At 38.9% G+C, this 65428-nt stretch overlaps 1 protein-coding gene and 1 long non-coding RNA gene across 4 annotated transcripts; one reads left to right on the top strand and one right to left on the bottom strand.

The window, feature by feature from the left end:
• Positions 1-8314: 8314 nt before the first annotated feature.
• On the bottom strand, positions 8315-12820 carry LOC113997214. 3 transcript variants are annotated; one of them, XR_005566700.1, is made up of 4 exons: positions 12732-12820; positions 12275-12494; positions 11094-11198; positions 8315-10914 (listed from the first exon to the last, which is right to left on the bottom strand). It is a non-coding gene; the product is annotated as an uncharacterized LOC113997214 (long non-coding RNA). The 3 variants fall into 3 exon arrangements; XR_005566701.1 differs by lacking the exon at positions 12732-12820 and adding an exon at positions 12638-12725; XR_003544030.2 differs by lacking the exon at positions 12732-12820 and having other exon boundaries at positions 12275-12725.
• A 373-nt stretch (positions 12821-13193) lies between these two features.
• On the top strand, positions 13194-31875 carry DIPK2A (divergent protein kinase domain 2A). Its single transcript, XM_027740062.2, has 3 exons — positions 13194-13967; positions 25859-26162; positions 28854-31875. Exons 1-3 carry the CDS (start codon positions 13314-13316, stop codon positions 29183-29185), a joined length of 1290 nt encoding a protein of 429 aa, XP_027595863.1. The 5' UTR covers positions 13194-13313; the 3' UTR covers positions 29186-31875.
• Positions 31876-65428: the final 33553 nt, after the last annotated feature.

Genomic DNA, 65428 nt, shown 5'->3' with positions numbered 1-65428 from the left:
CTGAAGAAAATAATTCCTTGAGTTCCATTTACATCTTGCATACTGACTTAGTTTTAGGGGTTTTAAAGGAAGTAAAATTGCAAATACCATTATCAGGCTTTGCAAGTTGCTCCTCTATCTAGGAATTATGAATCTCAAAATATAATATTAATGATAACACTTGGAATGCAGATATAGTAATATTTTATAACGATAGGTATTTTTCATGTCTTAAAATAGTAGAAGAAAGTGAGAGTATGTTAGTATTCTGATAATACAATGGGTTGCATTTTCCCAATGAAAATTCAGATTTAAAAATCTCCTCCTAAATCCCTCATAGAATTTGGTACTGTGAAATTTAATAATTCACATCTAACATAAGAGCTAGAATTTTTAGGAAAAAAGTCAGCAAAAATGTTTTAATATATTATTTAAAGTTACTGACTAATATGTCATTCAGCATATCCCCAAAATGAAATATGGTAAGCTGAGAAATACCTTTTACTACACTGGTTTTGTTTTTTTTTTTAAAGTGGGTCACGTAACTTTCCACGTGATATTTCAAAAGATATATAGCATTTTAAAAGGTAGGCTAAAATGTGATCTTAAACTGAATTGCAGTCATAGTAGGCAAATAGAGGAATATTTGCATTCCAAATGGGAATTATCAAATTTACATGTCCTTCCTTAACATTATTAGAATTTATATTAAAATTATAATTTTTTAAAGGGAACTAATACAATTTTTGATATTGCAAGAACCCCTTGGGACAATCCTCAAATTTATCACTCATTTGCAATGAATGGGAGGGGGCCATAAAAGTAGCTATCCAGATTAACAATATATTTTAAACAGAATTTTTGCTCTGGAATCAAATCCAGAGTTATCCTGAGTTGCCATCTGCTCAGCCATAAATTATTGTTCTGTTTCAGCTTGGCTTTTTCTTTCTGTGCAATCTAAATCTAATGCAGACACATTTGTTTTGCAATTCATAAAGGTGATATTGCCATAAAAACAAGCAATTCACTACTTGTTTCTTGTGTTCTGTCATTCTACCTGGATTCATTATAAAAATAAATCCCATTTGATATTTTTAGATATGAATTTAGGTGGGTTTTTTTTTTTTTTTTTTTTTTTTTTATTACTAGCTAATATGGTAAAATAGAGTATGTGCTTTGTCCTAAGGAAGTGGTAAAATTACTTTAAATAGTCCAAACATCTTCCTGTAAGTGAGATAACATTTTCAAAAGTACTGTAAATAATGGATTTTGTTTCCAGCATTCATATCTGTAACAAAAGTTACTCCTTTGAGCTTCTGTTGCAAAGCAAATAGAAGTCAATATCATTTTATTAATGGGGAAAAAGATATTTATTTCTTAAATAATAGTAAATATTTTGGGGGTTATAAATAGAATTTTTCCCCCCACTCCTTTTCATATGATATGGTTTTCTTACAAAAACCCAACTAAACAAAATCAACAAAAAAACCAGCCAGTGATTAAGAAATCTTAAAGTAAAATGTAAAAGGGCTTCTAAACTGAAACTACTTTTTAACAAGTCACCATGTATTTTTCCATCTTGCTCTTAAGGCATTGGACAACTGTTGCAGATGGTAGTACATCTACAAGGAAACTGGGAATTGGCCCCATCCCTCTCTCATGAAGAGGCAGAAACTATTTCTTCTGGGACAGTCATTTTGTCTTGTAGGGAAACAAGGAAGGACAGGCAAATTCAGTCAATATGTAGAATTGAGGAAAAACTCTGAGCCCTCAAATACTGAGACCAGTGTTGAGCTGGCACTGGAAGAAGGCAGCATCATCCAAATAGATGAATCCTGTAAACTGAGAGAAAATACTGTCCCAAAGCACTAAGGTGTTAGGACACCACTTCTCAAAACCTGGGGCTTTTTGTTACCTCTTGGGGGCTCTGATGCTTTCTTTTTCAGCAGTCGATCACTCAGAGTGAAAATTTCTTATAAAAAATGTAGAATTTATGAAGTCTAGTTCTTCTAAAGCCCAGTTCTGGGAGATGGGACATCTGAATTCCTTGCCTGACTTTGCCACACACTTCCCATAGGGAATTTATGACTTGTGAGGTACAATTTACTCATGTTTATGAACAATTTTTGGATTTCTGAGCAGTTACTATACCAGTGTTCAGTACTGTTACTGAAGAATTGCCAAGTAATTCAGCATTTTCCTAAAGGAACACATCCAGCTATGTAGGGGCTTAATATTTTGATGCTACCATGCCCAACCCTCTATTTGGATATGCCATTGAAGAAATGCTGCCAATAACTCTACAGAAGACACATCTTTTCTTTCAATTGCCCTCTGTTTTGGTCCCATTTACAGAAAACTAATGTGTCTGTGTTCTTTAAGCACTAAATTGTGCTTTACACTATGTACCCTATGGACTGTAGCTCATGGGCCTCCAATTTTAAGTTACCACAGTGAACAGAGATTTCCATGGGAAAATGGCATTCCTAAAACTGTATAACCACAGAAAGCTGGAATCTTACCTGTAGGAGTAAAAAATTATGGTGGTTAAATGCAAGTGTACCCAATTTCTTTGTGTACCTCCACACTCTGAGGTGTATATTGGCTCCAGTAAGCAATATTATATCAGAAATGGTTGAAGGAGTACCTTCTGTTCACTTGAACACTGAATTTTGTCCTGAGGAAGATGAAATCAACACCAGTTAGTGCCATACATAGATAAGTATGGAAAAAATAGGATGGGATCTTTGTATTAAAAGGTATCTTTTAGAACAGCAGATCTAGCTATTCAGCATATCAGAATACATGATGCTTTTACTGTAAACTCTGCAGGTCTTTTATTCCTTGTAGCATTAATATTTAGGAACTAAGATTTCATCAGCAACAGCAGCATCAAGCAGATATTTTAAAAATTTCATTGAAAGAAAAAAACCTGTTGCTGTGAGTTGGTTTTCTCTCCTGTCCCTGCTGAAGACCTAAGGTTGGATTCTGAGTTGAATCACAAATGAAAGAGGAATTTTATGACAGTGCCCATCTGTGCAGCATCCCAGCATTACCACACACTGTAGCATCATTCTGAATGCTATGAAATCCAAGTTAGACAGACACGCATTCCTGCCTCAGCACTGAGACGTACTGACAGTGCTGCTTGGGAACACTTCAGTATGAGACTGCAGGATGGTTCATTCTGTTACTGCTTCACTTATTAAAAGCAGATTCTCATCTCTCTTGCATCTGAGGAAATAAGATCACAATCTGGGCCCATAACAGTGAAATAACTCATTTGCTACCTAATGCATTATTCCATTAAGCATCAATTTACCAACCAGTCCCAGATATAATCCCTACTTTTTGTTTTAATCCTGCTACACTTTCAGAGGTGCTTCCAATGTTGGAGATTTATTTTCTGCCTGGAAATATAGTTACATCTTTAACTTTGGACCATGAAACATTTGCATCTGGCAAGTGACTTTGATACCTACAGATAGATTGCATTAAGCTGACTTTGCTGCTGAAAACTGCCAGGGCTTACAATTATCCCGTCGCTAGATCTGCAGAAGCAGAGCGGGGAAGCAGCATTTGTGAGACTGCTCGGTGCCAGATGGTACAGCATGGCAGGAAAATCTATTTGAGCCCTTGTGTTCTTGCATTATAACCAGCAGATTGTCAGCTGGAGTAAAGTACAGAAAGTATGTAATTTAACTGACCTTGTCTCTGTAGGAGTTTTTAGAATCAGAGGCTGAAACTATTGATATTTTGGCTTGGTGGGGCCATTTCCTTTTTTCTTCTGTCCCTCATATGAGATGTATCAGTGAATAGTATGGACTGCTGCAAAACTTTCTGTGAAATGTGAATTATTTGTGAACTTGAAAGACATGCCAGTATTACAGACAGCACTCTGTAATACTGCTGCTCAATCCTATGACCTCAGATACCTAAAAGTAAGCTTCTTTGGATTGCTAAATAAAAAATCCAGCTCTACTCATTTTCATGGTTACTTACTAGAAATCATGTATTTCCAGATTGTGATCTTTAGGTCAAACTTCAGACCGAAAGCACACTGTCTCCTAATACAGAGTAGCCAGTAAATGCCAACCTTTCAGCTGAATTTGCTGTGGCTGTGATCTACCTACATCCAGTTGTGTGGAAATAATCAACTTTCCTGAAGGTCTGAGGTATGATTAACCATGATACTCCTTACACTAATCATCCTTATTAGGAGGTCTGCAAACATTTGGCCTTGTTATCATGTCCATCTGCAAAGCAGAATAAGCACTGTATGGTTTTCCATGTGTGAAACTGTTGACTGAAGCAAAAACTAGCTAGAACTGGCTTTTAAGTTAAGCCAACTTGACAGCAATTTGTTATTTATTTCTCAACAAAGCCTCAGTAGAGTGTTGAGCAGATGACTGTATATATTGAATCCATTTTTCTACTTCTGGTATATCTACTATTGTAATATTAAAAGATGGGTTGCATTTTCCTGAGCTTCGTAGTTTCCTAGACCAGAAAGGAGTACTGAATCATACAGCTTGGGGTCTTACTGCATACAGTTAAACTTCAGACAGTTACCCTTTCATTAAGCTAAATCCACTGCTTAATCAAACAGCAGTTTATTCTGCAATTGTGAATTGGAAAAAACCCCACAGAATTGCAGATTATTTTGGGTTTCAAAGGAAGTCAGATCACCTAGTCCTTTTCCCTGATGAAAGCATGTCCAGCATGAGGTGCTTTCAGCTACTTTCAAGTGGTCCCAGTCCTGCCCTTCTAGACTCATTACCAACTTGTTATTAAGACCTTGGGACAGCAGTGGAGTGGCTCTGTGGGGCTTTACAGGTAGATGGGAACAAACTGTGCCTTCCTGCTCAGACATGGTGTCAGCTGTGAACCAACAGTGAACCAACAGTCATTGGCTACACTTTGTAGGTGCTGACTGACACAGGATATTCCACCTCTCAGCAAAACTTTTTTCTGAACTTGTAAAACAACATGCAATATTGAAAAAGAATTCTGCTTCCAACACATTTTGGTTGTTCTATTGAATTTTTAAGAATCCCCAGTGGTTGCTTGACTAATAAAAAAGAAAAATCTGCCTGTATAAGACAAAGTAAAATTGTTCTAGAGAATTATTTCCTTGCCAGAGATAAGTTTCTATTTTGTTAGACAAATACTTTGGAGAGATTTGTCCCTAGGCTAAACTAATCCATCTCACTGGACAATGTGGAACTTTTCATAGCTCCTATATAGTAATAGTTCTGATTCTGGACTAAATAACATATTTAACAGTTAAGAAAAAGATTACGTTCTTCTTTGAATTGTATTTTTTGGGAAAGAGGTGGGCTAAATTCTTATGTGGTCAGACTTTTCTTTGAAAGCATGGCCCTTAAAATTTTTTTAAAATTGCTGTATCCTGGTGTGGTTTATTATTCTCCAGGTTGTGTCTCTATGTGTACTCTTTCATAAAAGAGTAATGAAAGTAGTTTGGTTTTATCCACTATTGTAAGATGTAAAAGCCTCATTTTGCCTTTTGTGGATTTTCTCCATTCCACAGAAATCAAAGCTTTATCCCACACTTAGTGTTAAAGCAGAAGAAAAATACCTCAATTCCCTTTAGTAGTCCTGTTCTCAGTGACTCAGAGAGCCTTTTAAAAAGCCCTCTACTGTTTGTTGCTTTAACCCATACTTCCTTGATGCTCTCACTTACCAGATATAATTGTGTTTAAAGTGAGTGGTTCATTTATCATTTACACTGGAACCTGTAAGGGATTCGTTCTGGTGTGTCCAGAGCACTGGGGCAGTTCTGACAGCTGAGGTGTCCGTAACTTCAGTTGTCATCTAAGCAGAGAAAACAAGGTGGGAAGAGTCCCCACAGGAAAAAGGTATCCTTTGTTAGTGAAGGGCATGTAGGCTACTAGTGGATCATGGTAACACTTCCAATGGTTAATCCTTTACTCTGAATATCTAATCTTGACTGCAGCATTTTCTAATTAGATGCCAATTTCAGAACTTCCCTTCCTAAGCAAATATTCTTAAAATGGCGAGGTCCCTTGATTATAATTATTCATGCAGTCCCTTGACTATAATTATTTACAATAGTTTGCAGTGTATTACAGAACCTCTACTTAAAAACACAGTTATATTGGCAGCCCTATGATAAGGCTTGAACTTATCTACCAATTCCTACATGTGTCCTATTTTTTCTATATCAAATCTTAATTTTTAAACACATTTATTGCCATACAGTATGTTCTGTTGTTATTCTTCGCATTTTACTCTCCTTGCAAAAACTTAATTCCTCTTACCATAGTTTAAAATTTAGTTTTATATTTCTCATTACTACTATTTTCATTAGCTGTCATAAATGGTTCTAGCACATACTTTGTATGACATTAAAATTTATTTAATTTCTCTTTTAATTAGTTATTTATCTGCCAGGTGAAACTTTAAGATTGTTTGGCAAGTATAGCATAGTCAAAATATTTAGTTTCCTCGAAGATTTCTATATTGGGTTTATGTGGCAAGGTTTTGCTAGCAGGGATATGGGGTGTATGTGCTGCAGGGGTGGTATGAATGCACCATAAGTGATATACATAAAGGAATAGAAAAGAAATCATATTAAAAATGTAGTGTCTTTTGTGGAAGCCAGTTCTGCATCTTATTACTGTGGTAAGGACTTTCAGAGTCACCAAATGTTTCTTCCAATATTACTTAATTTTAATGAGCTCAGTAATTTCACATTATGCTTCCTACTCTTGAAAGTTATCAAAATGCAGTTAAGAGAACTTCTACATTCTTTAAAAGTTTCGTCCCAGTGGCAGCACACTTTCAATTAGGTTTTAAAAAATATGTCAATGAATGGACATGAAAGCAAGTGTTTAAGCCCTTCAGTTTACACTGAGTTGAAGCGTTTGAAGATGCAACGTTTTATAAACAGAATAATAATGGACCTACTGTCAAACAGTTGATCTGCCAACAATGTTCAAATATTTGCATTTGTTTCATGTGTGAAAACCAAATAGAGTAAGACTAAATACCTTATAGTTGTTTTATACTTTGAAAGGAGATGCTGTTTATGGGGTATGGACACTGAAGGACAAGCCCACTGGCCCAAACTAAATATCCAAGTAGACCAATACCCTGTCATTAAATGTATCCATGGAAAGGATGCCTAGGAAGCAGTAGGAATAGGATGCACATATACTTTCACCTAATACTGAGAGCTCAATTACCCATTGCAGCTCTCATTGCTCTGAAAGAGGATCCTACGACCTTAATTTGTAGGGGGTTTAATCCCTCCATAATATCTTTTTCTCAAACTGAACAATCCTATTTTACTTAATGGCTCCTAGTAAGGAAGTTATATTTTTGATCACCCTTCTGGTCTTTTCTGAGTCTTTTCCACTCCTAGTGTATCGTTTGTTTGGTTTTTTTGATAACAGGACCAACATGGCAAACCGTAAGGCAAAATTTTAATTCTTTTGACCCTTTTCTATGACAAGCAAAACTCTACTTCTACAAGTAATACTAGAGTTTTCAATCTGACTTTTAATCTCTCTGTGTTCTATTTTCCTCATCTTTGAAGGAGGGATAACATCAAATACTTCTCTGATAAGATTTTTAAGACGATTAATGTGATTATTTTACTCTTACTGACATGAGGGACACACTTTGTATTTCCTCTGCCCGCTGGCCCAAGAAACACATTGCTTAGGAAGTATCTCCATTGCACAGAAGAACAGCATAGCTTAGAGCTAAAGACATCTCTGAAATGTAAAATAGAATACAGTGTAGAACTGGAGGACAACTACCAGATTTTAGTTCTTAGACTATGGGACATTAAAAAACGGAACAGAACCCCCAGTTACAGATTGCTCCTGGAAAGGCTGGCAAGGGAGGAAAATGTCTTCATAACGACTGAATATAATTACTATAAAACCTGATAAATATTGATAACAAAGACATTTTCTGGAACTGAATTAGTGGAAAATATTCTAATGTTTTGAATTTGACAAAACAGTATGGAAGAACCTTTGTTGTTTTACCCCTTCTCATGGCACAAAATCACATTAAAGCTAAGGTTTTAGATAGTTTTCAACAACTCTAAGACGGAAACCAAAAGACTAAATAAACCTAACTCATAGATTGGCTTCATTTGACATAAGATGTGTAGCTTTTGGAATGCTGATGTCTTTTTTTCAGGTTACACATGTTAAAATTGAATGAAGAGGCATTGTCAGCTTTAATGTATATATGCAACAGCAATGAAAAGCAAGCAGCTGCTGTTGTGGATCACAGTTACCATAGCAATGCGTTCCCACAGTCACTTTCAGATTCATTTATAATAACAGCAGCTTTAGTAAACAAGAATGCAAAAGTTGCCAATGGCATTCAGGTGGTTTCATATATTACAGATTGGCACTGCTTACACTGAACTAACTCCATTAACAGATGGACAGTCAGCACTGAAGGGGCGCGATGAAGTAAATTACAGAGTTGGTTTTCAGTTCCTTTCTTCCAACCTAAATAATTACTTGCAAATTATCATTTGAATCAGTAACATCAGACACAGGACAACTCAATAAAAGTCCAAGCCAATTTCCAAACAATGATATATTTGGTGCAGTCTTATCAGATTCATACTTATATAAAATAATACAAAAAGAAGAATAACTTTGAGGGGCCCACAATTTCCATGTCATGAAAATTCTGATTAGTATAATATGAAACTTGCAAACTGATCATTGTATGGTAAATAGGAAGAAAGGAAAAAAAACCTGACAACCTAAACCCTCCCAGTAGACAAACCTGAAAATCCACATTAAGCAATGATACATTTAAATAAAGAGATGTCAGATGCTATATTATACTTACACACAACTAATTGAACAAAATCAAGCTACACATAAAAGTAGGCAAAATTCTGCAGTGAAGAAAAAGATATTATGTGTTTATGGTAAAACTATTGCTCAAAGATGAAAACAAATTATTGTTTTCATCGAGAGATCTCAATATTTCCATCAGAAACAAATTAATTAAACAAATTAATTAGACTTCACACAAGGACATAGGCACTGTCGCCTTATTCTTACACCAACATCCTGTATGAAATCAGGCTAAAAAGAGTTGTTGACTTTAAAGGACAAAAATAATGACCATCCTTGATCTATACTTGCAGATGTGAGGAAAGAGGAAGGAGAACTTGAAAATACTTCTGCAGCTTTTAATATTTAAGTTCATCAGCAAATGTCCATATCATGATGATAAAGCATATTTTCTAGGACGTAGATTCAGCAAAATAATCTGTAATGTTGTTCAGCTGTTCAAAGGCTGTAATACCCAGGCAGCAATTAAAAGGAAGGAGAAATTGAGGAAAAATGCCAGATTACTAAAGGCAAAAATTCTACAGAGCCAGTATTTCTGTGTTATGCTGCAGCACATACAGCATGTTACATGCATGAAATTCAACCCAATTAAAAATTTTATAATTATTTATAAAAAAGGGAATCTTGTTGCTTTTTTACCATTTTTGCTTGCACTCTGAACAGGAATTATATCATACATAGACAATTAGAACACCAATTTACTGCAGTTTTTTATTGGTTAAAGGACACTCCCTCCTGCTTCAAACATGACGTATTAACCCAACCCATATTTTCGGTGTTATTTTTCCAGAACCATGCTAATTTCATTTTGCCATCAGTAAGCAGTACAACAGAGCAAAATAGGTTTTAAGTCTGCAGAAGGCAGAGCACAGAACAGAGGTTGTATTACATGGCCTCAAACAACTGTAAACAGTGTCCCTCCCTCTTGGTCTCTTAAGATGAGTGGATGGATGGTTGGCTGGATAGATCATTTACACGGCTCAGCCATATATTCACGTTTCTTCAGATACGTTCTCTTTGCTGCCAAAAGATCAAATTTGAAAGAAGTCAGAGGATATTGAATGTTTGTCCCATTCTGTGGATACCCCCCAAACATAAAAAGCCAATATACTCAGAAATGTCAGGCATGCCCACAGCAGCCATTGGGACACAGACTTCTGAACTATGTATGTGCAGTCAGTCTGATGCATGTGAACATAAATATTTAAACTCTGTATTATAGAGGTGCAGAACTTAAAATTATTCTTCACAGCTCATCTTTTAGACCTGCCTGGTTAAAGTGACAAAGATCCCTATTTTGAAAGTGACAAGGTGAGTCAGTGACTGAATGTGGGAATGAGTGTCTAGACAGTAAAAAAAAAAAAGAAAAGAAAAGATACTCCAGACTATTTTGCAGTATCTGCAAGTACTTTGAGATAGCTGTCATTTTGAACAGCTGCTTACTCTGTAGTTTGAAATAAAAGAGTTCTGAGTGAAGTGCCCTAGTAAGCCAGACCTTTCAATGGAGTTGCTGGATTATCTTTTCATTCTAAACTGTTTAAATTCTGGGTGGTTGTTTGCTTTCTCATTATGGAGAGAAAAGGCCTGGATCTATTCAAGTCTTCCTTCAAATCAATACACTAGATAATTTAATGTTGTGTAAGACATCGCTGCAGCTGTAGAGCCTGTGATCATCATGAAGCCTCTTGATGTCTCTGAAAACAGTGGGAATACATTATGTCCACTCATATAAAAGGTCTGTGCATAACTCCAACACACCATTGTTATGGGAGACGTAAAAAATCCCTAGACGGAGGGCAGCAATAATAGGTAATTGTTGGAATGGCACTTCACACTACACAGCAAACTGAGAGCCTGGTGCTGTGCTACTGCCCAGGAGCCTCTGTAACGAACGTGCTGCACATCGGGACGTCGTGCGCTGGCACTCCTCTGAGGCGCTGTGTTTTCATCCCAGGCACTAGAATCTTTGATGAATTACACTGTCATATATAATGAAGTCTTCACAGGAAAATTACTGTAGTTTATTTTGAAGCTTAGTCAGAAGGTAGCAACTCTGGAAAGACAGGAAATGCATGTACTGTAACACATCATCTAGTATATTTTGCATTCCCCTGCAGCTTGAAATGGATTATTCACAACTCATGCTTTTTAAAAGCTACAAGATATATCTGTCATTCTTGTAGAATTAACCATTTTTTACTCAGTTGCTTTTCCTCCCTGGCTTTTACTTACCAATTATCCCTCAACTTTTTTTTTCCACAGATTTTGGTCTTCCAAATGGAATCAGTTGCATTTTCCTTCCAGTTTCCTTTGTTTCTTTAACCAAAGTTTGTAAATCTGTGAAACCAAATTACAGCCACATTGTATAAAAAGGCACCTCAACCTTCATTTATCCCTCACAAACAACCCTCAAAGTTTCCAATGAATACCAGTTAAACCAGAATTTGTAACTTGTATGTAACTCAGAACAAGTTTTCTGATCCATTTATAAAGAGCAAAATTATATGTTTATGAATTTGCAATGTCAAATGCACTTCATTGTTGTTGAAAGAGAGTATTAAACTATTTAAATGCTTCTTTGTGCTTTAAAATTGTTTTCATCTAGTAAAGATTAAAATATTCTGTTCACGTTCAGAAGGATCATGATGTTTTCCTATAAATTAGCAAAGGAGAAGTCTTGAGAAATAAGCAATGCAGAAAATAAACACTAATTCAGTGTATTTGTTTATATTTGGATTTGTTAGTGACTTAATAACTTACACACTAAATATTGTTAGATGAAAAAAACCACTACCAACATGTAAAGACCAAACAGGTTTGGCTAATGAGTTTGGAGTTTACATCCAGAAAAAAAAATCAGTTCATCTCCCAGGATCAGTTATGATTATTTGAAATATGGCATCAAGCAGTGCATCCCCAAATGAAGACTTGAGGTATGGAAGACTGTATATATGTATTTGTTATGTACACACTTATTTTCTAATAAAACCAGAGGTTTGTAGACTCGAATTTGCTGATGGAATGATTTGACCCTACCAGCAGCATGTTAAATCAGATATGGTCTGAGGGACAAAATCTCAGTATGATAAATAATTTACACTAGTTTAATACATATAAATGTCAAAACACCATATATAGGGAGGTAAGTACATGCTAATATAAAAAAATGTGTTTCCAATATTCTAGAGACTAAGCACTTAGATTTATGTATCATGCCAATGAAATAACTAGAAATGTCGCAGTCTGCTATACTTCTTCCCCCAAGGACGGTATCCCTACTGTACTTTTGGGACTGAACAGGTGACACGAAGGTTGTCTTTTAACTTGTGAGAGCACAGTCTCCGTGGAAGGAGAGCAGCGTTGGAAGAGGTTAAGACTTTCACCCTTTTTTGTTTTTCTTCTTAATCCCTTACTCTATTCTGTGTTAGTTAGAACGGTTCTCAGCCTGTGGCAATGACAGGGTCAGCACTGGCAGGCGCCCTGCGGGGGCAGCCTGCACAGCGCACTACATTCCTCAGCAGGGAGACTGGACTGTTCTTCCCTCCGGAGCGGGCATGGGATGAATGCATTTGGAAGGCTCAGGTGTAGTGTTCTCACGATAAAACGAGACACGTGAACTGTCCCTTTCCAGCACTGGAAAAGAGAAAACCTGTCCTGTGGTAGCAGCAAACCAAACTGGGATCCGGCGACGCCGCCGGGACCCGCGAGGGCGGGCGGCGGCCGCCGGGGACTGGAGGGGCGACGGGAACCGCTCGGGCAGCGCCGCTGGTCCGGACCGGCCTCGGGCGGACGGTTCCCAGCGGCAGCCAGCGAGCGCTGCTGCTCCGGGCGACGGGGCGGGGGCCGGACCCGGCAGACACAGGGACACACCAACACAACATGGCGGCAGCGCAGCCACCCCGCGCCCCCTGCCCGGGCGGTGCGAGGGTCCGACGGGGCCGGAGCTGAGGGGGTGGGAAGGGCGCCCCGTCCCGCCCCCCTTCGCGCGTGCCCGCCCCCAGCCCCGCCCCTCCCCGCGCGCGTGGCGGCCCCGCCCTCCAGCTCCCAGAATGGGGGGGTGGAGTGGGCGGGGCCGCACGCGACCGCGCGCGTCACGCGCAGCCAACTGGCGGCGCCCGGCGGCGCTCGAGCGGGGCCACGCCCCCGGAGGGCGGGGCCGGCGGCGGGAGGGGGCGGGGCCGGTGCCCCCGCGGGGCCGGGGGGGCTCCGCGCTTGCGAGCGGCGGCAGCAGCGCCCGGGCCCCTCCCCGGGGGCGGGCCCGGCCGGGCCCGCGCGCTGCAGGCACCGCCCCCCCTCCCCTGCCCTCCCCCTCCCCGCCGGCCCCTCAGTAACTTGGCCGCCTTTTATCGGGCGGGCGGCGAGGCGGGGAGTTTATTGGAGCCGGAGCCGCGGCGCGGCCGGGGCGGGCAGCGAGCGCGGCGGAGGGCGGGGGGCCCGGCGCGGCCCGGGACGATGCTGCGGCTGGTGTCGCTGAAGTTGGGGCGGCTGTACCGCTACGTGAAGCTGGCGGTGCTGGGCAGCCTGGCGGCGGCGCTGGTGCTGAACACGCACTCGCTGCTGGCCTCGCTGCAGCGCAACGAGCTGTCGGAGCGGCGCTTCCTGCAGCTCAATAAGTGCCCGGCCTGCTGGGGCACCAGCTGGTGCCGCAAGTTCCTGAACGGGCAGCTGCGGCTGGAGAGCTGGGGCCGCCTGCGCCTGCTGGACTTCTTCAACGTGAAGAACGTGTACTTCGCGCGGTACGGGGAGCCCCGCGAGGGCTCCCGCCGCGTCGTGCTGAAGCGCCTGGGCTCGGCGCAGGAGCTCGCCGACATCGACACCAAGATCTGCCGCCGCGCCACCGGCAGGGGCCGCTGCGACCTGCTGCAGGCACTGCCCGCCACCGAGTTCGCCAGCCTGAACGGCGACGTGCGGCTGCTCACCCCCGGCGCCGTGGAGGGCTGGTCCGACCTGGTGCACTGCCCCTCGCAGCGCCTGCTCGACCGCCTGGTGCGCCGCTACGCCGAGACCAAGGACTCGGGCAGCTTCCTGCTGCGCAACCTGAAGGACTCGGAGCGCATGCAGCTCCTCATCACCCTCGCCTTCAACCCCGAGCCGCTGGTGCTGCAGGTAAGCGCGGCGGGCAGGGCCCGGGTGGGCGCTCCCCGGGTCGGCGGGACCCTCGCGGGGAGCTCCGGCCCAGCCGCGGCCCCTCCTGCCGTGTCTGCGGGCGAGGGGCCGAACACGCCGGAGCGCGGGGGCCCCGCTGGGGCTTCGCGAAGGTACCGGCGGGGCGGGCTGAGCGGAGGGGCTGCGGTTCCTCCCTCCGGGCAGGAGGCCTTTCTCTGGCTCATTCAGCCCCATCGGCTCTCTCCCTTTCTTTCTCCCTCAAAGAGAAAGTGTTTTCCCGATGTGCCTTCCTCCTCAGGGCAGTAACTCTGTCCCCATCCTTTGTGCCTGCCCGTGCCGTCGGGTACCAGCGGCAGCCGCGGTCCCGCAGGAACACGGCGGGGCAGAGCCGTGGGCTGATGCTCTGCTGCACTTATGCTTTTCCTGCAGCTCAGTGTCAGCGTCTCCCACGATAAATATATTCCTACGCAGCTATAGGTGTCCGTCATTAATTTCTTAGTTTGATAGATAGCGGGTAGAGTCTTTACTGCGATGCTGTTGTGGTATACTTGTTAGGAACTGAGTCATTTGCTACGTCGTGTTCCTAATAGGAACTTAATATAGTTACTCCCGGTAAAAATTAGAAATAGGTATTTGTAGCCTGAAAATAGGGCGACAAATAAATGAACAGTGTTCCCTTTTCAGCAGTTACGTATTTTGTGCTCTTTAGTTGGGAGGATTGGTTATGTGCACAGACTTGAAATTTGTGCTTAAAGCAAAATTTTTACGTAAAAAATTCGTAGGGAACTTTTACTTTGTGGCACCACCGAGTTGCTGCTATTGCATATCTATTTAGGTGGGGGGGTTTGCATTTTGACTCTGAATGCTATCGATGGAACTCCCAAGTGTGCCTTCAGTATGTAGGTTTGGACTTGGAATTGTTTTGTCTAACTACTGAACTGTCCTTGCCTTTGTCCAATGTATAATTAGAAAATACTTGCAAATACGTTTGAAAACATGACTTCATGATTACTGTTATTAACATCTGTTTCTCTAGTGAGAGGCCAAGAAATGCTTAAAAAGCAGTGCTGCAGGCTTTACCCTCCAGCAAGTTCACGTACTAATTTCTAGAAGATGCATTTATGAACCTAAGTAGAAATATGGTTTTGGGTGGCATGCCTTCTGCCCTTCAGTCTCTCCAAGTACAGCTCTTCAGTTTTGTTTTCAGAGCAAGTTTGCAGTTTGCTTCTCGGCAGACTTTAGGGTACAGTGTGTCTCTTCCATTTTGCCGAGAAGTTGCTCCTGAGCACGGTTAGGAAAGAAGCTTGACATAAGTAAGAAAATAAAAACTGCTTTGCTTTGCTGAGTGTATTTGGAAATTCTTTGAGAATTCATTTGTTTTGGCTGCATTTCATACAACTTAAATTTCTGGTTTTGAACACTGGTTCCAACAAACTGAGCCCAGACCTGCAGGGCCAGAAAACAGCTCTGTATTTCTTCATAATTCACAGGGGCAACGTGTTGTTTACAGACAAAGGGTATGGCACACTTGCAGCATTTACTGTTACGGGCTGGATCAAAGGCAGTGGGCAGCACTGGTTAAGAGCCTTGATTCTTGTCAGCTTTTTGATGAGCTGTAGATGAGTCCTGATACTGTCAAACATCTGTTGAAGAGAAGAAAATCTTTGGTCATGAACTTAACCAGCGCTTTGCTTGCCATTTAGCAAAGGTGCTGCTGAGAGCAGAGCAGGTCGAGTTGGTGGGAAGAGAGGCAGCCTTTACCAGTGCAGAGTGGGGTAGTGTTGTCTGTCACCTCTTAACAGATCAAAAGTGTTCTACAGAATCTAGTAAATTTTGATGAATAGGCGTATCTTGGAAAATATTTCTGGGGATCTTCAGGCCACCTTTGTGTGCTGAAACACTCTCAGTGTGTTCTCCAAAAGAGTTGTAATTCAGTTGGAAATGGGTACTCGAGGTTGGAATACCCTCCCTGAGTTGGGAATGAAATATCTTAAATATATGAATCTAAATGAATGAACTCTTCCTGTTCCATAGCACTCCAGGCTCAGCCTCCACCTGAGAAACATGTAAGAAATGGGTAATTCTGTGTTATGCATCTCTTGCAACAACATGATGCAAGGCACTCCCAGAGGTGAAGTTACTTTCTAGAACTGATAAACTGACTACCAAGAAGGTTGTTTGTATTTATACATAACATATATAAATGTTTTATGGTGTAGTTTCTGCAGTATTGATGAAGGCAGTTATTGCTATGGGAATGAGGCTTGTAGGCTTGTTCTAAAAATCAGCTGCTTCCAAGAAAGGAAACCTGCATGATGTCATGTGAAGAATCAGATTTTAATTTAAAATAAATAAATCGATTAATAAATTGAGGCATTTAACTGATGCTGTCCTTTTGTCACTGGAAGGCACAAGGAAAAATATTGCTTCTTTTTTCCCTGAGCTTTTTATGGAACACTACAGTGACTGCTCGAACGCTGTTATTTGTAACAGTTTTGGTTTAGAAGTGGAGATAATGTCAAAACTCTCCGTGTTCAGTGCATTCATGTTCTGTGTTGTTTAATTGTGTTATAGGAGCAGCCAAATGTAAATAGACACTGAATTTAAAGCTTGATCTTTCATTTGTAATAGAAAATCCACTGTAGTCATCTACTAGAGATAGTAATTTGTGGATTATAAAACTTTTCATCAGAGATGGGAGTTTTAGTTTGAAGCCTGTTTGGAGTATGGATTGTTCCTAAACTGGTATTGCTTATGAGCTGTTGTCACAACTGACTTATGGCTTCTGCTGTAGGAATTTTTCAGGTGGGGCTTTAACCCATAGCATGATACTACTGTTCAGGGATCCATATCAAAAGTATAAAACTCACAGTAATCCTAACTCAGTATTTGTGTTTTTTATAACTTTCTTGTTAACATTCTTTGTCCACATTTGTTAAACGGTTGTGTAGACGTACTCAGGGAAGAATTCAGCCCCTTTTTCCATTTTACTTCATTAAGCAAATGAAAAGACAGTTGCAGTATTGCTCAGTACAGTTTATGTATTATTTGGGGTATTAAAATATTAATTTTACTTTTGTAGAATCTTCTAAACTAGTCACTATTTAAATCCTCTCACATTTTTCATCTGAATTCGGGTTCGAATGCGAGAACATATATGCTTAAGGTTTGATTTGTGATAGGTTTGAGTTTTTTCCTGTGTCTTTCCAATAGTTATTTTCTGCAATAAAGGTGAATACTTTTTAATAAAATAAGGTCAGATATGTAATCAAACTCTGCTACACCTACACCAGTATTTCGTATAAGCGTTAACACCTTATTCAGACAAAAGCAACAACAAAACTTGCTGCTGTTTCCTTCAACTCATTCAATGGAAAACAGTATTTTAAATAGGAATCACCTGGAGAACAGGATCTGTACGTGGTATCTGATTTGAAACTGAATATGATGACTGTGTGTATCAAACACTTGCAAAGATAGGTTGGCGAAAGTTGCCTTGGGAAGGAGTAACAAAATTTAAAAAATGGATTGGATTAGACTGAGTGCAGTGTGACTGTTGACTCTTTGAAGAATTCATAGAGCCAGTGTGGGTGTAAGTAGATTGATCTTCGTCGTGTGATTTGTTATAAACCACCCAGCTTCTAATTTGTCTTGTCAAGTAGCTGTAGTGGAGAAACTTTCTTCATTGTTTTAAACGGTGATATCTGTTTAAGTAGTGGATGTTATTCAGCTTTATGAAGTAACATTGTTAATTTTTATCTTCATGGACAAGTAGGAACATAAACTTCCTGTTAAGAGAAAGAATCAAAACGTGTGCTGCCTATTGCTAATTTCTGTAGAAGCTAAGATTGTTGTGCAGTCTTTGACTCTTACAGAAATTGTTCTCTAGACATACCTCTTATTTGTCATAGAGCTCCTGCACTGATCTCTGTGAGCCTCCAGATGTCCTGTTTAGAGCCACCGTGGCTGTTTCTTACAATTTTTGAGCTGCTGTTGCTGTGCTGCAGTAGCTGCCGTGCAGTGAGCCATGGTGTGCAACCACGCATTGTCCAACACATTTTGCCAGTGGCAGAGTTTTAAGCTTTGTACTTAAACACAAAAAAACAGCAATGCCCTAAATCCAGGGTAAAGCAGAGAATTCCTTGTTCTGGGAGTTGGGGGAACTACAATGTAAGTCACGACTGCTGAAGTAAGAAATTGGTTCTGTGTTTTTCAGTAAAGTGACTGTATATCTCCTAAAAACTCATGGTTAGCTGAAAAGAGAGGTTACATCTGTCTTGGCAAAACTGAAACATAGGTTCTATAAATTGTTGTGGCAAAAGTGCACCTAGAGCTGGTCTTGCAACACTCAGTCTTGCCTTTGTGCTGGCCATGGTGTTGGTGTACAAGATTGCCAGGTGCCCTATGGAAATGTTGGTGTGTTTGCTTTGCTTTCAGAGTGTTGTGGTTTAGCCCCATCCAGCAGCTCAGCCACTTGCTCCTTCCCCTCACAGTGGGATGGGGAGAGAACTGGAGAGCGAAAGTGAGAACCTGTGGGTTGAGATGAAGACAGTTTTTAATAAGTAAAGCAAAGGCTGTGAGCACAAGCAAAGCCAAACAGGGGATTCATTCACCACTGCCATGGGCAGGCAGGTGCTCAGCCATCCCCAGGCTCCCTCACACTCAGTGGTGACTTGGGAAGACAAACACCATCACTCTGGATGTCCACCCTTCCTCCTCCTTCCCCCAGCTTCATATGCTGAGCATGACACCATATGGAATGGAATATCCCCGGGGTCACTTGGGGTAACCTGTCCTGGCTGTGCCCCCTTCCAGCTTCTCATGCACCCCCATGCTCTTCCCTAGTGGGATGAGGAGAGAAAAGACCTTGGCTCTGTGTAATCACTGCTCAGAGATAACTGAAACATCCCTGAATTACCAATGTTGTTTTCAGCACAAATCCAAAACACAGCCCCATACCAGTTACTGTGCAAAAGGTTAACTTAATCTCTGTCAAAACCAGCACAAAAAGCAAACTTAAAATTGGCACAAATACTTTGCTATTAAAATAAAATACTTGCACGTACTGAAGATTTTTTTCAGACTGTAAAAGGTATCTGTCAATTAAATCCAGAGTGCATTAAGGCAACTTTGTCTAGAGCTGTAGCTTTTAACAACCTCTTTAAATGGAGATTCTTCAAAGAATGATGGTGAACATTTGTATCTTGTATGTAAATTACAAGTCTCAAGGACTTTTATTTTTTTGACTCTTAAGAAAAATGCCGAAAGCTATGTTCCAAATAGCAGTATTTCTGTGTTTTTAATAGATTGTGTAAATCATGGCCCCTCCTTCAGATATGATTTTAGCTTTCTGAATGCTTAAGCTTAATGACTTTATTCTTCTCACGACTTCTGATCATTCTTATTCCTTGTGGGGGGAAAAAGCAAAACAAAACAAATGAAGCCAAACAGCTGTATCTCTATTCCCAGTATAATTACTCTGCATGAACAGTCTGTTGCCGCATAACCTAAAATTCTTCTGGTTTCTCTTCATGTCATCAGTGGGCTTTCTGTTTGGCTTTGTGACGGGAAGAACAATAATTGACATCTGGTAAACATATATTAAAACATTAACTGTGATCAGTTTGAAACAATTTCTTGCAGTGAATTCACTCAAAGTAGCAATTTAGCCAAATGTTCCACAGAATCTTTTTGCTGATCCATACATAGCTCAGTAAGAAGTAAATGGGCAAATGTTCTTGCTTGGGATTTCTCTTTTCTATTTTTTATCATACACGCTGTTCTAGTCATAGGTTATTTTCTGTAGTTCTATTCCAAATACATTGGTACAACGTAGAATGTCAATTCAGTTTTAATATTTGGTACCTTTTAAACTTTCTTTATTACTCAATTTAGTGTTTCTGATCCATAATTCTGTTGCCAAATACCAAGAAGTGGATTAAAGACAGCTATTTGCACTTCCTGACATGTCCTTGAGTGGACTTGTATTAAAGTCCTGGCTCATACAGATATTGGTGTTTTGATATACTGAATTTCCATTGTGCATGTTTTTAAAAGAAACACATTTTTTTTCTTGGTTGAGTTAAAATTGAGTGGCCTTGTGTTACAAGAATATTCCACTAATTTTGTTGTATTGAAAACTGAAGAATCATTTTTTACAGTGACATGACTACATATATTAGGCCAGAGCTGGCTCATACTTGTCATGTTTACTATGTTGTATTTAATTATGGTCCTTAAATTATCAAAACTATTTTCATCCTTTTCTGGTGAAACTTTCCTAGAGTGAAGACATGGAAGTGAAGCATAGGGGATATTTAAAATGGTCTATATGTATTATGATGAATGCCTGTCTGAATTTAGAGGCTTCTGGGAAATCACTATACAGACTTAAATAAAAGTTCTCCTGAGAAATTGTAACTTGTGCAGTTTTCAGTAGCACAAAAAAAGATTTTTACCCCACGTTTGAAACCTTGTAAAAACAGTGTTGTTCTGGTGACTGATGTATAGAGGGACTTGTGTTTTACCTCCCTGAATTAAGTAATTGAAGCTTTATTTTAGTCTCAAATTTTGCAAAGTAATTTTCAAAAATAAGAGTAGGTCATCTCTGCTTGGAGTCCTTTATAGTGATATATTCCAGTCTCATAACTCAGAAATAAATACACAGTGATAATTTTCATCTCTTGCAAATTTAATCTGAACAAAGTTTTATGAACTACAAACTAATTTGAACAGGTAACAACCAGTAATGACATTAAATTTGCTTTGCTATGGTTCTCAAGTTTAATCACTATCTATTAATTTTTTTGGAAAAATGGCATACTTCTGCTGACATTGTGAGTTGTAACTTTTACAGTTCAAGTGCTCAACTTAATAACCGAGCAACTTCTAATTCTGAGTATTTAGAGTTTGTTGCATATTTTTTTCCTATACTGTGTCAATTAAGCCTGGTATGTACCTCTTGTTGGCATGAATTGTATGTAGTAAGTGGTTGAAATGTAATCAAAGTGAACAAAAGTCAATTGAATGAGAGAAGCATCATTTCAATGGGAACACTAATATTTGGAGTACCAATGAAATCACCTCTTCACTCTGTGTGTGTAGGCTATATATGTATAACTTCTGTGGGAGTTCGAGGTAAATGTCAAATGGTTTGGCATATAGTTGAGGACTAAATGGTTTTCATTATATTCACTAGCATTCAGAAATACACTTGAACGCATATTTTCCAGAATGTGGATCATCTCCAGACAAAAGGCGGTGTCTTCATTCAGACTGTGCTTTTTAACCTTCTTTGCTCTGAAAAGCATTGTTGTAAAATCTGCTCTCCAGCTCTTTGTGGTTCTAGAGCGTTACCTGTTAGCCTTGCTGACTCAGACAAGTGCTCCTTTTGTTTACACTGCAGTACTCAACAGTACTCTGAGAGAAACTAATTTTCCTTTTAAGGAAGAGCATGTTATTTAAATTCTCCTTGCCAAGCCAGTTCGTGCCTGGGCAAACACAGTTTAGTAGGATGATTTTAGTGAAGGTGTCACGGAGAGTATAATTTTGCCATGAAGTTCTTCAGGGTCATAAGGAGCAAAGTCCCCACTCTGTTTTGCATGTGTTTTTTAAATTTCATTATGTGTGAGGTGTAGCTCTTTGTTTGGATGGGGTTTGTGTTGTTTTTTTTCCTTCTGAGCTGGAACTTTATGCAGGCATTGCAAGTGACATGTGGCATCCTCTGGAATAGCTTCAAAAATAAAAGAATGTTTTTTAATGGTACAGTGGAACAATAGCTCAAAGATGTCAGTTGTTGCTTCAATTGCTTTGGCTTTTTTTGGTCTTGATTATTAGGATGAATTATATCTGATTATGATAAACTAATATTCTTTTAAGTGTTTCATTCAAGGGGGATTTATGTTATTGCAGAATTCAATAGGCCTTATCAGCTTCAAGCTGGTGAGTCTTCACTGCCTGATCTAACTCACAGCTCTGAACAAGAACCACTGGCAGATTTGTGTATCTTCTCAGGTTTAGACAGATGGAAGTGAGGAAGACAAATGCACTGACAGTGTGTTTTATGCTTCAGTGAAGTGATAAATTCGCTCTATTAATTCTTAATATTTATTCTGAGACTACACTGTGTTTGTTTTAAAAACATAAATGCAGTATTATTCTTTCAGGAACAACATGCCCTTTGTCCATCTGACAGGGTTTATTTAGGATTTTAAGTCTAACTTAGAGAGATATCTTGAAGCTACATTAATTAGGGCAACTAAAATGTTTTGTGGATGTGTCACTGGGAATGGAGGTAAGTTTTTTTGTCATCTTTAATGTTTTCCATCTTTCTGTTAGATTATACATATTTCTCTGAATAGAGAAAGATAATTTTAATGAGGGGAAACTTACTAACCTACCTATTTGTAGTTTTTTATATGCATTGTTTTATTTTTAAACACTTTTAAAAGTTTGTCTGCGATTTTCATGGCATTTGTATGTGTTCACAGATAAAATGTGAGCGTGGGTGTATCAGAATCAGATTCTTTTGTCAGACAGCTGTTTCTGCTTTTGAACAAGAGCTTAGTTTTTATCTTAATTCTCAAATGCACATTTTTAAGTCTTCCAATAGCATATTAAAGTACAAAATGATCTAATTAAAAATTTATACTACTAATAATTTGAGAATTAAAACCTAAAATAATGTTATGCATTGCTCCACAGAAATCACATTTTTGGCAGTACTGTACTAAGCTTTTTTTTTTCTAAATGCAGATTGTTCATGGAAAACATGTTTATTAACCATAAAAATTAGTGTCATATCTTACTGGCCTTCAAAGTTTTAATACATGAAGAAAAAAAATCTTCATGTTAGTGGCAGTTCCCTCTTAAAAAGCTGCTTTCAAAATAGAATAGTATACAAAGTTACAAATCGCTGCTTGCAAAGACAAGAGATCTGCACTTCAATTAATATTCTTGTCAAATTCACCAAGTGAATATAAAAACTGCTGAATGAGGCACTTGCACATATTTTTATCCCCTTCTTCGGCTACTGACTTGGGTAATGAAGTGTAGATGTGGCTGTTACATGCCAGTTGGAAGGGGGCCAAGGCAGAGATGTTGTTTGTACATGTGCAGATGTTGGCAGGATTCCCTGCACTCCTGTTGTCAAAAGATCTTTTTATTTCCACCGTGTTATAAATATATCTGTGTTACAGCGTGGCATGCAGATACTGTGCTGGTGGTAGGAAGGGTGTTCACTTCTGAATAAACCTAACTGCTCCTAGCATTTCTTGTGTGAAATGAATTTCAATGCACACAGAGCAGGGAGCATAATAGATGTGTTTTGAAGATCAGTGACTAACACTGTACTTTGAAAATCACTTTAAGCCATTACATAAATCCCTGCTGCTGCTGGAAAGGAAAACTCTTAGCTCCTTCCTTCTGCACCTGTCTGTTCAGGCCTTCTCCCTTGCTTTTACCAGTACAGTCCTAGCATGATGTGGTGATGTGATGAGATGGATCAGGCTACTGATCCAAGAGAACACCAGCCCAGCCAGTACCAGCTGCCTTGCTTTCCAAATGATATGAAGGAAGGGATGGAAGTGAGTGTGCTTGGCTTGGGAGAGATGGACACCTCTGCTTCCAGTGGTAGCATGTCCTTTGCCAGCTTCAACTGTTTGGGGTTGAATTTGTGGGTGGAAATGGAGGCAAAGTCATAGGCAGGGCAGGATTGGTGTATAGAAAAGGAGAAGGGTGGAAAAGAAAAGGAGTGGGGTGGTCCAAAGTCAAACAAAAATATTTAGACATCATTGAATTGAATGCTGATAAAATGGAGCAATATGAAAATGTTATGCACAGTTGGTGAAATCAGCTAAACCTGTGTTTATCAGACAATGTAATCAGGTAAATTTTCTCCAGTATAAGATATGAGTTTATATGATGTGGGTAAAGTAGTTGGAGTTTGTTCCTTTGTAAATAATTAATTTCATTTGATGGACAATGGCCATTTGCTTCTTGTTTTGTTTTGGTCCAGAACTGAATACAGTGGGGATATGTGTACTTGAAATATCACTTTCGTAATGTTTATTGATGCCACAGCCAAATAAGGAACACCGAGTTAGCACATACTTCAGTTGTTGGAAGGTTATTTTGCTAAGCACAAAACAAGCAAAAAAAAACCCCCAAAGCTCCCTCCATCAAATCCAACTTCATAAATTGCCCTGAAGCTTGCAGGTAAACAGACCTGGAGATGGGATAATGTTGTCCCTCTTGCAGAGTAGATTCAGTTGGTGGAGAGAGATTTAGTTCTGCTCAGTTATATGGGATCACAGCTTGAAAATGTCGTACTGGTGTCAAACTTGTCAAATTAGTTGTGTATTATCAGGACTTATCATGACCTGATTTGCTTATATAGGTAGATCAGGTGACAAAAATAGAGTTGAAGTTCAGACATGTAGGGACCCCAAAAATTTTGAACCTATTCTGTTATTAATATGGCTCTGATGTCCTTTTGACCAACCAAGAAAGGTTCTTCTTTGCAATGGTAAACATGGCTACTTACCCAGAAATTGTCTTCGACGTTTTTCCACCTGAGAGCAGCTTAATGGCTTTTGCCATAAACATGTCAACTATATATGCTAATCGTGATTTTAATTTAACGTGTACAAGACAAGGTTTGTTATGTTAGGCACTTCTTCCCTGACTGGTCTTGTAGTTCAGATCTGTTCTCCAAGTGTCTCTTTTCCCAATAAACCATAAATGTTTTCTGCCACTGTGGGGTTCAGGAGGTTCTGTTCATCCTGAAACCCGCCATGCTGTTCAACCCAAGTGTGGTAAAACCTTTGCTGCATCGTTGTTGAAGAACTGATGTGAGTTGTCAGGTGACACCATAGCAAGGTAGCGCACCAGGAAGGGGCATGTGCACAGTCGTATCTCCTGTTAGTTAGAATTGGGGTATGTCATATTCTTAGAGTGCTAACTTCTATGAATTTGGGGCTTCTTAAATGAGTATTTTTGTGGTTTCTTCCTGATGCAGTTTCCTATTCACTCTTCCTCCACAGCTGGGAGGGTACCTTTTCAATGCTTGTCTGTTCCTATTGAAGTCTTAGGGCACATTCAGCACAACTGAAGTAGGAAAAATGTACTGGTGTGTTGTGGGTTGTTTTGTAATGTTTGGAGTATGTTATTACTCTTCAGTCTCTTGTGTTAACTTCCAAGAAAGCTACTCTTGAAGACAGATTTTACTTTTGATAAAAATGTTATGTGTCTGTGTGTGATAAGCACACAGAGTATGTATGTGACAATTAATCAAGAGGTAGACTGCTAAGAAACATAAGATACCCTAAGTTTGCTTTTGTATCTTAATCCTTCTGTAATCCTTTCTGTGAGAGATCTTAAGTGAGAAGATCCTTAAAGGAGTCCAGTTAACTGGGAAAAATGGAAGGGGCGATGTTGGAGAGAAGGAGGTGGCACTTTGTAAAGTTTTTTTCCTTTAGGTTATTAAAAGAATTAGTTTTTATTAAAAATATCAAATGCAAAGTTACTTTGGTGGGAAGCATACTTGCATTACTACAACAAATGTGTAATAAAACACCAAGAGATAGAGATGGTTGGTGGAATTGTGTATGTGAATCTATATGTGTGTGTATGTATAGTATATGGAAAGCTAGATATGGGTCATATGTTGTTTCAGGTCCTCCAACTCTTTCCGTTTATTAGTCCAGCAGGACCTCTTGCTCACATAAATATATTTTGTGTTGTTTTTGTTTTCCCTTCAAAACTTAGAAGCATATGGAATATAGTGTGGATGGATATTTACAGGTTTCTGATCTAAATTTTATTGGAAAGCCTTTAAAAGTGTCTAAACTGTTTTGTATTAATTGAATCTTTAAAATATTTTTGAAATACAGAGTTTTCCATCTGACGAGGGCTGGCCATTCGCAAAGTACTTGGGAGCATGTGGAAGGATGGTGGCTGTCAATTACGTTGGAGAAGAGCTGTGGAGTTACTTTAATGCACCATGGGAGAAACGAGTGGATCTGGCCTGGCAATTGATGGAAATAGCTGAGCAGCTGACAAATAATGACTTTGAATTTGCACTCTACCTCCTTGATGTCAGCTTTGACAACTTTGCAGTTGGACCAAGAGATGGGAAAGTTATCATTGTAGATGCAGAAAACGTTCTGGTAGCAGACAAAAGGTTAATCAGACAAAGTAAGTGTCTTCTTTCACTGCCCTCACCCCACGTGTCTCACTTCTGCCTCTGCAAGTGCAATATTTAATGTGTGCGTAGTTGCTGAATGCCTATTTTGTTGGCTTTACAACTAGACTACTAATTAACAGATTAATTAGCTTTCTTCTGGAAAGCTGTTTTCTTTTTCTTCTTTTTCTGCTTTCTTTTTCAATTAGACTACTAATTAACTTGACCAATATGTCACTTTCATGAGGTGTTGAGCATACCTGGACACGATTTACATATACTTTTAAACTCTGTAAACCTGCATAAATGGAGAGGTGGGGGTGGGAGGAGAGAGTTGTGGGCACTGGATGTGTTTGTACAGATGGATGGACAGACAGACAGGTAAGCTGCCTGGCTTAGCTAAGGTAGACAGTTCCTTCTGTCTTTTCCAGACATCTGTGTAAGGATGGAAGGCTTGGCATTCTATTGTCTGTGAATGACAAGGCAGTGTTAGTGCCTTAGTTCCACAACCTGCCTTGGGTTCGGCTGTTCCAGTTGGTGCTCTGTAATAATGGAACTGAAGGAATGGGTAATTTTAGTGCTGTTTCCAAATGGGAATAGAGAAAATTCATTCATCTTTCTGTCAACTGTAAAAGCTCAAAGCAGTGGCAGCGGGAGAGATGTTTGACAAAGTGGCATTACATAGGTTTATATTACTTTTGAGCTTATAAGGAAAATGTGACAGACGTAAGGGCTGGAGACACTGAGCATGAAACCCTGGGTTCTGCAGGAGACACTGAGCATGAAACCCTGGGTTCTGCAGGAGACACTGAGCATGAAACCCTGGGTTCTGCAGGAGACACTGAGCATGAAACCCTGGGTTCTGCAGAGGTTCATGGCAACAGGCCAAGTGATTCCAGTCTGCCTTGGGTGAATGGATTTTTTTTTTAAGCTTTGTGTATAAACTTCATACGTTGTGCTGCAGAATTAACTTTAAGACTGTTTTTCTATCCACATGCTTTTCTACAAGGAAGTGTGATTTGGGGTTGTTTGGTTCTTTTTTTTAATTAGATTTATTATATATCCTCAAGGACCTTAGATTAAAACTACCTGAGCCTACCAAGAAAACCTTTTAATGTATTGGATATTCAGTACATTTACTTTAGAACTTTCTTCTCTTTTCTTTTTTTTTCGTTTTCCACCCTCTTAAAATAGTATTGCTGACGACTTTGATTTTTGAAGCATGTTGGAATTGCTTAGTCACAAATATGACCGAATGAACTCTGAAGAAGCTGATGTGCATGTGGAATAGGAACAAGTAGCTTCTTGCAGAAGCTGAATGCTGGAAGTGTCACACTTACATCTGTTGTCTGTAGTCTCAGACTAATTTGGCTCTAACTAGGATTTTACTGCGTGATTTGTGATCTAACAATTAAGAACAGAGAAAACAAACGAGGACATGAGAAAGATCTTAGTCTTCGTATAAACTTGACATTTAATACCGATTTCATTAATCTTTCGGAAAGATTCATGGAACAGTCTCTGTCCACAGTGATTAATATGCCTGTTTAGATATTTAAATATGTACATTCTGTCCAGTTGCACTGTACAGTAATACTTAATATACTCTGTGTGGGATATCCTATTTGAGTTTGCTGAAGTCCTTTTTCCAATTTTCCTTTGGCTTTTTTTTCCACTTGGAATTTTTAGTTCATTTTACAAATTTTACATCATGTTTTTATAGCTTTAGCAGTCATCTTTCAGTCTGCTTTTTGGTTTTGGCTCTAGTGTGCCATGAGTGAGAAGAGCAATGGTCAGCTCAGAGACTACCAAGCACAGATTAATTTTATTTAGTACCTCACACTGCTAAGAGAGATCTGCAAAACTATGATACTCCATGATAAGGACCTCTTCTCAAAGTTGGCAGCAGCCTAGAAACTTAAGATGAAAGTTTTCTAAGAAAGTAGGGAGAGCTCAGGAGATCTCACACTTAGTATATGTATTATTACTGTATAAGGTACTGTACGTAAATCAGGTTTTAAGTTAAAGAAAGCTGTGACAAGGACACCAAATTTTGCTAACTTTTAATTATTTATTAAAGAACATGTATGTAAATGCCATTTGCTTTGCTGATTTTTTTTTTTCTTCAAAGATTCTAAATAATGCATCTACTTTTTTTGAGATGGACTTCTTGCTTACTACTATGTCTAAAGTAAATAGAAGATAAAGTTTCAGAAGTTTATGGCAATTACTATGCAATGTTTTTTTTAGTCTTTGTTAGACCACTTGCCAGCATTAGTTTCCAGGGCAACTGGAGAAACCAAATCTATGTTGCTAAAATAAATTATGTTGCTTGTTTGTTTTTCTCTCAACTTCGGTTGTGGATTGCTCTCTTATACTTGCTTATGCAACATTTTTTCCTCTGAGTATGTGTGAGTGTAGATTTCATGTGTTTTACTGTGCTGCTTTTTTTGCTTCCCTCTCTTTGCTATCTATTTTACTATCTTTCTTTCTTCCCCTAATTTTTTGTATTGCCAGGACCATTTCAGCAAAAGGATGTATCAAACTGTCAGATGCAGTTTTAGACTGGAACATTAAAGAGTTTGTCTAAACAAAGTTATAGTTTAAATATTAGCAGTTTGCTCTGTATTGAGCTTCTTATTGTATTCAGATACACATATGCTCTTTCCTCCTCTCATTTTTTTTTGTCTCCTTATATTTCACAGATAAACCTGAAAACTGGGACGTGTGGTATGAAAGCAAGTTTGATGACTGTGATAAAGAAGCTTGTCTGTCCTTCTCAAAGGAGATTCTTTGTGCTCGTGTCACTGTGGACCACAATTACTATGCTGTTTGTCAGAACCTTTTATCCAGACACGCCACGTGGCGTGGCACTTCGGGGGGGCTCCTGCACGACCCCCCAGCTGAAATTGCCAAAGAGGGGCGCCTGGAGGCCCTGCTGGACGAGTGTGCCAACCCAAAGAAGCGCTACGGCCGATTCCAGGCCGCCAAGGAACTGCGGGAATACCTTGCACAGCTCAGTAACAACGTCAGGTAGTCCACAGTGAAACTTTTTTGCAACACTGGCTAAAACACTATTGGGAAGACACACAGAAAATGAAGTTTTGGACTTGCGTGTTCAAAAGAGAGAATAAAAGAACGCCTAGTTTATCAGTTTTCTAAATACCGTAAAAATAGAATTTTATGGTGTTATAATGTTCCTTTGCAAACAGACAAGGTACTTACTGAATTAAAACTTGAGCTACAATTGACTGGTCTCCCTAACTGTTTAAAAGGGAGTAGGTCACAAAAGACTGTGATAGCTTAATTGACAGCTTGTGTGTCAAAGGGTACTTTACATAAAACTGCATTAGTGTCACAGTTTTGTGAAGCTGATGTTCTTACTTGGAAAGTCAAGTTAGACTGGTGGCCTGTTTTAAAGGCCCTTTTCCTGAAATCATTGTCTCATTTTTGTGTTTGTTTAAACACCTCGAAGTGGCATTTACATCCAGGTAAATCTAGCTTCTGCATTCTTTCAAATTGAACAGGCTTTCATGTTAATGCTGTGCAGAACATTCCTACTGTGAGTGCAGAATTCCCAAGTTTACTGTCTAATTTTAGGGGGTTTTACACTGTATTTTACTATACTTAGACTTGTGGTTTATTTCTTTAAAATCATCATAAACTCAAATGTCACTTGAACTAATATTCATTTAATGTCTTTTGTAGTTCTACCATTGGAAGTATCACTTAATGTAACTGTTGTACAAAACTTTCCCTTCATGCCAGGATATACCCAACTGTTTAGCAGGAAATCATGGTATGAGCAAACTCTTGTTTTTAACAGAGATAATTTGAGAGTGGGAGAAACACTACAATAAAAAGATCTGTATTAATTTAAATTGGGATAGAAGCTTGCCTAAAAATAAAAATTCACTAGTCTGGTGTAATTAAACATAAACCAAAGAAAATGGTTTTATTAGTTTCTAAACAAATGGTAAAGAAAAAAATGCTATATTGTAGTGAAGTTAATAATTTTTCAAAATTCAGATTTTGGAGGTCCTTGGTTACTCTCTGAAGATCTTGTAAAACTGTGCACTTACACTAGAAGAAAACTCTAATTTTAATAATAATGTCAAGAAAGTTAGCAGTTTGTTCTACATCATTTCCAATTCTGTTGAATACAGATATAATGGAGTTTACTGAATATTCATCTTTTGGTTTACCAATAAGCCGTACTCACTCTAGGTACCTTTTCTTGAACTAAGTTTGACTATTCCCAGTGCAGTTAAAACTGCACTTGTTGAGGTTTGTGTAAATATGGAGTTGTTCTCATAAATTACAGTTTTTATAAAAACCTCAGTTACTGCTACAAGAACTCACTTCAAAGCTTGCTCCTCAGTTTTTGGTTTTACCTTTTTTTTTTTTTTTTTTTTTCTTCAACTACTATGCTTCATTTTCCTGAAGTCTTATTCATACAAAGATACTCTTAGGAAATGTATGCATATTACTTCTTGTAATAGTAATGAAGGAAACTTATATTTCTTAAATGTGTGTATCAGACAATATTTTGTACAAGCTAAACTGAATTCGGAGCAAGGTAGTGTGCACTACTTTCAAGAGCAGAGTTAGGATGCCTCCTGTCCTGCATCAAAAAACTGATGGAACCTGTTGCTGCAAGTACAAGGTGAGGAAAATAGCAAACTCACTGACTAACCCTTCTTCCTCAAAGCTCAAAGTGGAGCCATACAGAGATGCAGAGTGCTTTTTCATTTCTTAAGTCACTGTATTTTCAGGCCATAGTATAATGGTGAACATGGTGATGGTGCTGAGTTGATGGTTGGACTTGATGATCTTAAAGGTCTTTTCCAACTTTAACGATTCTGTGATTAAGGATACTTTATAATTGGAGATTCTCACACTAAGTCATCATTACCTCTGTAGTCCTGATTTGCTCCCAATCCGTTGTCTTGTTTTCTGAAGCTGGAATGTCCAGTGCAGCTTTTAGTCTTAATTTTTCCCTTCATTTGAATAGTTTTATGTGCTTGTTCTGGCACAAGCTGTCAGAGGAGGTTCATGTTACTTTTCATCATAAAATCTTTTTAATTGAGGAAAATAGACTCACCCTCAGACTAGGTACTACTACCCTACCATAGAAGCCTTGACTTACCACTACAGTTGATTTTTAAACCTCTACCACATTTCCCAAGGAGCGAGTGGAGTACGATTGTTGGAGTTGTGAAAGGAACAAACACTGCCAGTTGTGGTCATTACTTAAGACAGTTATGTAACTGTAAGAATGTTCTGTTACATTTTGTTTGGGGTTTAGCTCCTCCAGAAATAAGTCACTAAAGCTGATTATAAAAGGAATTTGGAACTTTAAGAAACGAAACCAAACCAAAAAAATAAAGAAAAAAAACCCCAACAAGAAACCCACTACAACAAAAACACTACAGGGAAAACATTGTGGAGAGCAATAAATCTTGTTCCATTTGCACCTGTCAGATATTTATTGTACAATAACAGTTTATATTTTTAATCATTGCCCATTATTATTGATGAACATGGTGAAATATTTTTGAATGAGATGTTTGGGGTTTGTATGTGCATTAAAATTGTCCTTTTGTACTGTAAGTTACTGTTTGTTTGGAATATTTTATCAAAGCTGTCTCCCTGTGCCTTTATATTACAAGAAAGTTGTTTCTGCAACTTCTAATGATATTAATAAAGAATACTTTAAGAACCTCATCTCAGATATTTATTTTCAGATCAGTAAGTCCTTTAGGGTTGACTCAAGTCTAGGATGTGTTAAGACATACGTGGTTTTTGTAGTGTTCCAGAATTGTGCCATTGTCAGAAGTGACAGATAGCAACCTTTTTTTCCCCTCCTCTTTTCTAGCAGACTTTTTGATCCAAAGTATGAATGATCTGTCAGGAATCATGTACTGTACACTGCACTGGTGAGCTTTTGCTGGATGCAGAAGGGTCCTGTGGCTGCTGGATGTCTTTGCAGAGTGGGCAAGCGATGTCAGGGCAATGAAGGGACTGTCTTTTCCGCAGCAGAGAAGTCTGTTGTTGCCACTCTGGAAGTATGAGAAAGTACCTGTTTTGTGTGGTTGGAAATCTAGACAAATTTTAGGGGCATTAGTAATAAACATTGGTGGGGAATAGTGACTTGCATGTTCAGATCAGAGCAGGAAAGTTCTGACTTTGAAAGGAAAAATATCTAAGGCTGTTTTTTATATTTGGTGAGTTAACTCCAGTCTCTTGAGAACAGCACTGTGAAGGCAGAAACAGGCTGTTGAATACACAGCTTCTGTTCAGGAAGGAAGAGCTCTCTTTTAGGGGTGAGTATAAGTCAAACAAGTTTAATACACATCTTTCTATTCTGAACGTGATAATTTTGTATATGCTTAACTCTTAATACATATTCTATCTTTTGGTATTATCAATGGAGGCTTAGTATATGCATTTAATGTGTCCTTGATATAATGTCCTGTATCACTTTAAAGAAATGGCATTTATATTTTGAAAATATACTGCATTTTTATTTTGTTTTTTTTTTTTTTTTTTTTCTCCAAAAGTAGTTCTGAAACCCCTCAAAATAGTTGAGCAGCTGATTTCATTGCTGGCAACCATTAATACAGTTTAATTTTGACTTGAAAGTTCTCAGGTTCTTTGGTTTTCAGGCCAAGGTAGAAATGTGTGGTTTTCTGTGAAATGTAGCAGTTCTTAGTGGGCAGCTCTGTCACCTGGACCTTAATAGATACTTTTTCCTCACAAGAAAACTTAGTTTTCTTATATTGTGGGGATTTTTGGCAATTTCACATGTTAAAAAATTTGCTTACTGTGACAAATTAACATGCATTGTCCCTGTGGGAAGAAGGGCCTACAGAAAGATAATGACCAAAATTCTGTGGGGAAAAAAAATCGGAGGAATGTTGCTGGGGAATGGAATGTAGGGAATGAAGGGAAACTTACTGGCTTCAGTGCCTCACAGTAGAAAATTAGTATACCAATAATGGGCTTAATTTCAACTCTTGTATAATATAAGGAGCAGTTCTAATTGTTGATTTAGATACACTTACTTAAGAAACTATATGTTGAGATGGTTGAGCTTAGCACACTTGTGCTTGCTCTCCTAAGGGTAAATTCAGAGCTCTGGCAGAAAGCAGATGTGGTTGTCAACAACTTTTAAGAGTTGCTCTCTGTTATTGACACCCAGCACATGCTTAGTGAGTGAGTGGGGGATGTTTGTACAGTGAGTGCACAAAGTTACAGGAATATGGCAAAGCATACTTTGGGTCTTATTTTCTTGAAACTCATTTCCTGCTTATGTAGTTCTATTATGAATCAATATACTTCAAAAAAATCTCATTTAATTTGCTCACTGTTTTATAAAAGCAACACATGTGAACACCTGGCAACTGTCAATTTGTTTTACAGGAAGATGAGACTTGACAAAGGATGGGAAAACATGTTCCTTTCTCAGAACACCTCCTTACATTCTTTGCTTTAGATGCTCTTGATTGTGTTTATTTTTGTTGTTGGGGATGTTTTGTTTAAAAACTTCCTAGTTTACAGAGGAGCAGAACTTGACAGGGAGGATAAAACCAGTTTAACAGCTGTCCCTTCAGGTGTTTGCCTTCCCGTCCTTCTCAGCTGTACATACTGATACAGTTCTCTTTTGCAGATGCCATCAGCTACAATACTTTCCTAATTATTGTTCTAATTACTCTGAATCCTGTACTTTTTTTTCCCCAAAGATATTATAAAAATTTTCATATTAGAATTTCGTTAACAACTTTGTTAGAAGAGGTGGTATTTTGTCTCTGCCAAATAGTAAAATTATGAATACAGATGTTATTAAATTATGCTTCTCTTTGATCTTTGTATATCCTGTTTATTTTCAGTATAATTCAGCACTATCATACTATAAATAGACTGAATTTGCTTTCTGCTAACATTACCTTTTTTTCTTAATAATTAATTGGCTATTGAAATAGAAGTATTAGGGTCATCTCATTCACTGTTCCTTTCAGGAAGGTGGGATTTGGGAAAAAAAGAAACTGGCTAATGGAAGTGTGGTGGTGTTCACTGTTTGAAATGTGAAAACTGTGGAAATTCAGACCAGTACCTAGGGTTACATGGCATATACTTGCTCTGATGTGCACCTGCCCCAGAACCAAATATGTTACCAGAAACCTTTTTTATCACTTTTGTAGCAATTCTTTGCTTGTGAACACAGCTGTCTGAATTTATAAAGGTTTATCGTGTATATGACTGCATTATCCAGATACTTCAGCAGCACATACAGTGGGAAGGAAGCAAAACCTGAGGAAGTGGCTGTCCCCTGGGCATGGCCTCTCTTTCCCTGGCACTGCCATCTGCTCTGTCGGGGCTATGGCTGTCCTGCAGAGCTGTTCAGTGCAGGAGGAGCAGCTTAGAACTGGAGTATCAGTGCCAAAGCCTCTACATCTTCACTGTGTCCATGTCTGAGATCTGCTGCAGCCTAAGCTGGGACTTGACTCCTTGGCTGAACACCTTCAGTATGTTTATGCTCAATTACCAGATCAAATTTGCGTGTATCTGATAGGCCTTGGAAGACACTCAGTGTGCAACATGGGTAAGAGCTTCTGGCTTAGTTTTCTCTGCAAAGAACCTGGTTCACATACATCAACGCTGCTCTGCGACCAAATCAACACCTGGAAGTGGGGATAGGATTGAGAGATTAATTTCAAATCTGCCTTACTCCTCCCAATCATGGTTAATGTACACCCAGACTCTGATAGCTAAAGCTGTTCTTCACTAGGCAGAATGAGGATCCTGCATGGCCTGAGCTTCCCCTGAGTGAAGTTTATATATCATTTATCTATTAGTTTTTCCTGATGTCATAATCAAATTTTCTTTATATATGTATTTTATCAAATGTATATGCATGTATATACCTTATATTGCATTTGGCATAAGCTGCTATTGCAGAACTTGGATTGGACTTCAGGTTCTCAACTGCTGGTGTTTTACTCAATGGAAGTGTTTTCTTTGTGGGAAGTCTGACAACTTCATTTCCCTGCCTTCCCTGCGTGACTTTGTTCATCAGACCTGATGTCTTAAGGACCTAAAAGCCGATCTTAGAGTGGTGTTAGTCTGTAATGTGTTCTGTTATTTAGAACAAACTAATGATCCTCCTATTCTTACTTTAGGTTATTCTTAGGTAAGTTTTTTGTTTTCCACTGTGATCACTGAGCTTACATGTCACCACTGTATTTATATTTTGGTGCCTTACTGACAAGGAACTGTGGTTTCAGATTGTTCTGGTATCTACAACGGTGTTTATGTTGTCTTGATTTGGAATACTAGAGACTTTTGGATGTTTTGTCAGTAATGTAAGAGAGGGATTGCAGCTCTGGCTTTTAGATATCCAGTGATGCTCAACAGAGCCCATTGTAGGAATTCTGAAACATTCCCACAAGGACCACATCTCTTATCGTTCACTACATGCAGAATTGAGGCAACCTGTTTCTTTTGATGCCTGGATTTTTGAGGCATTAGAAACTGCAACCCATCTCCCTTAAGGCAAAAGCATTGGAAAAAGGAGAATATATATTCTTATAGATGATTTTATATTATATCTTTTTATTTATTCTGCATTATTCCATACTTGTCTGGAATTTATCTGAGTACATTTTGTGAGATGTATCTAATTATGCTGCCATTATAGTGTTAAAATCTTGCAGAAGTGACTTTTTAGCCATTTATATTAGTGCCTTTTAAGTAGAATTTTTTAATTTTAATGTGATGTATTTCCATAGAGAAGCAGTAATTGCAAGCATTTTTGCCAGGCGTAACCACATTTGTATATTTTGATTGTTCCTAGCTGCTTTTTTCTGTACTTGGGCTAACAACTGAAACACTGTACACTGAACTTTGGCTGCCCACCACAACCATCACTAGTATCACACTTGGATTTGCCCAGAAGGCACTTCTTTTTCTGTCTGTTACTGCTAAAATTGCTGTGTGGTATGGATACAAGTGCAGTTACACTTGAAGTAGTGTATGTTCTTGGTCTCTAGCACTGGTCTTTAGTAGTAGATTAGCAGAACTTCTCTATTATACAAACAAATAAACAAAATGCTGCATTGCTTAGGTACCAATACCTTAGCCACAGTATGAGGTATATTTGTGAATTGAATTCGTGAATTGAAAGTCCATGGGCCTGCCGGCAATATCTGCATTACAAGTTTCCGTAGACACATGGCCATCAATCTCACTTTTAGCAAATCTTAAAATATCAGACATTCATATGCTGGCTTATTCAGGGAGGTATCAGTTCACCAGCCTTAGACTGCAACCCAGCAGAACTCCAGAAATTAGAAATAGTGGTTTGAAGAACAAAGGAAAGAATGGTATCACTGCATGGAAGGATCAAGCACAACTTGGTAAGTACAGTATCATAAATTATGTTGAAATGTACCCAGTACACATTCTTTTCCCACTGAAAGAGAGAAATGCTGTGATTGGGATTTCTGTGGCTCAGCAGAAAAGGGGCATTGCAGGGGTTCAGGCACTGACCAGCAGTGGGACCTTGGCTCAGCAGCAGCAAGGCCTTCACCACCCGCCCGTGCTCCTGGCGGCTTCCTCGCTACTCTGGATTTACTGTATTCCTGTGAGATGCCAGAACTCCAACCATACTGGAGATGGTCTCTAAGCACTGAGCCATTCTGCTGATTAATCTGCTGTTGCTGTTCAGGCAATCCCTGGGGTGTGTTTTAGCTGTGACGGGTGGGTCACTGTCAGTCGGTGCTCACAGAGCTCACCTGTCACACGCCCCGGCAGCTACCGTGTCCTGTCACACTGGCGTGGTGGTCATGACAAGCAAACAGGTCAAGCATCAGAGTAAGGAAAGAAAAGAAATATGTGCACTGTACAAATGGAAAATCTTTTTTTTTTTTTCCCTCTTGTGATTGAGAAAACAGAGCAGATCTTTTAAAAAATATGCAGGATGAAATAATTTTTAAAAATACCAACTGCTAAGAGAGGGACATAGTTTGCATCCTGAAGATTTTTGCTGAGTACCTAAAAATTAATTACAAATTCTGAAAACTTTGTATTTTTTCTGATTAAGCCTAAATTAGACACAGAATAGCAGTCAGTGAATCGCAGGTAACAAACTTTTCATGGCTCAGACACATTAATCCAGATTGGTTCTTTCAGTACTGTTTGAATAATGTATATCGTATCCCTGCTGTACACTGCAGGGAATGTATGGCCTTAGAATTTTCTGCAGTATTTGTGTAAAAACCCTGAAACCAACTAACCAAACACCAGAAGGGCTGTTAGTTGGGATCCCTTTTAGCCTAGACCTGAGCACCTGAGCAATAACATGTGTGTGCAAGCACCTAAGAAAGTCACCAAGGTAAAGCACAGCAGTTCCTTAGTGATTCCACACTTCCACATGTGTCTGTCCTGAGACTAGAGAACTCTTTCCTAGTCACCCTATTATGGGCTCCTGCTTCAGGAGACTTGTATGACCTATGTCATCTTATATTGCTCTGTCTTACTTTTTTTTTTTTTTTTTGACCTCAGTGTTCTTTGAAAATGGGATCTACAGACCAAGGTGTCAATCTATATTAAAAAGATACCTGAATTTTAATTTGCATCTCCAACTACATAAGCTACTACAGGTGTGAAAGTGCCCTTCAGATTCAGTGATCTCTAACCTGAACTGTTTGGATAACAGATCAGTCACAGAGTGGGCAGGAAGACTCGAGCCGCATAAAAACTGCAATTAAATCAATTACCTATGACAATGTGTTCATCATCTTATTCAGGCATATTCATAATTCATAGTCTTTGGGGTAGAGAGTTTTTTCCACTATGTAAATGTTGTTAAAAATATTAAAATTTAATGTTCTTTGGCCAGTTCTAACTGGAATGAAATGTCAAGACATGTGGGAAACTGTACTCTGTGGGCCAAGTGAAGTGCCTTGAAGATGTGTGAAAAGGTAGGACTTTACTGACTGCAGAAGATATCTCTGAGACTGGCAAATCTACAAAAGACCTTTTGATAACTTATAATCAACATGCTATGGTTGTATTAAGAGTCTTTTGATGTAATACAGAACTGTGTGTTACAATAACTGTCTATTAAAAAGTCATTTCTAATGCAGTTTTAAATTAGTACTGAAAACATTTCTCAAGTAACTTCTTTTACAGCTTTGTGGTGGATTCCCTACAGACGGTGTATGTGGGGAAGAAGGTGCTGCGCAGTCCAAACATGGTACCTTAAATCCATCTGTTTCTATGATGTGCTCTGTCTCTATAAAAATGCTTGGGATAAATTGAAAGTGGCATTAGTAGTGTGGTAGGTGGGTGATAAATGGTTTCTAAGTGCATACAGTGATTTAGGAAGTATTGCAGTAAGCTGAACATAGCTGGTTAGGTTAGAGAAAGTGGGTTAATTAACAATATAGAAAAGCAATGGGTTTTAAGTTAAACTCTCACATCACATGCATTGCAGGAAGAGCAAACCATGTTTAAAATAACCCACATATTGGAAAGTCATCCAGAGAGAAGAGCTTTTGTTCCCATGAGCTACATGTGGTAATTTGCATGTGGTATACAATGGTATCAACACACTGAATTGCAGGAAGAGCAGGTACTGGGGGGGTCAGGATCTGTTTTAAAGATTTATTTGTGCTTAATATGTAGCAAAAAGAAAAGGAGTATAATTAGAAGACCATGAACCAGGATAAGAGTTTTTTTCTTCCAAAGAAGAGACAATGAGAGGAGGATGTTTGCCGAAATAGCACCTCAGTCCAGGCACCTGACAGATGTCCACAGAAGGAAGTCTGTTCAGCAGCCCATAATCATCGTGTTGTCCACATAAATGTTGATCTTTTGTTCTACTGATTTCCTTTTGGTAACTGTTTTCTGCTTTGCATTCAAGTGCCAGAATAAATTTGACTTATGCTTTTCTTTACCTAGTAACAGAGGAGCCTAAGGCCAAGTGTAAGGTGAGCACTGGTTGCTCTTGGTGCAGAAACCTGAAGTGTAGGGGCAGAGTGCTTCACCTCCACAGCCTTCCAGAGTGCAGAGGGTACAGCATTTCCTTGTTCAGAGTAAGTGTTGAATTCACTTACTTTCTGACCAGCTATTCCACCCTGTCCTTCCTCCAAAAGTCCTTGGAAGACAATGCTGTGTTTTGAAGACAGATAGTCCAGAAAAGCAGGGGAAGGGTTCTGTGACTCTTCTACTAAAAATACCATAAATATATTTAGTTCCTGACTCCTTTACCTTAGGCAGCACTTTCCTTTAGTGCTAACACAAACCATGATGTGCAGTGCAGGTCACTGTGGCTTACCCAGACACAGACAAGTCTGTCACCCAGTTATTCTGCCTGAAAAGACATGTACATCTGGGTTTTCCATGGATTGATGTTCGAATGCTAAGACACTGTGAAGGCATACAGTGTGTCAAGATTTGTGTGAAGTTTTATAAACCAAAGGCTAAATTTCCCTTGCTGTTTTGCTACCAGTGGGTGCAGTATGTTCCCAGAGACTTGACCAGTTTGTGAAGAATGGTGTGTATAGAGGGGATTATTGATTGAGCCTCCACAGAGATCATACATGAGGGATGTGTGTAATGTTTAAGAGCTAAAGTTGTATTTTTGTATTGTTACTGAGGAAGAGACTTGCATACGTTAAAGCAAAGCCTGGACTTGTTTATGGTGCTGTTAGAATTCTTTTTCTGCATGACATACGTAGTAACATTAACAATTATATTATTAGTAGAAGAAATTTGTTTTGTAGCAATGTCTTGGGCATTGCAGGGCCCGAGCCTCTCCATGAAAGATCTCTGTGAAATAGCAGGGAGACAACCTCGACCTAGAGAATAACAATTTAGGCACTGTCTACCTGTGGATGGATCAGCAAATGGTTTGGGGGGAGGTGACAGTAAAACAAACCTGGTCTGTGCTGGAAGCTGCTGTTATAGTTCACCAGCTGAACTCTTGCTATGTCTTGTCCATAGGCATCATGGCAGCAAGGAACTAGGGAATCTTTCACCACTTTACAATTCAGCAAGGAAAGAGTGAGGTTCCAGCAGTGAAGGACACAAAAGAAATCACTCCAGTTGTTGTATAACATGGGGATTTTAAGTAGACTGTTCTAGGCCAAATCTTTCCCTGAAGGGAACTCTTGGGTGTTGCTGAAACTGTTTAAGCCTGCTAAGCAATCCTTTTGGATAAGTAAAATGCTACATTTGGAGCTCTAAATTGTGGCTTAACAGTGAAAAATCTCTCTCACAGTGGAGTGAATGTTTAAGGTTTGTGCTACAACATCTATATAATTCTTTATTTGTAAAGAATGAAGCAGGAAGCATTTCCAAGCCTGGTAGGAGAGGCATAATAATCTTCCAGCTGTTTACATGCTGGATTTCATAGGAGGAAAATACAGGTGCATGAGCTCAGAGGAGTCCAGGAAAGTCCTCTGAAAAGAGGGCTTGAAAATACCTTGTGTTTTGTTGTAGCAAGTAAGTTGAAGTGCAGAAGAGGGACTGAGAGGTGACAAAGAATTGGTCAGTCCTGAAATGTAAAGTACATGAAAAATCTGGGCTACAGTTCTGGTTTTCAGATAATCATAGAATCATAGAATCATAGAATCAGCTGGGTTGGAAGGGACCTCTGAGATCATCAAGTCCAACCCTTGATCCACTACCGCTGCAGTTACTAGACCATGGCACTAAGTGCCACATCCAGTCTCTTTTTAAAAATCTCCAGGGATGGAGAATACATTACTTCCCTGGGCGTCCCATTCCAATGTCTGACCACTCTCTCTGTAAAGAAATTCTTTCTAATATCTAACCTAAACCTCCCCTGGCACAACTTGAGACCATGCTCTCTTGTCTTGCTGATAGTTGCCTGGGAAAAGACACTAACCCCCACCTGGCTACAACCTCCATAATAATGTATTGCTGGGGCAAATCTCTAGGATACATTGAAAAGTTTTACTTCTTCCCCACCACCTTTCTCCCAGGTTATGTGTACAAATTTTTCTTCAGTTTTTTCTTCAGCTTTTAGATCCAGATGTTCAATATGTGAGGTGAATGCATTTACGTGCCATGCTATAATATGACAATATTTGCTTGCACAGAGTTTCATAATGCAAACCTCCATGGAAAAGAGTAACTCAAGAGTTCCAGGAGTAATTTTTCCTTGCTCTGTTTTGGGAAAAAGGTAAACATGTGTTTTATCAATTCTGTTTACTCCAGTGCTTTCCTGTCAGCTTGAAAGAATCAGAACAGGTCTGCCTTACTAGAACTAGTTTTGAAAGATTAACATTTAAACACTGTAATCTTCCCTGTACCACAATGCTGACTGGATTCAACAAAGCACTTAAACACATACTTTAAATTGAGGTTAAAATGAAATTGCACAGAATCCAGTTTACATTTGTTAATTTAAAATGCATTTGAGGACCATTAGCATATGTATCCTTGCAGGAAACCTTTATTAGACACCAGAGAAATTATGTCGAGATTTGATGGAACCTTAACATGCACTGGGATTGCTGTCCATTAGTTTTTGGGTTTAATGATCAGAATAGAAAATTAAAAACAAGTGAAGTATTTAGGAGGCAATTATTATGACTACATCAAGCTAATTATGAAAGTAAAAGGTGTTAATAATAGTGAAAAGAATATGCTCTGTATGTTTTAGGATGTTACATTTTCAGCTGTTGGATACCTAGTGTGGGAGCTGGTGGTACCATTCAGTTTTGCTTCTCTGCTAACTGAAGTCTATAATCAAACAAACATTTCAAGAAAGATGGAATAGTTACAGTTGGAGTAATATTTGATTGAAGAGGGCAGTGAATTGATTAGAGTGATTTAATAAATGCATCATCCTTTTTGTGTATTTCTAGCACCTTCTCAGTTATGAAAGAGCTTATGTATGTATGAAAAATACTTGCAGAGGAGGAAAACATCTCCTTAGTAGGCAGTGTAGTGCTGTTTTTCCTTGGCTTACAAAAAGGACATAGTTTTATTGATTCAATTTTTTGAAACTGTCTTTTGAGTAGCTATATTAAAATGTTAATCTTAGTGAAACTAAAACTTTTTTTAACTCAGCATGATACCAGGGTTTTTTTAAAAGTATTGACTTCATTGGGAAGGAGTCTGAATATCACCTCTTAAGTGTCTAAGTTCTTATAAAGTGGTCCTTCCATAATAATGGAGAGTCTCTTTCAGACAGTGATTTAAAACCTAATCTTCTAGAAATACGAATTTTACAATATTATTAAAAAAATAAAAAAGGAAAATACAATATTCAGGAAATTAAGCTCAAGAAACTGACAAAGCAAAATGCTGGTGCACGGATATCAGATTTATTGGCATGGATTGTCTGACATAAGAGGCATAGATGAATGTGGAACTGTCATTTAATATTTCCCAAATGAGATTGAAAAGGTAAAAGTGATTGTTCTAGTAGTGTGTGCGTAGGAGAGCTGGTTAAAATTGAAAAAGGTTCTTCTTCAGTATTTTGAATTTCGAAGATGAATGTTTTCTGAAATGTCACACTTCCATTACATATGGCTCATAACCTTTAAATGTGGTTACAGTAAAACAAAATGTATTTCAAATTCAACACATTAATCCTCGATGAGAGATGTGCAGAGCAGTGATTTTCTCCAAGCATTCATATATGGTCTCTGGGGTTTCCACAGGTCTGTTCCACAGAGACACTTTGCCTTTTAGCAGATAAACACAGATTTTTTTTTTTTCCCCCCCTAAGGAAACTGAGAAAAATCTGTCCTCAAGGAAAAGCAACTCCATACAATCTGCAGTGCTACCCTCTTGTTTCTGTTAAACTTTCAAGAGCTAAGAAACCCATTTTCACCATGCTGCCATAACACTTGCCTTTATTTGCTTTCTTTTTCTTAAAAAAACTTCTTCAGTAAACATTATCAGTGAAGCTGCATGTTATCACCCCGGTGCCATCTGGAATGGTCTGTCTTTCAACCTGACTATTTAAAAATGAGGAGATTTGGCCAAGAAAGCTGGATAATATATGATTCCTGTATTTTCTGGTTTGATTTGCGAATTCCTGCATACTATGTGCCAACCTGTGTACCCCCAACCACATTTAGTATTTTGGAAGAGTGGCTTTTCTGATTAGTTTATTATTTATTTGCCAAACATTCTCTGTGCATATATGGGTCATTGCATAATGTGGCACTGAAGCTGTATTGCTTTGGGGGGATAAAAGCATTTCGAGAACTATTTTTAAAAGAACAAAGACAAATTGTTCGGAGGCGGAAAGTTAACAGCAGTTGGATCCCTTGGCCCCCATGACTCTTATTCCATAAATTGTGATAGTAATTTCTGAGGGAGGAAGGAAGTTGAATGTAGGAACATCTGTGCTAAATGTCCAGTGGCTTTGCCACCTGAGCAGTGAAGTCTCCTAATATGAGTAGGCCCAGGTTGGTGGCTGGTGAGGAGAGAATAGGGAGAGCAAAAGCAAGAAAACTCCTGGCTTAACATAAAGACATTTTAATAGGTCCAGGGAGAACCTCAGTGACAGGAAGGTTATCGCCCACCAGCTCCCACTGGCCTGTCCCTGAGCAGCCACCTCATCAAGGCAACCTCAGCTTCTTCCTCCACTACAACAGCACTGGGGCTGTGGGGTGTCCCCTGACTGTCCCCTCCCAGCCTCCCACCCACCCCCAACCTGTTCCCAGGGGGACAGAGCGGGGAATGGAGAAAGCCTTGACAGGCTGCCAGAAGTGTTCAGCAACAGCCAGAACACTGGTGCGTTATCAGGGCTGGTTTAGTCCCAACCCAAACCTCAGCACGCTACAGGCTGCCATGAAACATTAACCCAGTCCTGGCCAAAGCCAGTACAAAATGAATCCAGGTGAAACTGTGGACTCACAAAGGTGGCTGTTATAAGGGAAAATATGAAGGGATATTATTTAACTTCAACTGTTTATTTCAACAATTTATGCTTGGTTTGCCTCTTGGATTTTAGGGGTAATATTGACCTGTTAGGAGAGCTGATCTCAAATGCCAGGTGATTTATTGAACGTGACCTAATTATAACAAGGGGAATGGGAAATATTTTCTGACAGGCTGAGAAAAGCTCTGTGGGAAAGAGCTATCCAAGATTGTCTTAGCATGGCAGGAAGGGATGAATGGGAAGTTAACTCTTGAGAGACTGGTCCAGGCACTTGGATAACTGGATGATAGGTGCTACACTGGAACCCAGATAGGTTAGTTCAGGTGTGTTTGAAGTCACTGAAAGGACTAAACCCACTTCAGAGCAGCAGCGTGATTTTGAGTACAGTTTTTTTGGAGTGCCCTGCAGTGAGTGAGTTTATGTCTTTCAAAGACAGAGAGATAAATTAGTACCCACAGGAGTTTTCTCAACTGGAGTTGGGTTTGTAGCAGCTGAAATTCTCCCCACAGAAATTTACAACTACCCATTACCTCAGCAACCCCGCAGGACTGTCCTGGTTTTTTGAACATGAGGTTCCATGGTCTGCACAGTTTAGTATGTATTTCAACTACTCTGAAATGTGCCAGTGATCAGTGGTGGAGAATTTAATCTTTCACTTTGAGTCCCACAGATGATACACGTTTCCTACTAGTTGCATGATGCTAAAAATGGTGGCAAATGGCCCAAAGCCGTGGAAGCTGGACCGAGACAAGAGTGAAAAGCGGTGGCTGTGCTGGGGTGCTGCCAGGTCTGTGGGCTGATCCAGGGTGTAACACAGCCCAGGAGCTGCAGGAACGGGGCATAAGAGGTTTTCATAAAAGTGTTGCTTGATTTTTCTGGCCTCTGTTGTTTATCAGCTAAAGCTGAAAAACCTATAATCGCCCAAAGGAATTACGGTCTTAGTCTTAAGCTCTCAAGATCTCTCAGTTTAGAAGCTTTTCAACTGATTTCAAGAGTGTTACTGGAAAAAATATTACGATACATAAGGGACAACATCATTTTGAAGTCCTTTGGAGGAGAGAATACAGAGAAATTAGTTGCAAAGACCCTTTATTTTTCTTAGAATAGAGTTCATAATACCTTGACTTTTAACCTGTAGAATCGCTATTACTGTAAACATCACTAACATGGTAAACAAATACAATTTATTCTTTTTGCTCTGATTTTATAATAATGGTATAGCTATAACGAAAGCAATTGCACCGAATAATTGCATATTCTGAAAAGAGTTTTCATTGGTGTTAATATTTTGAAAAGCAAAAGCTGAAATTGCTGGACAGCTGCATTGTAAATTCTCACAAAAGGGTGTTCAGTGTATCAATTATGGACATTTTAAAGCACCTATAGACCTGTATAAGATTGCACTTCTAGAAGGTATTGTATTATCAATACTATAATTTTATTGTGATGCTTTGATTTCTGTGTCGTGAAACTTTGGTTTCAATTGTTGCACGTGTAAGGTCATATTAAATGGTAATTTACGAATCGATTCTGATAATTTTAAATATGGATTCAGGAAAAGTAGGGCTGGAAGAAGTGCTAAATGGAGAATTTTGAAAGCATTCTCGTTATGGATTACAATATTTTATCTTTCTAAATTTTTTCTTTATATTCACAACCAGGAAAATGTATTTTCTTTAGCTAAGAGAAACAAGTTGTTTCTTAAGGTCTTAAGTGAATTTAACTTGTTTGCTCTGGACATTTTTGTTCCCTCAGCTCCCAGACGTAGAAGTAGTTGGCTTCCCTTGTCCCACCACAGGACAAGAATGTCAGTGCTGGGCTTTGGAGAGAAGAGTCCTGACCCTTAAACAGTTGCTGACATGGAAAAATCTTTAGTTTATGAATTCTGCTAATCTTCCATCGTGAACTTTACTAATGTGGGTCTCGCTTCTCTACAAACCCAAGTTGATAAGAAACCTTGAGAAGTACAATTAAGTTTGAAGCCACAGCTCCTTTACAAAATAAAAATTGCTGTTCTCCCACAAAGTGTGGATAGGATGGCTCAGTACTATATTTGGTTGGCGATTTACATTTTGCCTGAGCTCTAAGTGTCTTATGGCATCCAGGGAACCAAATGTGATTTAAAATATATGCTTTTAGCCTCATGAGGAGATTAAAACTCAGTGTGTTTTATAAACTGGGCGTTAGTTCTATTCAAACAATATGAAAACTTTAATGTTTTAGTTAGCATTTGAAGTAATATTTTTGTCTTATCTTGCTTTGCTTTGACTTTTTTTCTCACCATAGATCTGTAAATATTTTTTTTCTCTGAACAGGAAAGTAGTTTCTGGCAATACATTGGAATAGATTTGTCTCCCCTAGTGTCTGAAATGAGTTCTTCATGATCCTGTATTAGAAGTGTTACACCCTCTTCTCTGCAAAAAGCATATTCTGTAAGAAATTAATAACAGTAGGAAATTAAGCTAAGAAGCAGGTGCCAAATAACCCAATGGTACTTTTCACAGTTATGAGTAATCTGTTCTTCTCTTTCCTAATGCCTTGACTAAAAAGGCTTATTTAGTGTGTATGCTTCACACTGTAATATAGTGCTTCATTTCCCTCATAATTTCTGGAACTGGGAGCTAAAGTAATGGTTTTCTGGGCCTTAGCACATTGCTTGATCTTGCAAAGTCTATTTCATGGTCTACTAGGTCCTAATGGAGATTGTTGGTAATGAGATAACATTTATTTATATAAAAGTAAATTTACTGCCAACTGCCTAAAACTTACAAGCAATTGAAGTAATGGGTTGTTTTAAGTTTTTAGTTTATTTTATCAGTATGCAAGAAAATATACAGAGGTCACAGTTTCAACTCCCTAAAAAAACCCCAAATAATATATGTTTATATGTCACTGTACCAAGACGTAGTGTCTTTGCAAACTTCTAAATGAGGCTTTATATTAATGGTTCTGTTGGAGATGCATTTATGTTTGGAGCTTCTGCTTCCCGAGCCATTAAATAATTTGGCAATAAATGTTACACCTCGTTTGGTAAAATCAGATCTTATGTGCATCTGTTAATGTAATCAATCTTAGAGCTTAAGCATATGCAAAAAGATGGGGAACTGGTATAGATGCTCTTGACAGGCTTTGAGGATGACCTTGACATCTGCTGTGCTAATGGCATTTCTAGCAGAGACTCTGATGTAGCTTTTTGCCCAGAGCACACTGTAAGTTGTTGCTGCATTGTAGATCATGTAGTTGTTCAAGGGAAGTGGGGAAAAATTACCATTCTAAATTCCCAAGCGGATCTACAGTACACCAGTGAAGGCCAGACTGGTAAGTCTAGTATGGCAGTATAGATGCTGTGCAAACCAAAGAAAATCAAAAGATTGTTTTTCCCCCGAAGAGCTCATGTGCAGGGCAACCATCTCATCTTTAACTTCTGGGATGTGTCCTTCTAGTGCACACATGGAGCTTTATTTTCAAATGGTGGTGATGTGGGTGCCCACTTCAGATGTTTCAAGGAGGTTTTGTTTAGTTGTTGCCCATTTTCGGGTGGTTAGTGGTTTCTAATCAGAGAGATTTCTGATTCTGGAATCATCAAAATCACATTCCTTTTGCAAACATGAAACAAGTTATAAACAACTAAACATCCAAAAACCTTTCTATCAGCCCATGTGTGCATTTACAGTAGGAGGGGAAAGAATATTGAGAAAGATCTCCCTCTTGCTCAGAAGGTTAGCAACTGGATTATATATTGATTTTAAGTTCAATTCCGCATCTGTAAAACGGAGTGATAATGTAATGAGTTCAGGGGTTTCATGAGTTCAAGTTTGAAATAGTGAAGCCATGTCTTAATTTTGTAGGTCATGTCAAATCTGTGCCAGTAATTCTTTAGGTGATGGCACATTATGTGTGCACCTCCTACTTTCTAAAGGGTAGAGGCTCTTAAAAATATCTATTAGCTCTGTTTTAATAAAACCTTCATATCCAAAGTGTTGCAGACACTGATAATTAAGATTTCAAGTGTAGTGGCCTCGGGCATTGTACCTAACTTTCAGAAACCTTTCCAAGTTATCTAAAATAATAACTTTACTTTTTATTTTTCTTTTTAAAGATTCAGGATCTTAAGGCTTTCTGAGGCTGTGAAGTTGGCAGACTTTACTGCACAGGAAGATTTATTGAGTAATTGAAGTTTTACAATCCAAGCTTATTAGATGGTTTAAAATATGTGTTACCTTTTCATTTGAGTTTATATAATGCAAAAGCAATATGGAAAATACTTTTTAAAAGGTTACAATAGAAAGTTTATAACAGTAAGATAATGGAGCAAGAAATGGCAAGCTTTGCCAATGTTGTGGGGCATGAGATTTTAGGTTTTGCAATGATATACTTCATCTCATTCTTTGTAAACGGTGTTAGGTTGAGGCTATACAGTTTTGTTTTATTTGGTTTTTCCTGGAGAGAGCATTTGTTTGGGTTGTTTTGGGGGTTTTTCTCTGCTTGTTTAGCTAAGAGAGAGAGAAATTGCACTTTCATTTATACTGATGTGAATCTGGAATAACTAAACTGCATTAGGTGGTTAGCTGCACTGGTGGTTAGCTAGGAGTTATAATTAGATGGCTTCTGGCCAGTTAGTTTAGTGGTATCTCTCATGGAGGAGATGCTAGTGATTCCTAAAATAAGTAGCAGTGTGTGCCTCTGCCCAGAATGGGTGAACGGGGATGGCAGGGTGGGTCTCGAAACAACATGAGATTGGCACTCTGGCCTTCCCCCAGAATGGCTTCTCCCACTGAGGATAGGATTTTACCCTGCATCAGGAAAAGCACAATTAAAACTGCACATCAGCTAAGTAGTTCACTTTTTTTGAATGTAGGTTAATGCCAGAGCCAATTTATTTTGTGTTATCTTGTGTTTTTCTTCTGGATTTATAAAAGGACCAGAACTATCTGTTCTCTGGGCACATCAATCAACCAAATTAAAGTACAGAAAACTGGTGAATAAACACTATAATCAGTGTAGGAAGAAAACAACTAGCAATCACTCAATAGCTCGTTCAGTAACTGTGAAGAGCCAATGATTAACAGTAATACCCTGTCCCTGTGGCACGGTTGCCCTTCAGCACTTTTAAAACACAATACCCAAATCCCTCACAGGGGTCAAACAACAGGTTATTTCAAGTCAATAAGGCAGAGGCACAGTAAGCAGCTGCTTATTTTTACAGTGTAGGGCTGGCCTTAGGGTATTAGCTGCTTTCAGCTGCCACAGTACACTTGGGGGCCGGAGGCCAGTCCCTCCGCAAGGCTGGTGGCAGATCTGACAGGGCTTAGGTCCAAAATTGCACCTTGGAAAGCTGCAGGTCACTCCTGTGTGCTATGAAACACCCATTGAATATGTTCATGGTCACTTGCTCTACTCAGACTTTACATAAATTCCCATGAGTTGCTGTCTTGTCCTATTCATCTGAAGATGAATATGTGCCGGTCTTGAGGCTTGTACAAGTTGACCAGCCACTGACTGCAGAAGGTGATGTGGAGAGAAGTTAATAAGTCATATGAAGAAGAGATGTCACTGTGCTTACCAAAAACATGCATGACATTCTAAGCATATGGGGTCACCAGGAGAGGAAACACCATGTGTGCTGCCTGTGTAGTGCCACCAACATCATGAAATCATTTGGGCTGTAGCATTTCCTGAGTTAAAACCCAGACTACCACTGTAGCAACCAAAGCTCTCATCCTTGCTTGTGGCTTTGGGAACAATAAATGACATTTCAGATTTCAAGTTGGCTTTTCAGTAGAGCCATTGTCACCATGATAGGCAGCCCCAAAAAGCAGCACAAACCTTTCCTGTCGGTGGAGAATGGACAGGCACAATTCTGGATGCCTAAAGGGGAGTGCTTCCCAAGGGGGAGTTGCAAGGCATTCTCCACTCTGGTATCAACCAATGCCCCAGTGTGGATCTAGGGTACTACACTGACATTAAATTATTGAATTTCCAGCTTCAGCTGGATAAATAACTATTTACTTGCTGGGGAAGGTTGCTATCATTAAATGGTCCCTGTATTCAACATCTGAAGTGCTGCTTTGCAGAAATAGTGCTTCAGAGTAACAGGCAACTGACTTCTGTACAATCCATAAAACTATTCGCAGTTTTCTTTGATGAAGGGTGGTATAAAATGTAAATGATTAATCGTTTCTCAACATATATCTGGATTTTTTTTAAGCAAGTGGCTTAAATAGAGTGTAAAATCAATATTGAATCATATTGAAATGCTAAACTAACAGTTCCAGCAATAAAGGTGTTGCATTGTTTAAAATGTGAAACATTTTGTATACATTTTGTATTTGAAATAGGTACTTTTCAAAGTAACAGAAGTTCCTGTTTTAATTGGAATGGGAAGAAATAACTTTATGTGAAAAAAGCATGTTCTAGGAACTACAGTACTTTACTCTGACCATTATGCCTTTTACTAAAATACTGCATAATACAAGTTTCTTTAATAAAAGTTACAAGATTTTTAAAATAATCAGTTTACGTTGTGTTTGTTGGTTTTTTTTAGCTCGAAAAAACACATCGGTCCTGAGAAGCAGATGGAGTTACAGAGCTGTATTGGACTAGAGCTAGTATAGTAAAATATTAATAAGAATTATTTTAATCTACCATGCACTGCCAAGAACCAATAGCTCGAGAGAAAGTTGTCACAAAGATGTGGTGTAGCACAAGTGGTAGCTGGAACTGAGACTGCTAAACAAAACTCTATCCAAACCAGTATTGAAATGACAATTCTACAATGCTATCTATGTGTGTGAAACCCAAATTGAAGGTTATGGATGAAATTCAAAACCACAGATCTGGGACTGCTATAATTGTTGTGCTGAGCTATTATTGTAAACTCCTCATTCAGCTGAGCCTTCCAGGGTACCACATGTAATGAAGTTTAGAGGCTCTTACTTAATTTAAAGCTGAATGCTCATATAGGTTGATTCCTCTTGGCAATGCTGCCAAGTCTTGTTGAATCTTAAAAGGGAGCAGCAGCTTTAGGAAGGTGAAGTGTTAGAGGTGGGTAACTGTAGTAGATTCTGATGGCTTTAGAGGTGGTTTTGAAGTGTAGAAGGAAGGTAGAATGACAGTGTCCCATGATGTCTGAGGGTGTGAGCAGATGAGGCCCTCAGCTGTGCAGAGAAATTTGAATGTTTGTGTATCTAAGGACAGGACCTGACCAAGATGCAGCTGGGAAATGTCCCTCCATTGCTGCTTGGATTCAGTGCTTCACTGTAATTCCCTGAGGTACCTGACAGGACTTTAACACATTTGATAAATTGGGAATATTTGGGCCTTTTATGATTCTTGTACTATTAAACCTTGACAGGCACTGGGTTGGACTTCACTACCACCTTATACATTCACTTTGTGATAATTCCTAAATTTGTCAACTGACTTTAAGGTCTTCCCACTCAGGAGACTGTACTTCTGTCCACATTACTGTGTAGCTTGCAGAGTTGTGTTGTGTTTTAATGATATAATAAATCTCAATTTAGTATTCCTCTTAGTATGGAACAACTGCTATGGGCACATGGCAAAAATGCTGACTCTGTAAAACCCTGTGTGTGTTCTGGTAAGTTTTTAAATTATTGACAAGTTAATGTTGTATCAGTCCATTTATGCTGAACACGTATTATTTGTCTTTTGTAGCCAGAGTAATGTTCCATAAAAGTGCAAGGCAGCCTGAATTTCAGAATTTCTGCTTTGGCTAACTTGGAAAACGCAGTTGTATGGATCCAGGTTCAGGTCCACACGCTTTGGCATAATGACAGTGACTATGAGAGAACACTTCCAGCACCATGTATGGCAAGGACTGTGAACAGCAGGTGAAACAGCAAAATAGTGTTTCTATTGAGGGTGGGAGGGAGAAAGCATATTTTGGAATGGTTTGAAAAGCAGAGATGACTTTGGTTTAACTTGCTCTTTCTGAGCACAAGGAGGAGTGGAGTTGAGACTAGTGTTTACATAAGATCTCAGTTTACTTTGAAAATTGTATTGCAGCAGCTGGCTGGAAATAGGCTTGCTTTGTGTGTCCATGTGTTTTTAAATGATAGACAGGAAAACAATTTGGACTGTTCATTTATAAGCCACTGTGAAATACTGATGCTTATGGTAGACAGTAATTTCTAGAGGCATTGTATGTTCCTCAGTACTAATGGACTTATGTAAACCTTACACCTTGAAGATGGTCATACTCTAGTTGCTCTTGTCAGGCTTTCTTCCCAGGTACAATTGAGCTGTGTAGCATAGCTGCAGTACTAGGGCTTCTGTTTTAATTCTATTTCAAGGAGAAAATGTCAATGTCCTCCAAAAATATGACTAAGTGGGACTCCCTTGCAAAAAAGAGAAGAGGCCTGGTTACATCCACTTGGTTTGGAGGAAGAAGTAGTCTGGGAAAACAGAGTAAGTCTTCCTAAAGTAAGATTTTGGAAAACAAGACACAGCAAGTTGTTAGTCCTTGTGTTTGGCTGTGGTAATGTAAGAGAACTCTACAGGGCAGAGGAAGTTCGGATACTGCTGCCTTTGGCTCTTCCTAATTGCTAAATTTCCTTATGTTCTTCAGAATTCACTGCTGGTGAGAAGCTGCCAGTCTTGATAGAAATAACGAGAAACCTGAAGTGAGGGGGGAGAAGACTGTGACTCACAGTTGTTATGGTGACTAATGAAATCAGAACGAAGGCTGAGTGACATTGACATCTCTATGATAAACACTAGTGGGTCAAAATCTGAGCACTACTTTACCCTAGGAAAATGCAGTTATATTTAGGAGAAAGAAGGAAAAAAAAAGCCTGAAACTTCCCTGTCAAGTCACATTCCTCTTACTTATGTTTACTCTTTCACTGTTGTCTCTCCAGCTTTTCCTTTTCTATGCCTTTCCTTCTAAGCCTTGACAAGATAGGCAATATTGTTACATTGACACATTACAATAGAATAAGAAATTTAGGGAAGTATTATGTGAGAATGGTTGTCAACACAAGTTTTCTGGTGTTCTTCTATACTTTTAGTTAAAATGTTAGGTACTGTAAGCTCGGTTCTATCTCTTACCTCATAATGTAATCTACCAATTTACCCTCTGGGCCACATCACCCGTATTCTGTAGCTGTGCCCTTTCTCATTTCCTGACTTCTCTTTCCCACTTGGACTCTTTTATGAAAGAAAAATCAGGAGTTCTCCTCCACCTTTAGGGGGTTGTTCTGGATTGTCCTGCACATGTCTGGTTTTGATGACATGTTGGTCTTTTGGTGGTGGTGATACCTATTGTTTCCTCAGTCTGGTTCTAAATAAAATACTTGGATAAAATTCTTGGAAATAAAGACCAAAATGCTGATGCAAGAGGGGATATAATATGGGGCTGCCAAATGAATAAGTGGGTTTTATACAAGTTAATTCTTCATGCCATTGCCTGCTCATGTACCCAGTTAAGTTTTAGGAAAAGCCATCTATTCACAGTGACATTCAAACACATATTTCAGTGCTTTACTGAGTCAGAGTTTCTGTGATCTGTTTTTTTAAATTAAACCAAATTATATAAATTACTCACACATGGCTTTGGAACATAAGTCACCTTTTTGAGATGTTAGCCTTGAAAAATAAACAAGATTAAATCCCAGAAGGAAGAAACCCCACATTCCTTTTCTATATTTTAAGCACAGGATTCTACTGCAGCCAAACCTTCCTCTTCCAATAAAAAACCCTGTGGTGAGTTCAAGTATATATATATTTCATTTTTCCTTAACATCATCTTGGTGATTTGGAAAGCTTGGAATTCACACTCCTCATCTCATTGGTAAACTTTTAAAGCTGTTACTTGTGGTGGAATGGCACAGGCCTGCAGGCCAGGGGACCTGAACACATCTCTTCTGCTTCTTGTAGGCCAAAGAAATGTACTTTCACATCAAGCTTTTTATCCAGCATGGAAGTGGATTTGAAGTTAAAATGACATTCTTGGAAATGTCTTTCCTGGAAGCAGGCTCTAGGGCTGTCTGCTTGTCTGATAATGAACCATGAGCTGCTCTGCAGTCGTGAGCACAACCCTCAGTGTGTCACTGAACGGGTTTGGGGTTAAGCATGCACCTCAAATTGAACAGTGCTTAGTTGCTTTGCTGTGTTGCCAATCAAGGATCATCCCATCTCAATACTTGCCTTTTATGCTAAAAAGTTACTACAAAACAGTTCTGCTTCTCTTACTCTGACTTTTCCTTGTTAACCAAAATTAATACTTCAAAATCCTTATCAATATAATGAATCTCATTCTCATATAAAGCAGGCTTTTATTAGAAAACTGTACTCATATGTCTTTTCTTACTCAAGGCTGATGGTTCTGCAAGTACAGACAAGATGAATGTGTTTCATTCTCCCTGGGATTCTGTGTGTTCCTTATTTCTCACAGCTCTTTGGCTTTCGGGATGGACATTGGTTTAATCAGAGCAGTCCTGCCAGTCATGCTTAGTTATTCTTGGAGACATAAGCTTGGCTAGTAACTAATTATGCTCTGAATTTGTTACCAAATTCAGGTTTAAGACATATTAGTTTATATTCTTATGTTATATCACAGACTGTACCTGTACCTTAAGTCAAACATACATGGTTGTCTTTAATAGACTGATATTCATGGCAGGCTTGAAAAGATGTTGGAATTCTTTGAAGTGTTAAGATCAGGATCCTGTCAGCTCCTGGACTAATGGCAATTTATCTAATAGAACTTCTTTGCAGCTTATAACATCGATGTGCTTTTAATCAACAAATCCCTACATATTGCATAAGGTAGATATTTGTCTCTTCATTTTTTGGAAGTGCAAACTGAAGAAGAGCAGCAATATCATTTGCAAGAGTAGTACTTTCCCGGCTGTCTCAAGCCAGGAAGTCCCACTTCAGTCCTCTTTTACCCTTGATTTGGTGGAGGAATTCACTGTGTGAAACTAGTGTATTGCTGCCAAAGAAGCAGCACTAAAACTGTCCCTGTCTTCTCCCCACCGTGTAGTCAGGGAGTTACCAGTCTGGCAGGAGCTGTTTTCCTTCTAGCTGCAAGCAGACTGCAGCCTTCACAGGAGGATTAATGCCTTTTTATTCTTCTATGGGAGTTTATCTCAGTTACCAACCTATGAATATAAACACTAGGTGGGAAAATGAAAGATTTTTTTATTGATAAGCCATGAAATTAAATTCTCCTTTGATCTTTGCTGGAAACCATCATATACATAGGTTTCTCTGTTCAGGGAAAATAGAGGATTAGTTGCATTAAACATCTAGAAAATAAAACAAAAGCCATGATCGTTTTTCTAGGAAATAATGGTGTTACATTATGCTTTATCAGTATAATTTAGCTATGCATTGTGTAGAAAATAAATCCTTTTAAAGGCTATTGTGAGGAATAATTAAATAGATCAAAAGTAGCATTATTAAAAGCAATCAACAGAGTTTTTTGTCAGTTGTGGCCAGATTCAAAAGCTGTTGAAGTCAATAAAGGCCTTACAGTGATTTGAAACTTTCACATCACTCTTCAGAATCACAAGTTTGCTGCATAGACCCTTTTCATAGTAATTTTCAGGCATATTCTAAGACTTTTGGATACTGTCTTCAACCCATAATTTATGAGATGCAGTCTCATTGTCTTTATCTTTCATTGTGGACCTGTGCAACAAGAAGACCTTTGCTTCCAGGCAGTGTGTGGAATTTACTAGTCAAATAAATGACTCAGGGAACATTAAAGACTCTGTAGCATTAAAATGCTTTTTGTATATCAAGAACACTCTATTATTAGTAAGCAAGGCTTGTGTTTAAGCTTTCTGAAATTACTTAATTCTCAAGAGGAACTGCTTTACAATGGAAGCCTCATTTTCCAGTAACATGACATACCTGTGTGTACTCAGCAAGTCTAGCATAATTAATACAGTGTAGCTTACAAAGATGGTGCAGTGTTAGGCATATGGTGAAGGTATGAAGTTATACACTCATTTTTCTCAGATGTTGCTGGAAGTACATTCATTCTCTGAAAAAGCTGATCAGTGAAGCAGTGGCTCGCTTGCCACCATCTCAAATGTATAATCTTAAAAATAAAAAGCAGTAGGAACAGCACTGCAACCCCCAGCTACCCATAAGTGGCAGCTTGCCTGCTTTAAGGGCTAGTTAAAACAGTTGATTTCTGTACAGAGTCTTAATGTTACCTCTTAGCATTCATCAACAATAATGTGTCTAAACACAGCACAGTGACAGGGAGAGTGAGTACAAATCACCTCAGCTAGTGAAAACTAGTCTTTGGAGCTCAGAGGGAAGGAATGGAACAACTTTTATGCTGATTTCTCTTTTATCTTTTTTCTTTCCTTCGAGGAAGGGAAAATGAAAGAAGACCATGTTCAGTAAATGTGGAACTAAATAAGCAGTGACTGTTTAGCTGTAAAAAAAAGCAAGCAGCCCTAGTCCCATGCTGTGTACACTGTGTACAAGATGTTTTACTGTTGTCAGTATAAACAACTACCTGGTCAAGTTCATTAAAAATAGCTTTAAAGCCTCACATAAACGCTCTGTTTCTCCCATGCAGAATCTTAAAATAATCTTAAAGGATCCTGCTGAAATCTCGACTTCTTAGCTGCTGAATAGCCATTGACAGCTGCTGGAAGCTCTGTGATGAACACTAAATGGCTTGGATTAAGAACTGGCCAAAAAATTACAAGGTATGAGGAAACATAAACATACAAGTCTTTATTAACATCAAAGGAAACAGTGTAGAATGCCCAGACATAGCTGTGGAGGTTGCCAGAGCCTCATGTAGGTACCAGTAACCTCTGTGAGCTTTCTGCTTGAGGGATGGCAAAGTGGTGGGAAGTTACCTGTAGTTTGAGAGTATTTCGGCTGTAAAAATGGAAAGGTTTTACTGACGCAGAATCTAAGCACCAAATCTGTAATTTAATCTGACATGTTTCTGATTTACATCTGCAGTAGAAATGCATGTATCTTTTGTCTTTTCTGTATCCATTACCCATGAGGACACTGAGGAGGGCCAATCTGACAGAATATTATCTTGCAAGCTATGGAGACACACTTGTAATTAAAGCACAGTAATCTCCACAGTCTCTCATTCAGCCCAGGCCAAAGGATGCAGCTCCTCTAATGCACTGCTTTCCTATCTAGGGCACAAGAACAAACACACTATTTATGTTTAGCAGCAGCAGTGCAGTTATCTTTAGACTTTGTAACAGAAATGACCTACCTAATATCCCAGACATCCTTTCCTTAAGGGTAGGGTAGACCTGGATGTCTCTGAAATAAAATAATCACATGTATTATCTAATTCTGCAGGCAGCTGAAGGGAGTAAATTTGTACTTTCCAAAATGTTCTTCTCTATGTAGACTGAATTATGTTGACAGGAATTACTAAAAGCTACAACGTGATGCAGTTATTGCTTAGCTGTGTGAAGTAACATCATAAATTGCTTTAGAACAGCAAGTGAAATACTTAGTTAAGATTTTACAAGAAATGCTTACTCCAAATATAATGTACTTAGAGACTTAGCTAAACTTTGCTTTCTCGTTGTAAAAAATGCTCTAAAATCTTTAATAACTTCAAAGGTTGAGGGCCTCAGTTTTACAGTAGCAAAGTGCTGACTGAGTCTTTCCTCAGAACAAGTTCAAAAGCAAGAGCACAACTTGCTTTGATCAGAGACATCTCCTTAATTATATTATGGTTCTAGTGAAGTCTGCATTGCCTTGATAACTGCAACTGGAAAGTTTTACCCTTCCGTTCCTCCATCATACTATACAAAATAGTCACTTTCCACATATAACTCATGAGTTAATGAATTACCTGCTACATTGCATGGCCTTGCCTCTGATTTCTGATAGAAAGATCAAGGTTTTCAGTATACTGTCAGAAAGCCTTCCATTCCTACACATTCTAGCAGAGAACAGGAAAGGAAAACAGCCTTGCTTAGGTGGTATGTACCTGGGTCAACCACTTCAAATATCTGAAAACTGTAAATTATAGAACATATTGTTGTTTCATTGAATAAATAACAATTATGCTCAAGTCTAGCAGGTCATGGCCATATTCACCAACAGAAGAATTACTTTGACACAAGAAGTGAGCAACTGAACCCTGCTGTGAAAAAGAGAACAGAAGACTGCTATTATGCAATTTAATGCCCCTTACTGGGACTAAATACCTGTCAAGGGGCTACCTGCTTCTATAATCCTTAAAACATCCCCCAAATACTCCTTTTATGATTGTGGTTAGGCAAAAGGAGATGATGATGACCTATAGATCTCTTCTGTACTGCAGGTCTTTGCCAGGTGAGACTGAACACAGTGAAAGGCTTTAGACAAACCTGATTGGGCCCAAATCCTGCCAGCTGTGCCAGAGGACAAAGGACCAAAAGCATCACAGATCCTCACGTAAATAAGAAAGGTCCAATAATTTGCATGTGCTAGCACTTGTCTGGGATGTCATCTGCTCTGAGACAATTCCTAGACTGTCCACAGGGACCTCGTCCCCACCTTCACTGCCCTGTCCTGTTACTGCATTTCAACCTATTCTGTCTTCACACTGTTCCTCACTTGTTTTCATTCCTTCCCTTCTAGATTGTATTCCGGTTTTCTATTTTCTTCAGGCTTTTGTTACTAAACATTTTTTTCTTCTCCCTGTCAAGTCTTTCTAACTTGCCATCTTGCCCAAATTGTTTCAGCTCTTTTCTACTGAATTACACAGCTTGCTCTTGTCTTCAGTGCCAAAGCTACAAAAACATAGGAGTTTCTCTTTTCTTGTTTCTCAAGCGTGGTGTTAAATTACTCATGGCAATTGTGCAACTACAGAAAAAAAATGTCTGTAACTCAGGCTACAAATTGCATATTCAAAGCATTTTACTGTCAGGCTCTACCAAAAGTCTCAGCTGTTCACGTGGGAACCGAAATTTTGGAAGCTTATATTTTAAACAAATGGGGAAGCATTTTCACACCATGACACTGCAGTGATATTTTTCCTCTGCCAAATTTCAATTTCTTACTCTCTAGCTTGAAGATGTTAAAAGTTTTAAATGAAATGTTCTTTCCTTTTTTTTTCTTTTTTGAATGGTAAATCATTATTCACTTGCATCTTTTTTGAAATTGCCTCGTTTGTTTAAGCTGACGCTTTCCAAAATCTTTCAGCTTGAGGCAAGCACCCAGCAGCACAGGAAATTCCTCAGGATGGTCAGCACTGGCAAAGTTATAAACATCTAAAAATAGGTCTTATCATGGAAGGCTTTGGATATGCTGACTGTAAGAGGTACTGTCAGCTCCACATGCAAGAGCCAAACAGATCTTGGCTTTCTTTAGGTCCTTGGCAAAGACCTGCTCATCTCCTGAGGCAGTTCACATACACTGTTTCCAGGCATGTTTCCAAACAGAAAGTAGAGTAAATGCTACTCCACAAGCCAGAACAGGACTGAAATCTTGCTCCGTAGCCCCTGCACTCTCAGAGCAAAAAGCAAAAATGTTAGGGTGAGACTGTGGTTTGTATCCTCCTTACAGATTCCAGAGATTACTGTCTCCTGCTGCTCATCACCACCTCTTTTGGAATTTATAATCTCTGTTGATTTGCCAATGGCAGGTACAAGTGCTTGGTTAGATCAGAGGGTTCACTGATTCACTGAAAATCAAATATGAAAGCATCTAAAAGCTGGAGAAAGTTTGTTTGCTTGTTTTATTTTCTGGAAGGACAATGACATAGTTACTATACTGTGGTGCAAAGGCCAATGTTTGCTTCAAAGAATGTATTCTTAAAGAAAATGTTAATGTTACTTAGTTCATCTTCAGGTGCTGATAGATTAAGCTGAGGTGTTCTTAACCTCAGCTCTCCAGCACGAGATCAATATAAGCCAATGGTTTTCTGATTAGCCCTATATTGATTTACCTTAATCTAAGTGTCATGTTTCTCCCTAGTCACAGTAATCCCTCAGGAACACCATGGCTTGCTTGATGATAGATGGCATTATAATCTTCATTACCCTCTTTTCATTGTTCTTTTTGTGCCATGGCTACACTTCACAAGTAGTGTATGAGCTGTTTTTCCATGCAGAACATGCCTTATCCTTATTGCTTCTCTTTGAACTTAGTGGCATCATCATTAAGATTAGTTAATTAACTTGTAAAACTTTTTATGTAGATATCTGTAATTTTTACTTTTTGGCATGAACATTTTTCATTTTTTTTTTAATAATTATGATCTCAATAAACGTAGTTTCTAGGAAGAGCGTGTGCTATGCCATAATGGACAGAGTATACTTTTGCCTTCTAGAAGTAGTTATCTTCTGAAAAAAATCTCTCAAGCCTAATTGAAACCTGGTTATGCTCTGCCTGTAAAGGTGTCAATGAATCTAGAAGACTTTTTGTTTCATCATGGGGTTTTATCAGCTGTGCTCTACATGTGAATAAAAGACATTCCCTGATCCCTGTTAGCTCTGTAAACATCACCTGATGTTTACAGATCTGAAAGCCAGGGTGTATACTTCCCAACACTCTTGCTGTTAGCAAGAGCACTACAGGCTAAATGATGCCATCATTTAAATTTGTACTGTCCCCATTTATTTCTTTCTTAAAAGACAACTTCGAATAACTTGTCCAAATCTATTAGCTTTCAGCAGGATTTGCAGAGGTGTAACTGAGGACAGCCTGGCCTGCAGCAGTTTATCCTCTGCAGGTGACAGCACATGACAACATGCATAACCAACACATGACTTGAACATCTCTGTCTTTTACCATTCCCTTCCAGTATCACACAAGCTTGTTACTGCTTCAATACAGTTGCATTGTTTTAATACTCATTGAATAAATAGTAATTCACTGTAACCAGAAAGATTCTCTTCCTCTTCTAGAACCATTCCCCAACAGTAGAAAATTACTCTGTACCAACTTTGGTGTTTTGGTTAGTGCCGTTTGAAATTCTCCAAGCAACAGGGGATCCATTGTTCCTATTTAAAGACTATTTCATTTTAATAATTTCTACTTGGGGGAAATTCGCAGCTTCCTTATTTTTTAACTTTACATTGGCAAAACCTGTTCTTGTCACGGGGAGCAATGAACTAAAGACACTTGATTCTCTCTTCTCCACTCAAATTATGTTTAAAGCACAGCAGTTTGGTGTCCCTGGGTGCTTACAACAGTCAAACATCTTTAAGAAGTATGGAACACCCACAAACTGTGTTTGGCTTCATTTTATTCCCTTTAATCCTATTTATTGTATTCACTTAAAGTACATCTTGCTGAGAAACTGATTTTTGATCCAAGACTGGCTTAGCAACTTTTGGGACTGCCTAATCAGACAGCCTGGGACGTGTTGGGAGTTACCTCAAGTGATGTCATTGTGCTATAGGTGCCTGAATTTGTTCCTGGGAAATAATGGCTGTTTCCAATACAGTTAGTATTCAGGGGCTGCAGATTTTGATGGGAGGAGAAGATGGTGGTAATTTGTGCTTGCAGAATCAGCTGTGCTAGAGGAGGGGTTCACACCTTTGTGACTGTGGCAGGTGTGTAGCTGATTTCTGTGAGTGGGTTTGTGGGTATTTTTTGTGGGCAAGGAAGTTTAAATTCTGCCTGCCTAGTGAAGAAGCTCTTCTAGGTGGCTGCCTGGAAGGAGTGCATTTCTGCCTTTTCCTACCTCTACATCTCTTTAGTTGTTTAAGAAAGCTACGTTAAATAAATCAGAATACAGAGCTGCAGGTAAGACTGAGAAAGATTTTGTCTTTTTCTATTGTGAGAGGTGATACATATATGTGCATATTTAATGTTTTGGGGTGAAATGCCTGGAGGTATTACCAACTGGCACAGAGCACTGGTGGCAGGTTAACTTGGTTTCCCCAGCTCCCTGGGGCTCCCTGAGCCCCCCCATCCATCTGAGTTTCAGCTGAGGGATAGGGAAGTATGTTGGTCACTCTGAGTGCCTCTCCTGAGTTCTACCTAGCTGAGCAGTCCTGATAGCAACTTAGACGTGTTGCCTAAAGCTTGCCAAAGATAGCTAGTGGGTTTCCCTCAGTGACTAATTGGTTTTGTCTGGGCTGTGTGTGCCTTTTAGCTTTTACTGGCCTCGGCGTGGGGAAGTGTTGTGGGTGCGTTCTGCTGCTGTAGCTTTCTTGGTCTGTCTGCAGGGAGGGTGAGATAGAGCTTAACCCTAGTGCTGAGGTGAATCTTATTACTGAGGTCTACATTAATCTCTCTGACAAGTGTGCTCTATAGTTCAGTGCGTTTCTACTGGATCCAAATGAATTATTTTTCTTATGGACAGTAATCTGCTTTAAATAACAAGTACCTACACAGCACATGAAGAGACAAGTAGGAACTTATGCCAGCATGCTTCAGCTATATATCAGTAGGATAGTTCTTACAAAGCAAGCTAGCTCAGCAAATAGGAAAGAAATGATGTTTTGTCAATCCTGTACTGGATCTGTCTACCCTTATTATATGTGTAAGATTGCATAAATAATAAATCAGGAGCAAGTAAATTGTATGAAGACAGAAAGCCAGTCAATCATTTCTAATCATCACATTATGCTTGACAATATCTTTAGAAACTGCTTCTGTTACGAGGGGGATGAAGGGAAGCTTTCTAGCACAGTAGCTGTGCTTTGAGAGGTCTAATAAGAGGAGGATACTAGCTTTGAAAGATAAAAATCTGATTTTTTTTTTTTTTTTTTTTTTTTTAAATCTGACAAACATGGTAGTTGGTTTAAGAGTGATTTGGGAACAAAGAATGTGGTAGAAACCATTTGTTAGGCTCCACAGAAGCAGAAAATCAATTTGCTTCCTAGAAGGGTGTTTGTTATCTCTGGTGTGCATACTTACTGCCCATGTCAGCCCATCATTTCTGGGGCTTCTTGGTTAAAGATACTATCTTCTTTAATGAAATTTAGTTAATTTTCCCAAATGATTTCAAAGTCAATTACTATTTAAAATACACAGTAAATGCAGTTCTGTTTCGTGTTAAAGAAGATTGATTTCATTTCACCAGTGTAAAGGGTCTACCAGTGAGCATATTTTATGGATTGTATAGAAAAACACAGATCAGTAAATCCAAAAGGCATATGTTCTTTTCGCCTTTCTTTTCTCCTTCTCCCATCTGCTGCTTTCTTGCAGTGACTCTCCCCTTTGAATAACAACCTTTTTAACATAGGCCAGGTCTCTTCTTTCTAGAAAGAAATCGAAAATTTCTTTCAGAACTGCAAATGTTTCCAGTCTTGATAGCAATACATAATTTCTAAAATATTTTTTTCATTATGCTTCTGGTTCTTTGCCTAAGGTTAGTTATGTAATTTCACCTTTAGTAAAACATTGTAAAAAAATTTTTTTTTACACTGTGAAAAAGGATAATTTATCTTTCCACTACAATAAAGTGGCTACAAGGAATAGACTGACTATTTGACAGAGCTCAGCAGTACTAAAAATCTGTAGTTAAACTTGGAAGAGGCTTAAATTGATATAGTAAAATTTCAGAAGCTTGTATTTGAGTAGTAAATAGGTGAATGTTCCTCTTAGTAAGATAAATACCATTGGATAGTAACCAAAGATGTCTAAATAAAATAGTTGAAATTCTAGTGTCTTTGAAGCCAACTGCTCTATTCTGAGTCTCATCCAGCTCTTTATAGCATTGATCTCAGGGGATGAGGGATGGGGGAAAGGTGCTTCAGTCTGGCTTGGTGAGAGCTACAGTAATAAAATAGTGTGTTCAGTTGCAGGACTGAAGACTTTATGACTCAAATTCTCCAGCAGTGAGTTTCTATGTGGTTTTCCTTCCCAAGATCTGATCTTAGCTGGCTACTGTTCTGCCTGTGCTGCTTGTATGTTGGTTGTTCAACTGATGTAGACATTAGTTATTTCCTATGAAATATAAGGAAAATTTGGTTTATGTAAAGAGCTTTTCTTCACTGGTGTTGTAGGTATTTCATACTATTGCATGAGACTGAGATCAAATTGTAGTGCCATATGAATATAGAATTTTTAATATTAAAAGAGAAAGAAAAAAATTCAGTATGAAAATTTAACTGAAATATTTATCATTAATAACTTGGAAAAAGAGGTAACTACATTGTGCCTTGCCTATTGATCTTACTGAAATGTGCTGGATGTTTTCCTATTAGTCCACTGTCTCTTCAAAAAATATGCCTACTGAAGCTTACAGGAATCCCATGGGATGCTTTACTGGAGAATACAACTTCTTTTGTTTCAGGTTTCAGGTTTTTTTTACATAAGATACCAAGTTTCTGGTTTATTTTAGGTAGCATGGAATTGAAGCAGGAAATAAGGAAATGGCCCTCCTGCATATCAAACTAACTTGAAATACAACAGAGTAAATATGTATTTAAATACTTTGGTGATTGACCCTGTGTATAATCTGTGACAGCTTAATCTCACAAGCTAATTGTGCAATGACTTGACTGGTTTCTAGACTGGCAAATTACCCTGAAAACATAGCACTTAAAATTTGCAGAAAGAGCTGAGTCAGCAGCTGCGTAGCCTGAAAGGCAGAGTGAACAGTTCAGCATATTTTTATCAACATAAACAAACTTTGAAGAAACATTATGATCTTCTCAGAATTATTCATTTGTCCAAGTCAATTAGCCCTTTTTGCCCTGCATGCCAGCTCAGTGTCTGTGCTGCACTGGTATGGCTCTGTACCAGAGAGGGATGCTCCTTGACATCATTCCAATTAAAAAAAAAAAAAGTACTGGCAGTCATATAAACAGTCAGATTCTGGAGATTTGCTGGTGAGTTTTCCATTACTAATTTTGACTTCTCAGAATTTGATAACTCACTGGCTAAGAAAGAAAAATGAATATTGCAGTAAATCCTTGGTTAAGCATTTATTTATCTAAAACCTTGTGGTTCATGAATCCATTTGATTGTTAGTCACCTCTAGGAACAATCATTTTTAAAGCAACATAGCTATTTATACAGCTTGGTTTGTCTGCAGATTTTGGGCTTGTTCCTCAACACCACTTCTTGCACTATGCTGTGATCAACACTTACTGAGTGCTCTGTCTGTCAAAACCTTGCTTTTCACACACTTCTCTTTTTATCTGAGTTTCTGGTGTTGGTTTTGCTGTGTGTTCCTCCTTTGGAATCCTGCTGTGCCACCTCACCCCGCTGAGCCAGGCCCTGGGCTGTGGTGGTACCATGTTTCCCTTTCCCTAGAGAGTCTGGCTCCAGGGACACACGGACACTGTGGTGGGAGCATTGCATGAAAGCACAGAAAACCAAATCCAGTGACAAAGTTAATGGGATTGTTGAGGGTGTCTCTGCCCTGGGTAGAGCTGCCGCCCTGAACCAGGTGTGGGGAACATGCTCAGGGATAGAGTG

The sequence above is a fragment of the Pipra filicauda genome, unplaced genomic scaffold, assembly GCF_003945595.2.
Source record: "Pipra filicauda isolate LSUMZ 115617 unplaced genomic scaffold, ASM394559v2 scaffold126_size2276778_pilon, whole genome shotgun sequence".
Lineage (NCBI taxonomy): Eukaryota > Metazoa > Chordata > Aves > Passeriformes > Pipridae > Pipra > Pipra filicauda.
Note: the sequence above shows the minus strand (reverse complement) of the source record. Positions and strands in the feature narration are given on the sequence as shown.

Coding starts and splice junctions, on each gene's coding strand:
- DIPK2A (XM_027740062.2), top strand. CDS start 13,314: ATGCTGCGGCTGGTGTCGCTGAAGTTGGGGCGGCTGTACCGCTACGTG. Junction 13,968..25,858: donor CCGAGCCGCTGGTGCTGCAG/GTAAGCGCGGCG, acceptor TTTGAAATACAG/AGTTTTCCATCTGACGAGGG. Junction 26,163..28,853: donor CAAAAGGTTAATCAGACAAA/GTAAGTGTCTTC, acceptor TATATTTCACAG/ATAAACCTGAAAACTGGGAC.